Source organism: Oncorhynchus gorbuscha, linkage group LG20, assembly GCF_021184085.1.
Source record: "Oncorhynchus gorbuscha isolate QuinsamMale2020 ecotype Even-year linkage group LG20, OgorEven_v1.0, whole genome shotgun sequence".
In the NCBI taxonomy this organism is placed as follows: domain Eukaryota; kingdom Metazoa; phylum Chordata; class Actinopteri; order Salmoniformes; family Salmonidae; genus Oncorhynchus; species Oncorhynchus gorbuscha.
Window position 1 is genome coordinate 19,286,068 of NC_060192.1, and position 72,089 is coordinate 19,358,156.

Consider the following 72,089-nt stretch of genomic DNA (forward strand, 5'->3'; position numbering starts at 1 on the left):
AATCGAAAAAAACACATCAAGGCTACATAATTCATAAAGGTCATCTTAACTAACAATGTATAGGGTGGTGCACAATTGGCCCTGCGTAATTAAAACAATATATATAATTGTAACTCATAAAACAAAATGTATAAGATCTCCTAAGCCTCTTAACTGAGTTTATCTAACCCCCCTATTATTTCTACATACATTTCCCCATAGGAATGGCTGAATAAACCAGTGGTAACTAATTTCATTTTTTTAGGACTACAAACTGGCAAGCTCTTTTGCCATGAGGCATTTATAAGCCATTGAACAGCGGTATATCAACTATACCATCATGTGGGAGGCCATTGACCAGCAGTAAATATTGCATATTTTACTAAACAAAATGTCTACTTTTATTATGCTATCCTAATGAACTTATTTCCCAAATTCCCCATGTTACTTGGGTGAGAAACCTGGATGCGATGTTTCACCGACCACAGATTGTCCCTCAATAATTGAAGGGCTGAATGTATAACATGAAGTAGTTAACCATTTCAAGCTTAATTTCAACAGATAAACCTTTCATTTCATGTTCAAAATATATTTAAAATATTTATTAGATAGAGGGAGGCTGACCCGACACCCTTGATTTACACACAAAATATTATATTATTTCAACACATTGGAAACCCACTAGCATACAAAGAACAACAGTAACAAAAACTGGATTCTAAAGCTCCGTACAATGGTAGATCGCCCTGTTTAAACCTAACTGAGCCCTGCGAATCACATGTCCAGTCCACATCAAGTCAGCTTCTATGATTGGGCACTTCGACAGAGAGATCCTAGGTCAACCAATAGTTTCTACTGAAGAGATGGGTGCTGGTGCCACAATAGTCAAAAACACAAATTCCCTGGAAGTGACAGCATCAATGCCAGTCATCATTGAAAGAATGCATGTCCACTTATTGACAGCTGACTGTCTCTTCAGTGAAGTATCAGGGACTCTTGCAGAATAGTCAACATTCATGGCAATATATAATTCCCAATATATATTACTTTGCATACCAGTATACAGTATGTTTTATAAGAACTCTGTAGGTTCAGTCTGAAATTGCCCTTAACTCACATTTTCATGTGCAAAAAAAAAATGCATTTAATCTCATTTAAGAAAAATGTCACTAACACCTGTAGGTGAGCCCTTATTCACTCAGATTGAAACACCGGTCTCCATACAATGTTGTATGGCTGGATAGAGTACTGTACGTACTCTCCCTCAACAACTGTCCATGCAATAGTACAGTATAGATCTATGGTGTATGGTAAAACTTGAGAGTATCCTACATAGTGCATCCAAGTCCCTTCTATAATATAATAATATATGCCATTTAGCAGACGCTTTTATCCAAAGCGACTTACAGTCATGTGTGCATACATTCTACGTATGGGTGGTCCCGGGAGTCCCTTCTCTCAGGTTCTCCTCCCTTGGTTCTGCTTTTGGTTGCCCACACCATTCCCGTCACTGTATGACACACAGCTCAGTACTGTCTTGATGACGTGGATCTCCGGTCCTGTCTAAGTGTTCCTCAATGTGGCGTGTGTCATAGACTCCTTCTGGGCCCCTCTCCTGTACCTCCTCTGGGGGCAGCAGACTCTGTCTCAGCTCCATCAGAAGGTCCCGTCCCTCGCTGGATGGCAAGTTGCCTAGGTAGTACAGAGGGGCCAGCTCCACCAACCTGCACAGGAAACATTAATAGGCCAAGGTTACCAAAGTAATGCACTTAAATGCCTAGTTTACCTCAATGTAATGACATGTGCACATCTCAGAAGATTGCTATATCATATTGACCTGGTTCCAGAGAAGTTTAATGCTTCTCGTTGTGCGATCTGATCACAAAAGACAACCTGGTATGCACCACTATCCTCTGACAGATAGTACAGTTTACTGTTTATCAGAGGACTAGTATTCCAAAAGGATGTAAAGACACTAGAGGTCGACAGATTATGATTTTTCAGATTATTGGAGGACCAAAAAATCTGATACCGATTAATCGGACGATGTTTATTTATTTATTTGTAATAATGACAATTACAACAATACTGAATGAACACTTATTTTAACTTAATATAATACATCAATAAAATCAATTTAGCCTCAAATATATAATGAAACAAAAACAGGGCCTCCCGGGTGGCGCAGTGGTTAAGGGCGCTGTACTGCAGCGCCAGCTGTGCCACCAGAGACCCTGGGTTCGCGCCCAGGCTCTGTCGTAACCGGACGCGACCAGCTGGCGCTGCAATAAATGTTTTTTTATTTTAATTTTACCCCATTTTCTCCACAATTTCGTGGTATCCAATTGTTTAGTAGCTACTACGTGGGGCGTCCGGGTTAGGGAGGGGTTGGGTTGTCTCGTCGCGCACCAGCGACTCCTGTGGTGGACCGGGCGCAGTGCGCGCTAACCAAGGTTGCCAGGTGCACGGTGTTTCCTCCGACACATTGGTGCGGCTGGCTTCCGGGTTGGATGCGCACTGTGTTAAGGAGCGGTGCGGCTTGGTTGGGTTGTGCATCGGAGGACGCATGACTTTCAACCTTCCTCTCTCCCGAGCCCGTACGGGAGTTGTAGCGATGAGACAAGGTAGTAGCTACTAAACAATTGGATACCACGAAATTGTGGAGAAAATGTGGTAAAATTAAAATAAAAAAACATTTAAAATTTTAAAAACAAAGTGTTGGAGAAGAAAGTAAAAGTGCAATATGTGCTATGTAAGAAAGCTAACGTTTAAGTTCCTTGCTCAGAACATGAGAACATATGAAAGCTGCTGGTTCCTTTTAACACGAGTCTTCAATATTCCCAGGTAAGAAGTTTTAGGTTGTAGTTATTATAGGATGGGACTATTTCCCTCTATACCATTTGTATTTCATTAACCTTTGACTACTTCTTATAGGCACTTTAGTATTGCCAGTGTAACAGTATAGCTTCCGTCCCTCTCCTCGCTCCTTCCTGGGTTCGAACCAGCAACACAACGACAACAGTCACCATCGAAGCAGCGTTACCCATGCAGAACAAGGGGAACAACTACTAGAAGGCTCAGAGCGAGTGACGTTTGAAACGCTATTAGCTCGCGCTAACTAGCTAGCCATTTCACTTCAGTTACACCAGCCTCATCTCGGGAGTTGATAGGCTTGAAGTCATACACAGTGCAATGCTTGACGCACAACGAAGAGCTGCTGGCAAAACGCACGAAAGTGCTGTTTTAATGAATGTTTGCGCACCTGCTTCTGCCTACCACCGCTCAGTCAGATACTTGTATGCTTGTATGCTCAGTCAGATTATATGCAACGCAGGACACGCTAAATAATATCTAGTAATATCATCAACCATGTGTAGTTAGCTAGTGATTATGATTGATTGTTTTTTATAGGTTTAATGCTAGCTAGCAACTTACCTTCACTTACTGCATTTGCGTAACAGCACTCCTTGTGGAGTGCACGAGAGAGAGGTGGTTCCTTATTGCTTTGGACTAGTTAACTATAAGGTTGCAAGATTGGATCCCCCGAGCTGACAAGGTGAAAATCTGTCGTTCTGCCCCTGAACAAGGCAGTTAACCCACCGTTCCTAGGCCGCCATTGAAAATAAGAATGTGTTCTTAACTGACTTGCCTAGTTAAATATAGGTACACATTTTATTTTATTCAAATTGGCGCCCAAAAATAGAGATCTCAGATTGTTATGAAAACTTGAAAATCGGCCCTAATTAAATCGGCCGACGTCTAAAAGACACCAGTATGAGGATGTCCCAATGAAGTTCAGGGTTAGTGTACATTACACACTATCTACAGTTGAAGTCGGAAGTTTACATAGACCTTAGCAAACTATTTAAACTCAGTTTTTCACAATTCCTGACATTAAATCTTAGTAAAAATTCCCTGTCTTAGGTCAGTTAGGATCACCACTTTATTTTAAGAATGTGAAATGTCAGATTAATAGTAGAGAGAATTATTTATTTCAACTTTTATATATTTCATCACATTCCCAGTGGGTCAGAAGTTTACATACACTCAATTTGTATTCGGTAGCATTGCCTTTAAATATTTTAACTTGAACGTTTCGGGTAGCCTTCCACAAGCTTCCCACAATAAGTTGGGTGAATTTTGGCCCATTCCTCCTGACAGAGCTGGTGTAACTGAGTCAGGTTTGTAGGCCTCCTTGCTCGCACACGTTTTTCAGTTCTGCCCACAAAAAATGTTCTATAGGATTGAGGTCAGGGCTTTGTGATGGCCACTCCAATACCTTGACTTTGTTGTCCTTAAGCCATTTTGCCACAACTTTGGAAATATGCTTGGGGTCATTGTCCATTTGGAAGACCCATTTGCGACCAAGCTTTAACTTCCTGACTGATGTCTTGAGAGGTTGCTTCAATATATCCACATAGTATCATGAGGGAGGAAAATTATCTATTTTGTGAAGTGCACCAGTCCATCCTGCAGCAAAGCACCCCCACAACATGATGCTGCCACCGCTGTGCTTCATGGTTGGGATGGTGTTCTTCGGCTTGCAAGCCCCCCTTTTTCCTCCAAACATAACTAAGGTCATTATGGCCAAACAGTTCTATTTTTTGTTTCATCAGACCAGAGGACATTGCTCCAAAAAGTACGATCTTTGTCCCCACGTGCAGTTGCAAACCGTAGTCTGGCTTTTTTATGGCGGTTTTGGAGCAGTGGCGTCTTCCTTGCTGAGTGGCCTTTCAGGTTATGTTGATATACGACTCATTTTACTGTGGATATAGATACTTTTGTACCTGTTTCCGACAGAATCTTCACAAGGTCCCTTGCTGTTGTTCTGGGATTGATTTGCACTTTTCACATCAAAGTACGTTCATCTCAAGGAGACAGAACGCGTCCCCTTCCTGAGTGGTATGACGGCTGTGTGGTCCCATGGTGTTTATACTTGCATACTATTGTTTGTACAGATGAACGTGGTACGTTTGGAGATCGAGGCGTTTGGAGATTGCTCTCAAGGATGAACCAGACTTGTGGAGATCTACAATTTTTTTCTGAGGTCTTGGCTGATTTCTTTTGATTTTCCCATGATGTCAAGCAAAGAGGCACTGAGTTTGAAGGTAGGCCTTGAAATACATCCACAGGTACACCTCAAATTGACTCAAATTATGTCTATTAGCCTAACAGAAGCTTCTAAAGCCATGACACCATTTTCTGGAATTTTCCAAGCTGTTTAAAGGCACAGTCAACTTAGTGCATGTAAACTTCTGATCCATTGGAATTGTGATACAGTGAATTATAAGTGGAATAATCTGTCTGTAAACAATTGTTGGAAAAATTACTTGTGTCATGCACAAAGTAGATGTCCTTAACCGACTTGCCAAAACTATAGTTTGTTAACAAGAAATGTGTGGAGTGGTTGAAAAACAAGTTTTAATGACTCCAACCAAAGTGTATGTAAACTTCTGACTTCAACTGTACATGGATTTTCTCAACAACAAAAGTGCACAAAACATTTTAGGGTTACTCACATGTTGGGGTGCACCTCGGAGGCGGTGCAGATGCAGTTGTCATGGGAGATGGTGAATTCGTGGTAGAGCACCCAGGAGGGGGGGTTGAGGCGCGGACGGCGACACAGATAGGAGGAGAAGGGGTGGAGGTGAGCCACGTGACGGTGAGTCAACAGGAGGTAGTTACCTGAGCCGTCCACATCATGAGCCACCTGAAAAAGAGAGGAAGGGAGAAGATGAAATCAAATGAGATCGAGCGAAACAAATACAGAAAGGACTGGAGAGACTTGGGGGGGCGGGCAAAAGACAGAGAGAGACACACCAGAATGGAAAGAGAGGAGAATGTGAACATTTTGACAGACAGTAAGAGAAGGACAAAGAGAGGAGGAAGAAATAGGGGGAGGATAGAGAGAAAGGTTAAGATCTATATTTGTAGACAAAAACAAATGTTAGACACGTACAAACTAAATTACATCTTAAATGGAGAAGTGGACTGATGAGTCCTTTTACCTTGAGGAAGAACCCCGAGATGAGTGCACGCTTGATATTAGTGCAGTTGTCTTGGCAACCAAAGGAAGGAGGTGAGACGGGCAACTCTATTCGCTGCATCACCTCCAGCAGCTCTGCCCTGATCACCACAGCCAATCGTAATGCGGCGGGGTTCAGGAAGTTGGTAGTACACCAGGCATCATCCTCATTGTCTAAAATATTAATCAGAGAAACACACATACTAATATTCAAGGAGTAGAGATAGTGTGAAATGCATGTCTGTTCCATGCCTATGTGTGTAGATCCATGAGTGTGTGTGTGTGATATATGGTCTCACGCTGTATGTAGGCATTGTAGATGTTGATGAGGGTGAGGTGGTCTCCCTCGTTGTGCAACAGGGGGCGTCTGTGAGTGGCTGCTGCCTCCTCTCTCTGGGGTGTGGGGGTCACAAAGCAGGGGGAAGCTGGGAACACACACAGGTGGAGAATTTAAATGAAGTTAAGTTATAGAAACAAAACAAAGCAATATTCTGTAATGCATGTAAAAAGGGTTAGTTAAGGCTCATTTTACAGCCAGTACTAAGCACCTTGGACAGTGTATGTGTGTGCAGTGTGTACCTGTGAGCATGGCAGCGATGGTGAGCAGCTCGTTGACACAGTCAAACTCGCAGGCAGCGATGAGGGCCTTAGCCAGAGAGGGCTCCAGGGGCAGCTCTGACATAATGATGCCCACCTCAGATAGGTTCCCATCATCATCCAGTGCTGCCAGGTAGTCCAGGTCCTCTAGAGCCTGCATCAGAGCCTCTGGAGCTGGGGGGGGGGAATAAAAGAGAGAGTGAATAAAACAGGGTTGAAGAAAGTGACGGATATGGAAAGATCTTATAATTTGCCTGATATCACAAAATAGAAGACACCTAGTAAAAACATGAATGCTACATGAATCCCATGAATGCAAGGCAGACCTGGGTTCAAATGTATTTAAAACAAATCTCAATTACTTTTACATACATTCAAAGTAAGTATTCAGATACATTTTATTTGAAAAGACAAGTAGTTGAATATTTTTATGTATTTGCAAATACACTTGGAAAGTATTTGAAAATACTAAAATACACTGGGTCAAATGCATTTAAGCTAGGTATTAGAAAATAGTATTTGAAATAAGCATTTGAAAATACAATTGTGTAGACAATTTGGCTTTTACAAATAACCATTCAAATACTGAAATAAAATCAAAAAATCAAATTTATTTATATAGCCCTTCGTACATCAGCTGATATCTCAAAGTGCTGTACAGAAACCCAGCCTAAAACCCCAAACAGCAAACAATGCAGGTGTAAAAGCACGGTGGCTAGGAAAAACTCCCTAGAAAGGCCAAAACCTAGGAAGAAACCTAGAGAGGAACCGGGCTATGTGGGGTGGCCAGTCCTCTTCTGGCTGTGCCGGGTAGAGATTATAACAGAACATGACCAAGATGTTCAAATGTTCATAAATGACCAGCATGGTCAAATAATAATAAGGCAGAACAGTTGAAACTGGAGCAGCAGCACAGTCAGGTGGACTGGGGACAGCAAGAAGCCATCATGTCAGGTAGTCCTGGGGCACGGTCCTAGGGCTCAGGTCCTCCAAGAGAGAGAAAGAAAGAGAGAATTAGAGAGAGCATATGTGGGGTGGCCAGTCCTCTTCTGGCTGTGCCGGGTGGAGATTATAACAGAACGTGGCCAAGATGTTCAAATGTTCATAAATGACCAGCATGGTTGAATAATAGTAAGGCAGAACAGTTGAAACTGGAGCAGGAGCATGGCCAGGTGGACTGGGGACAGCAAGGAGTCCTCATGTCAGGTAGTCCTGGGACATGGTCCTAGGGCCCAGGCCAGTTGAAACTGGAGCAGCAGCATGGCCAGGTGGACTGGGGACAGCAAGGAGTCATCATGTCAGGTAGTCCTGGGGCATGGTCCTAGGGCTCAGGTCCTCCGAGAGAGAGAAAGAAAGAGAGAAGGAGAGAATTAGAGAACGCACACTTAGATTTACACAGGACACCGAATAGGACAGGAGAAGTACTCCAGATAAACAAACTGACCCTAGCCCCCGACACATAAACTACTGCAGCATAAATACTGGAGGCTGAGACAGGAGGGGTCAGGAGACACTGTGGCCCCATCCGAGGACACCCCGGACAGGGCCAAACAGGAAGGATATAACCCCACCCACTTTGCCAAAGCACAGCCCCCACACCACTAGAGGGAAATCTTCAACCACCAACTTACCATCCTGAGACAAGGCCGAGTATAGCCCACAAAGATCTCCGACACGGTACAACCCAAGGGGGGGGGGGGGGAGGAAACCCAGACAGGCCGACCACAACAGTGAATCAACCCACCCAGGTGACGCACCCCCCCTAGGGACGGCACGAGAGAGCCCCAGCAAGCCAGTGACTCAGCCCCCGTAACAGGGTTAGAGGCAGAGAATCCCAGTGGAAAAAGGGGAACCGGCCAGGCAGAGACAGCAAGGGCGGTTCGTTGCTCCAGAGGCTTTCCGTTCACCTTCCCACTCCTGGGCCAGACTACACTCAATCATATGACCCACTGAAGAGATGAGTCTTAAAGGTTGAGACCGAGTTTGCGTCTCTGACATGGGTAGGCAGACCGTTCCATAAAAATGGAGCTCTATAGGAGAAAGCCCTGCCTCCAGCTGTTTGCTTAGAAATTCTAGGGACAATTAGGAGGCCTGCGTCTTGTGACCGTAGCGTACGTGTAGGTATGTACGGCAGGACCAAATCAGAGAGGTAGGTAGGAGCAAGCCCATGTAATGCTTTGTAGGTTAGCAGTAAAACCTTGAAATCAGCCCTTGCTTTGACAGGAAGCCAGTGTAGAGAGGCTAGCACTGGAGTAATATGATCAAATTTTTTGGTTCTAGTCAGGATTCTAGCAGCCGTATTTAGCACTAACTGAAGTTTATTTAGTGCTTTATCCGGGTAGCCGGAAAATAGAGCATTGCAGTAGTCTAACCTAGAAGTGACAAAAGCATGGATTAATTTTTCTGCATCATTTTTGGACAGAAAGTTTCTGATTTTTGCAATGTTACGTAGATGGAAAAAAGCTGTCCTCGAAATGGTCTTGATATGTTCTTCAAAAGAGAGATCAGGGTCCAGAGTAACGCCGAGGTCCTTCACAGTTTTATTTGAGACAACTGTACAACCATTAAGATTAATTGTCAGATTCAACAGAAGATCTCTTTGTTTCTTGGGACCTAGAACAAGCATCTCTGTTTTGTCCGAGTTTAATAGTAGAAAGTTTGCAGCCATCCACTTCCTTATGTCTGAAACTCATGCTTCTAGCGAGGGCAATTTTGGTGCTTCACCATGTTTCATTGAAATGTACAGCTGTGTGTCATCCGCATAGCAGTGAAAGTTTACATTATGTTTTCGAATAACATCCCCAAGAGGTAAAATATATAGTGAAAACAATAGTGGTCCTAAAACAGAACCTTGAGGAACACCGAAATGTACAGTTGATTTGTCAGAGGACAAACCATTCACAGAGACAAACTGATATCTTTCCGACAGATAAGACCTAAACCAGGCCAGAACATGTCCGTGTAGACCAATTTGGGTTTCCAATCTCTCCAAAAGAATGTGGTGATCGATGGTATCAAAAGCAGCACTAAGGTCTAGGAGCACGAGGACAGATGCAGAGCCTCGGTCCGATGCCATCAAAATGTCATTTACCACCTTCACAAGTGCCGTCTCAGTGCTATGATGGGGTCTAAAACCAGACTGAAGCATTTCGTATACATTGTTTGTCTTCAGGAAGGCAGTGAGTTGCTGCGCAACAGCCTTCTCTAAAATCTTTGAGAGGAATGGAAGATTCGATATAGGCCGATAGTTTTTTATATTTTCTGGGTCAAGGTTTGGCTTTTTCAAGAGAGGCTTTATTACTGCCACTTTTAGTGAGTTTGGTACACATCCAGTGGATAGAGAGCCGTTTATTATGTTCAACATAGGAGGGCCAAGCACAGGAAGCAGCTCTTTCAGTAGTTTAGTTGGAATAGGGTCCAGTATACAGCTTGAAGGTTTAGAGGCCATGATTATTTTCATCATTGTGTCAAGAGATATAGTACTAAAACACTTGAGCGTCTCTCTTGATCCTAGGTCCTGGCAGAGTTGTGCAGACTCAGGACAACTGAGGTTTGGAGGAATACGCAGGTTTACAGAGGAGTCCGTAATTTGCTTTCTAATAATCATAATCTTTTCCTCAAAGAAGTTCATGAATTTATCACTGCTAAAGTGCAAGTCATCCTCTCTTGGGGAATGCTGCTTTTTAGTTAGCTTTGCCACAGTATCAAAAAGGAATTTCGGATTGTTCTTATTTTCCTCAATTAAGTTAGAAAAATAGGACGATCGAGCAGCAGTAAGGGCTCTTCGGTACTGCACGGTACCATCCTTCCAAGCTAGTCGGAAGACTTCCAGTTTGGTGTGGCGCCATTTCCGTTCCAAATAAAAGTACTTGTTTTTGTGCAGTGTAATTGAAAATAGTCAAATACAAAGAAAAAAGTATTTTAAATACCATATACTCAAAAACACACGTATTTGAACCCAGGTCTGGTTCAAGGTGCACTTTATTAATTCAAAGGAAACAGGGCTGAAATAGCTAGATGACGCACGGCCCTCCTTACCAGGCCTGTCTAGGAACTTGCACTGGCCCATGTCGGCAATGTCCAGCCTCTTGAGCAGCAGCACCAGGTGACTGAGGTTCTCCTCCACCACCCCCGGGCTGCGGGTCTCAGCCATGCCCTCCTCATACAGAGCCTGGGGGTACAGACGTAAACACAGACCTGGAGGGACAGGAGAGAGGGTTCAGAAGAATACACAGAGAGAGGAAATTAGTCCCGTAACAGCTTTTTATGTCCCTTCTGTCCATGATGATTTCTTACAACAGATTTGATTGACCTTAACCTACCTGGTAGGTCACTGTTTACCCTCTGCGTCCGCATGTCTGCCTGCTGCCGGCTGATGGGACGCAGGACCTGGGAGTCCGCTCTAATTTGAGGGTTGTAAACCTATGAGACGGAGGCAGGAAGAGTGGGAGGTTATGCATGGCACTGGGACTGGGTGCACCTCAATAGTCTATTGAGGTTATGCAGCATTGTGGTTATTGTGGCCACACACAGAGATTCATACAAAGCTCGCCCTCCACATGGCAAATCTGACCGTAATTCCATCCTCCTGATTCCTGCTTACAAGCAAAAATTAAAGCAGGAAGCACCAGTAACTAGGTCAATAAAAAAGTGTTCAGATGAAGAAGATACTAAGCTACAGGACTGTTTTGCTATGGCATTGGCATTGAGGAGTACACCACATCTGTCATTGGCTTCAACAATAAGTGCATCGATGACGTCGTCCCCACAGTGACCGTACGTACATACCCCAACCAGAAGACATGGATTACAGACAGCAGCCGCACTGAGCTAAAGGCTAGAGCTGCCGCTTTCAAGGAGCAGGACTCTAACCCAGAAGCTTCTAAGAAATCCCGCTATGCCCTCGGACGAACCATCAAACAGGCAAAGCGTCAATACAGGACTAAGATCGAGTCGTACTACAACCGGCTCTGATGCTCGTCGGATGTGGCAGGGCTTGCAAACCATTACAGACTACAAAGGGAAGCACAGCCGAGAGCTGCCCAGTGACACAAGCCTACCGGATGAGCTAAACTACTTCTATGCTCGCTTCAAGGCAAATAACACTGAAACATGCATAAGAGCACCAGCTGTACCGGAAGACTGTGTGATCATGTTCTCCGCAGCCGATGTAAATAAGATCTTTACACAGGTCAACATTCACAAGACCACAGGGCCAGACGTATTAACCTGGACGTGTACTGCGAGCATGCGCATACCAACTAGCAAGTGTCTTCACTGACATTTTCAACCTCTCCCTGTCCGAGTCTGTAATACCAACATGTTAACCTGTTGAGTGTAGGGGGTAGTATTTTAATGTTTGGATGAAAAACATACCCAAATGAAACTGCCTATTTCTCAGGCCCAGAATCTAGAATATGTATAGAATTGTCAGATTAGGATAGAAAACACTCTAAAGTTTTTAAAACTGTCACAATATTGTCTGTGAGTATAACAGAACTGATATTGCAGGCAAAAACCTGAGGGAAATCCAACCCGTTTTTTTTCCTGAAAGCTCTCCGTTCCATTGCCAGCCTTCGCTCCATTTAAAGGGATATCAACCAGATTCCTTTTCCTATGGCTTCCCCATGGTGTGAACAGTCTTTAGACATATTTTTCAAAATAAAAGCCTGAAACTAAGTGAGAAAGATCACATCACATCATTGTATGTCTGGGTGCCAGCAGCGTTTTGCATGCGCAACAGCTTGGAGCAGACATTTTCTCTCTCTCTCTCCTATTGAAGAAGCTACAGTCCCGGTTTAAATATTATCGATTATATATTGTAAAAACAACCAGAGGATTGATTATAAAAAACGTTTGACATGTTTCTACAAACTTTAAGGATACTATTTGGAATTTTCATCTGCCTGGTCATGACGGCTTCAACTGTAGTCACTTTAATTTACTCTACCTACATGTACATACTACCTCAACTAACCGGTGCATATTGACTCTGTACCGACTCGGTTTAAATGGTTATTTCTTAGTGCTGCTTTTTACTTCCTTTTACTTTTATCTCTTATTCTTATCCGTAATTATTGAAACTGCTAGGTCGGTTAGAGGATCGTAGTAAAAATTTCATGTGACTAATACAATTTGATATGTGCCCGCTGTGTAGGATAGTGCCACACATACTCCTCCTCCTTCCTATCTCTAATAAATGAGTACTCACTGTCTTGAGTTGCATGCCTGTGTCTATGACATAGCGGACTCCAGATAGAGAGAAGGAGGCCTCCCCCAGGGTGTCTGTGAGGATGACCCTGCGCCTCGCTCCCTCCCGTCCCCGCCCCTATCCCTGGCCCTTCCAGTCCTTCAGATCCATTGGACCCCCCTGTGTCCCCAGAAGGCCTGTCTGGCTCGGCTTCATAGACGCGCTGGGTAGCCCCTCCGAGGCCTGCGTGGAGGTGCAGAACTCTGAGGGTCCCCAGCTGAGGGCTCAGGGCAACAGACTCCTTCTCCAGCAGAGAGCCACACTCGTCAATTTCCTGAAAGAGGAGTAGAGACAAGAAATGTTTGAGAATACATACTGACCTATCCTGGGCACTTAGTCAATCTCTTGAGAAATGTTAAGTCCTGGCATTCTAAAAGTTGTCCAGCCATACAAAAGTGAATGAGTGGACAAGTAGAGAGAGTAATATAAATGAAATGAAAACATGCTATTTATGCTACCTACATGCAGTGAAATGTAGTGTACACATGGTCCCAAATGCATCCACTCTTTCCTCCCTCCACTCTGCCCCTCCAAGACTATCATTTTTTCCCTCCATATGGCAGGAGAGTGGGAGTGGCTACGCTAACCAGTTAAAGGGATTGCACAGAGGGAATTTAAAGGGGAAGAGTGGAACCAACTTCTCATTTTTGCCCTTACCCCACCCACTGCCTCCTTGCCCTGGTAAAGTCTCCATACTTTGTAATGGCTTCTTCTACTTAAGCTAGCTACACCAATGGGTTAACATTGTTTTAAAAAGTTACAAAATTATCTATTTGAGCGTATTGGGACCTCTGTCCCTGTGCCCGTTCTACTTTCTCATGTCTCTCCCCCTCTCGCACCCTCCCTCTTCATTTCCCTCTCCCTAAACAGACAGTGCTTATCTGTGTCCTTGTTTACTTTGTTTACAGTGAGTCTTAACCAGATCCGTCCTCCTGGTTTGCTAGCTAGCTCTGTGTTTTGCAGCCTTGGCATCAACTACTGTACTGAAGTCCTGGTCTGCCTCAGGATTTGAAACCATATCCAGGAATTAGGCGAGGAGCTAGGGTGTGGTGATGTTGACATAGTGGCAGTGTGTGCGAGAGAAGTGGATGTGAATATGATGGGGCTCTGTGCTCTCTCTCTCTGCACGGCATGTACAGTTGAAGTCGGAAGTTTACATACACCTTAGCCAAATACATTTAAACTCAGTTTTTCTCAATTCCTGACATTTAATCCTAGTAAAAATCCCCTGTTATAGGTCAGTTAGGATCACCACTTTATTTTAAATGTGAAATGTCATCTTAATAGTAGAGAGAATTATTTATTTCAGCTTTCATATATTTAATCACATTCCCAGTGGGTCAGAAGTTTACATACACTCAATTAGTATTTGGTAGCATTGCCTTTAAATATTTTAACTTGAACGTTTCGGGTAGCCTTCCACAAGCTTCCCACAATAAGTTGGGTGAATGTTGGCCCATTCCTCCTGACAGACATCTATTTTGTGAAGTGCACCAGTCCCTCCTGCAGCAAAGCTCACATAATTCACATCCACTTCTCTCACACACACACTGCCACTATGTTATCACCACACCCTGTTGCTTCAATACCCCCACAACATGATGCTGCCACCCCCGTGCTTCACGGTTGGGATGGTGTTCTTCGGCTTGCAATCCTCCCCTTTTTCCTCCAAACATAACGATGGTCATTATGGCCAAAAAGTTCTATCAGACCATAGGACATTTTTTCCAAAAAGTACGATCTTTGTCCCAATGTGCAGTTGCAAATCGTAGTCTAGCTTTTTTATGGCGGTTTTGGAGCAGTGGCGTCTTCTTTGCTGAGTGGCCTTTCAGGTTATGTCGATATAGGACTCGTTCTACTGTGGATATAGATACTTTTGTACCTATTTCCGGCAGCATCTTCACAAGGTACTTTGCTGTTGTTCTGGGAATGATTTGCACTTTTCGCACCAAAGTACGTTCATCTCTAAGAGACAGAACGCGTCTCCCTCCTTAGTGGTATGACGGCTGCATGGTCCCATGCTGTTTATACTTGCATACTATTGTTTGTACAGATAAACGTGGTACCTTCAGGCGTTTGGAAATTGCTCCCAAGGATGAACCAGACTTGTGGTGGTCTACAATTATTTTCTGAGGTCTTGGCTGATTTCTTTGGATTTTCCCATGATGTCAAGCAAAGAGGCACTGAGTTTGAAGTTAGGCCTTGAAATACATCCACAGGTACACCTCCAATTGACTCAAATGATGTCAATTAGCCTATCAGAAGCTTCTAAAGCCATGACATAATTTTCTGGAATTTTCCAAGCTGTTTAAAGGCACAGTCAACTTAGTGTATGTAAACTTCTGATCCATTGGAATTGTGATACAGTGAATTATAAGTGAAATAATCTGTCTGTAAACAATTGTTGGAAAAATTACTTGTGTCATGCACAAGGTAGATGTCCTTAACCGACTTGCCAAAACTATAGTTTGTTAACAAGAAATTTGTGGAGTGGATGAAAAACGAATTTTAATGACTCCAACCTAAGTGTATGTAAACGTGCAACTTCAACTGTATGTGTATTCTGGATGCGTTAAACAGGACACCTGACCCACCCTGGTGCCATTCAGTAGTCTAAGATTACAGTGTCCCTGTTTCTCTGTCCCCAGGGTGAGAGGCAACAACAGACAAGGAAGATGGCATTAAGAAACAACACAGTTCAATAGGGATTTACATGTAGAAGGAAGTCTAGCAGAAACTGACAAGAAGAGGTGGGATAGAAAGGAAGGTAATTTAGCAGACACTTATCCAAAACGACTTACATTTAACTCATAATATATTCATATACTGTGTGGCCCGTGCGGTAAAATAAAACGACAAGTCTGCTGTTGCATGCACCAACTAATCCTAACTAACTCGACCCAAAGTAACCCACTTAGCCTTCTGAACCATTTCTGCGTTACCAGCAGTAGGACTACTGGGCATCTATTGTCTAATGACATGATAAGACTAAAAACTGCCCCAGTAGTTGATGAGAATAGCTATATATATTTAGTATAGTGTGTGTGTGTGTGTGTGTGTGTGTGTGTGTGTGTGTGTGTGTGTGTGTGTGTGTGTGTGTGTGTGTGTGTGTGTGTGTGTGTGTGTGTGTGTGTGTGTGTGTGTGTGTGTGTGTGTGTGTGTGCGCATCTACCTGGGCACTGGAGAGAAAGACCATGACATCCCCTTCCTCTCCCCTGCGGTGGAGATCCAACACCATGTAACATGCCGCTGCCGCAGACTCCCTCCCTCCAGGATCCCTGTACACCGTTTCCATGACAACCGGTGCCCTCCTCCTTGTCTCTGTGTAGGGTGTATCTCTGGCGGGCCGGTCCTCATCCGCGACAGGCTCATCCAGCGTTAGAACCGGAACTCCCTCACCCAGGAAGGTGGCGAGGCTGGAGGCAAGGGAGGGGTCGGTGAGGAGGACCACACGGAGGTCGTCGGGGCGCTGGCAGCACACGTCCAGCAGCAAGCCCAGAAGGACGTCGGAGGGCACAGTGCGCTCCTGGACCTCATCCACCACCAGCACCCCATACTGACGCAGCAGGGGGTCCGACATCATCTCCCCCAGGAGCAGAGAGTCACTGACGAACCTGAGAGAGGGAGGGGGGAGAGAGAGGGTGAGGGGGGGGGGGATCAGGGAGAGAAATGACCCCATTCCTTAATCCTATTGTCTTGCACTGTTGTAAACCTCAGGGGAGATAAAGAGAGGAGGAAACAAGGACTACAATATTCTTTCCCAGGTCAGGGAGAGCTTAAAAAGAGGGTGGATAAATGAGATCGAAGAAGATGAGTACGAAACGTGCCATCAGATTGGGTGATGTGTGTGTACCCAAGCTTGAAACAATGTGGTATGTGTGTGTACATACACATGCGCTAATGTTCATGCACACCTGGGTGTCTACATCTCCCCTCACCTAAGTAGTGTATCAGGGGTACAGCCATCATCGTGGGGGACCCAGTAGCCCACCTCCAGGCCCAGACTCAGGTCCATCTCATCAGCCACCCTGAGGGCCAGACTCGCTGCAGCCACAGCATAGGGCTGGGAACAGCACACCAAGCCCTGAGAGAAGTCATGGGACAGGGCATACTCCACACACCACTGGGGCACCTGGGAGAGAGAGGATGAGGGAGAGAGAAAGAGGGAGACTAAGTGAGAGACTGATATGCACACAAAGTCAGTGTGTATAGCGTGATAGCCTGTGTGCTTAGTTGCTTGAGTTAGTTCAGCGGTCTGTCTATCTTCAGTGTCTGAATATTGTGTACATTTGGAGGGTCCCTAGCCATATGTGTGTGCGAGTGTGAATGTGTGCATCCTATGCCTACCTGTATGTTTGGCATGTTTCCCCACCTTTGCTTTCTCTTGGCTCTTCATCACCAGTGCTAATGTGTGTGCCTATACCTGTGTGCGTGTTTGTATGTGCTTTACATGCCTCTTACCTGTGTGCTCTTGCCTGTGCCACTGGGGGCACTGACCACCACCATGCTGTGTGTCTCCAGGTGCTCCAGCAGGCGGTACTTGAGGCTCCACAAGGGAAGCGTTTTCCTCTCCTCCAGCAGAGAGTAGTAGCGTGACGAGAAGGGCAAGCCATCATACGGGTTCACCTCCAGGTCCCCCAGGCCCCCCTCCTCCCCCTCTCCATCCCCCATCTCATCCTCTAGGTCCCCGGACAGTAGAGAGGACATGGAGAGAGAGTCTAGGGCGGAGGAGGGGCGGAGGGTGGGGGGGGACGTTGTCAAGGGGGTGGCCACAGAGGGTGACGACATCATCACAGGGTGGGTTGGGGAGAGGGGATGAGGGGTGGTAAGTGAGTGACTGGAGATTACCTGGGAAGAGGATCAGAGAAGAGATGCTGTTGTGTTGAAAGTTGTATAGCAAGTTTTAGATTTCACCCAACTTAGTTGATTGACCCCTGTCACTGAAGGAAATGTAATATGCAGTATCAGTCAAACGTTTGGACACACCACCTCATTCCAGATTTTTTCCTTTTTCTTTTTTACTATTTTCTATGGGATCATGTAGTAACCAAAAAAAGTGTTAAATAAATCAAAATATATTTTATATTTGAGATTCTTCAAAGTAGCCAGCCTTTGCCTTGATGACAGCTTTGCACACTCTTGGCATTCCCTCAACCAGCTTGATGAGGTAGTCACCTGGAATACATTTAAATTAAAAGGTGCCTTGTTAAAAGTTCATTTGTGGAATTTCTTTCATCCTTAATGCATTTCAGCCAATCAGTTGTTTTGTGACAAGGTAGGGGTGTATACAGAAGATAGCCATATTTGGTAAAAGATCAAGTCCATATTATGGCGAGAACTGCTGAAATTAGCAAAGAGAAACAACAGTCTATCATTACTTTAAGCCATGAAGGTCAGTCAATCCGAAAAGTGTCTAAAACCTTGAAAATTTCTTCAAGTGCAGTTGCAAAAACCATCAAGCGCTATGATGAAACTGGCTCTCATGAGGACTGCCACAGGAAAGGAATACCCAGACTTACCTCTGCTGCAGAGGATATGTTTATTCGAGTTAACTGCACCTCAGATTGCAGCCCAAAGAAATGCTTCACCGAGTTCAACAGATACATCTCAACATCAACTGTTCAGAGGAGACTGCGTGAATCAGGCCTTCATGGTGGAATTGCTGCAAAGAAACCACTACTAAAGGACACCAATAAGAAGAAGAGGGCCAAGAAACACAAGCACTGGACATTAGACCGATGGAAATCTGTCCTTTGGTCTGATGAGTCTAAATTTGAGATGTTTGGTTCCAACCGCTGTGTCTTGTGAGACGCAGAGTAGGTGAACGGATGATCTTTTCATGTGTGGTTCCCACTGTGAAGCATGGAGGAGGAGGTGTGATGGTGCTTTGCTGGTGACACTGTCTGTGATTTATTTAGAATTCAAGGCACACTTAACCAGCATGGCTACCACAGCATTCTGCAGCTATATGCCATCCCATCTGGTTTGCGCTTAGTGGGACTATCATTTGTTTTTAACAGGACAATGACCCAACACACCTCCAGGCTGTGTAAGGGCTATTTGACCAAGAAGGAGAGTGAATAAGATGTATAAACTGAAGGTAGAAGTCTAAGTGTTTTTTAAAATTATTTTACTGCAATTGGGGGAAGGATGGTAGGGTTTGCGGGGAAAAATAAAGGTATATTCTAAAAAAAAGTACAGTGGGGCAAAAAAGTATTTAGTCAGCCACCAATTGTGCAAGTTCTCCCACTTAAAAAGATGAGAGAGGCCTGTAATTTTCATCATAGGTACACTTCAACTATGACAGACAAAATGAGAAAAAGAATCCAGAAAATCACATTGTAGGATTTTTAATGAATTTATTTGCAAATTATGGTGGAAAATAAGTATTTGGTCACCTACAAACAAGCAAGATGTCTGGCTCTCACAGACCTGTGACTTCTTCTTTTAAGAGGCTCCTCTGTCCTCCACTCGTTACCTGTATTCATGGCACCTGTTTGAACTTGTTATCAGTATAAAAGACACCTGTCCACAACCTCAAACAGTCACACTCCAAACTCCACTATGGCCAAGACCAAAGAGCTGTCAAAGGACACCAGAAACAAAATTGTAGACCTGCACCAGGCTGGGAAGACTGAATCTGCAATAGGTAAGCAGCTTGGTTTGAAGAAATCAACTGTGGGAGCAATTATTAGGAAATGGAAGACATACAAGACCACTGATAATCTCCCTCGATCTGGGGCTCCACGCAAGATCTCACCCTGTGGGGTCAAAATGATCACAAGAACGGTGAGCAAAAATCCCAGAACCACACGGGGGGACCTAGTGAATGACCTGCAGAGAGCTGGGACCAAAGTAACAAAGCCTACCATCAGTAACACACTACGCTGCCAGGGACTCAAATCCTGCAGTGCCAGACGTGCCCCCCTGCTTAAGCCAGTACATGCCCAGGCCCGTCTGAAGTTTGCTAGAGAGCATTTGGATGATCCAGAAGAAGATTGAGAGAATGTCATATGATGAGACCAAAATATAACTTTTTGGTAAAATATAACTTTTTGGTAAAAACTCAACTCGTCATGTTTGGAGGACAAAGAATGCTGAGTTGCATCCAAAGAACACCATACCTACTGTGAAGCATGGGGGTGGAAACATCATGCTTTGGGGCTGTTTTTCTGCAAAGGGACCAGGACGACTGATCCGTGTAAAGGAAAGAATGAATGGGGCCATGTATCGTGAGATTTTGAGTGAAAACCTCCTTCCATCAGCAAGGGCATTGAAGGTGAAACGTGGATGGGTCTTTCAGCATGACAATGATCCCAAACACACCGCCTGGGCAATGAAGGAGTGGCTTCGTAAGAAGCATTTCAAGATGTCATGTTTTGTCTTATATTGTCTTGTCATTTTGCTTTTCCTTCTGTTCGTTTTCCCCCTGCTGGTCTTTTTAGGTTCGTTCCCCTTTTTCTCTCTCCCTCCCTCTCTCTCTTCTCTCTATCGTTCCGTTCCTGCTCCCAGCTGTTCCTATTCCCCTAATCAATCATTTAGTCTTCCCACACCTGTTCCCTATCTTTTCCCCTGATTAGAGTCCCTATTTCTCCCCTTGTTTTCCGTTTCTGCCCTGTCGGATCCTTGTATATTGTTCACCGTGCTGTGTCTTTGTATCGCCCTGTCGTGTCGTGTTTCCCTCAGATGCTGCGTGGTGAGCAGGTGTCTGAGTCTGCTACGGTCAAGTGCCTTCCCGAGGCAACCTGCAGTTTATTATCAAGTCTCCAGTCAGTTCTCGTGATTACGAGTGAAATTGTTTTTATGCTTTATTTACCGCTCCGATTTGTCTAGGAGTATTGCTATTTCCTTAAACTGGATTAAAGACTCTGTTTTCGCCAAGTCGCTTTTGGGTCCTCATTCACCTGCATAACACAAGATCCTGGAGTGGCCTAGCCAGTGTAACAGTATAATTTTAAACCGTCCCCTCGCCCATACCCGGGCGCGAACCAGGGACCTTCTGCACACAACGACAACAGTCACCCACGAAGCATCGTTACCCATCGCTCCACAAAAGCCACGGCCCTTGCAGAGCAAGGGGAAACACTACTTCAAGGTCTCAGAGCAAGTGACGTAACCAATTGAAACGCTATTTAGCGCGCACCGCTAACTAAGCTAGCCGTTTCACATCCGTTACACCAGTCTCCAGAAACATCACTGCTCTGGAGGAGATCTGCATGGAGGAATGGGCCAAAATAGTGTGTGAAAACCTTGAAGACTTACAGAAAACGTTTGACCTCTGTCATTACCAACAATGGGTATATAACAAAGTATTGAGATAAACTTTTGTTATTGACCAAATACCTATTTTCCACCATAATTTGCAATTCAATTCATAAAAAATCCTACACTGTCATTTTCTGGATTTCTTTTCTCATTTTGTCTGTCATAGTTGAAGTGTACCTATGATGAAAATTACAGGCCTCGCTCATATTTTTAAGTGGGAAAACTTGCATAATTGGTGGCTGACTAAATACTTTTTTGCCCCACTGTATGTATATCTATATAGGTATGTGTGTATGTATGTGTATATATTTATATATATATATAAATATATATATATGTATATGTATGGGTACTGTATGTACGTGTATGTATATGGATATATATTTACCACAAAAAGATGGGGGATTGGAAATTATGCAGACAATTACATTGATGGAAGCAACAATCTTTCCGCAATATTAAGCTGATCCACCCCTATAGAAAAAAAAGAGAGAAAAAAGAAGGAGAGTGATGGAGTGCTGCATCAGATGCTCTGGCCTCTACAATCCCCCGACCTCAACCCAACCACAGAGTGAAGGAAAAGCAGCCAACAAGCGCTTAGCATATGGGGGAACTCATTCAAAATGGTTGGAAAAGCATTCAAGCTGAAGCTGGTTGAGAGAATGCTAAGATTGTGCAAAGCTGTCATGAAGGCAAAGGGTGGCTACTTTGACAAATATCAAATATAAACTATATTATGATTTGTTTAACACTTTTTTGGTTACTGCATGATTCCATATGTGTTTTTTCATAGTTTTGATGTAAAGAAAAACACTTGAATGAGTAGGTTTTTCCAAACTCTTGACTGGTATTGTATATCAAATGTTATTTCAAAAATATGATGTATGATTCTGAGAGAGAAGGTTTGATGTAGTGTAAGAAGCCTCAAACCTTTCACAGGGGTAAGGGCAATGTCAACCTTGACTAAATACGTATATAGTAACAGTTGTGCTATACAGAGTGCATCATTTATAGTGTAGTCACTGAAGGCCTAGGAAGTCAGACAGCTTCAGTCAGAAAGCAGAGCAGCTGTAGCTCTGTACAGCAGCTGTGGGCCTGTGCTATCCCATTCACTCCTGGAATGTCTGCATTTGCCCAGTAGGCATTTAGCAATACACATAAGACCATTATCACACACACAACACAGACTTGCACTTACTGACACATGTAATCACTTATGGTTAACACCCACTCTAGACTGAGGCTGTCTTTGTACATTCACAAGAAATCTCTGAAAAAATGGTATAAGAGTAACTTCACTAAAATGATGGATAAAATAATTTATATGACTAAGATGGATGGGATGGGTACAATATGAATATACTGCATGAAATAAGTAGGCTACGGTTCTTACATAAGGTAATAAGAGCTTGGGTATATTTTGTAATGGGTACACATCGATTGTTATGTTAACAAACAGAAGTGGCAAGAGATTTGGCCTAGCTACACTATATACACAAAAATATGTGAACACCCCTTTAAATGAGTGGATTTGGCCATTTCAGCCACAACCATTACTGACACACACACAGCCATGCAATCTCCATAGACAAACATTGGCAGTAGAATGGCCTTACTGAAGAGCTCAGTGACTTTCAATGTAGCACCCTCATAACCTTTCAAGCAAGTCAGTTTGTCAAATTTCTGCTCTGCTAGAGCTGCCCCAGTCAACTGTAACAGGCTGACTACACCACTCGGGTCGCGTGTGCGAGCATTGCAAAATAAATTTAGAAATCTATGTTATTCAATTATTGCACCCACACTGCTCGCGTGCACCAACAAGCGTCTGTGTTGCCAAGGGCTAAAATAGAATTCAGTTCCATTTCTGACGCAGATCGCGCTGCAAGTTCTGCCTCTCCCATCTCCTCATTGGTTTATAGAAGCAGGCACCCACGTGCCATCTCCTCATTGGTTATACCCAGTGGGTGACTGAAAGACGAATGAAGCCAGTGGCGGTAATGCACCCAATTTATGAAAGTTTCCAATCTCAATATAAAGTCAAGAGAAGAAAAAGCCTGGAAGGAGGAGAGATGACCAGAAACGATTCGGTTGACCATTTTATGTGTGGAATAATTGGCAGAGTAGAGGACCTTGTGCATTTCAGGTAAAATCACAACTCAATGTTTATATCCCAGGACAAATTAGCTAGCAACAGCAAGCTAGCTAAAAAGTACAAATTAGCTAGCAAGTGCAAACTAGCTAGCTATATTGCCATAAATGTTTCATGCTTTTCGACCTGTCCACAAATTAATACAATTGGTTCAGTGTTTGTTTTGATATTTTAACCTACATGTCATGATCGCATTTGGTGTGGGGGGACAAAATAAATGTATGCACGATGGCGCATACGCACAGCCGGTTTGGGTTCCTTGTAAGTGCTGTTATTGTGAAGTGGAAATGTCTAGGAGCAGTGTTGTGTTCGAGACCATCTAAAGCGAGACCGATTCAAGACCCAGACCGGAGCGAATCGAGTCCGAGTCAAGACCAAGACCGGAGGGGGGAGCGAGACCGAGTCAAGACCGAGACCGGGAGGGAGACGAGGGGTCCGAGACCAAGTCAAGACCAAGATCAGAAAAATTTGAGTCCAATTCAAGAACATGATTGTAATTTTGTCAAATAGCCACCATAATAAGAGTTTAAAATGTCCAGTATGTCTGTGTTCATATTTCAGAAGAACACATATGGTTTCTTTAGACATTCAGAATGGTGGGACAAATGCATGCTGAAAGGCAAATTGAGCCACTTTACACATTTAAAAAACAGACAAAAAATACTTTAAATGTAATTTTAAAAAAAGAATATATATATATATTTCACTTTTATTTAACCAGGTAAGACAGTTGAGAACAAGTTCTCATTTACAACTGCGACCTGGCCAAGATAAAGCAAAGCAGTGTGACAAAAACAACAACACAGAGTTACAAATAAACAAACGTACAGTTTAACACAAAATAAAATAAAAATATAAAAAAATTATATGTACAGTGTGTGCAAATGTAGAAGAGTAGAGAGGTAGGCAATAAATAGACCCAGGAGGCAAAAATAATTACAATTTAGCATTAATACTGGAGTGATAGATGTGCAGATGATGCATGTGCAAGTAGAGATACTGGGGTGCAAAATAGCAAGAGGGTAAGTAATAATATGGTGATGAGGTAGTCGGGTGTACTATTTACAGATTGTCTGTGTACAGTTACAGTGATAGGTAAGCTGCTAAGACAGCTGATGCTTAAAGTTAAGGAGGGCGATATAAGACTCCAGCTTCAGAGATTTTTGCAATTTGTTCCAGTCATTGGCAGCAGAGAACTGAAAGGAAAGGTGGCCAAAGGAAGTATTGGCTTTGGGGATGACCAGTGCAATATACCTTCTGGAGAGTGTGTTATGGGTGGGTGTTACTATGGTGACCAGTGAGCTGAGATAAGGCGGGGCTTTACTTAGCAAAGACTTATAGACGACCTGGAGCCAGTGGGTTTGGCAACGGATATGTAGCGAGGGCCAGCAAACGAGAGCATACAGGTCGCAGTGGTGGGTAGTATATGGGGCTTTGGTAATAAAATGGATGGCACTGTGATAGACTACATCCAGTTTGCTGAGTAGAATGTTGGGGGCTTGAGTGAAGCATGAGTAAAGGATGCTTTGTTTGCGAAATAGGAAGCCGAATCTAGATTAAATTTTCAATTGGAGATGCTTAATGTGAGTCTGGAAGGAGAGATTACAGTGTAACCAGACACCTAGGTATTTGTAGTTGTCCACATATTCTAAGTCAGAACTGTCCAGAGTAGGGATGACAGTTGGGTGGGAGGGTGCGGGCAGCAATCGGTTGAAGAGCATGCACTTCGTTTTACTAGCATTTAAAAGCAGTTGGAGGCCACGGAAGGAGTGTTGTATGGCGTTGAAGCTCATTTGGAGGTTTGTTAGCACAGTGTCCAAAGAATGGCCAGATGTATACAGAATGGTGTTGTCTGTGTAGAGGTCGATGAAGACGGCTGCACAGTACTGTCTTTTATCGATGGTGGTTATGATATTGTTTAGGACCTTGAGCATGGCTGAGGTGTTGCTGCAGGGGTGCTGAGATGTTGGCCAGGGTAGGGGTAGCCAGGTGGAAAGCATTGCCAGCCGTGGAAAAATACTTATTGAAATTATTGATTATCGTAGATTTATCGGTGGCGACAGTGTTTCCAATCCTCAGTGCAGTGGGCCGCTGGGAGGAGGTGCTCTTATTCTCCATGGACCTTACAGTGACCCAAAACTTTTGGGAATTAGTGCTACAGAAAGCAAATTCCTGTTAGGAAAGCAAAGGCTAGCTCTTTAAAACTGACTGAGTATATTGGTTCCTGACTTCCCTGAAAAGTTGCATATCGCGGCAGCTATTCGATGTTAATGCAGAATGCCACAGGATGTTTTTGAGTTGGTCAAGGGCAGTCAAGTCTGGGGTGAACCAAGGGCTATATCGGTTCTTAGTTATACATTTTATGAATGGGGCATGCTTATTTAAGATGGAGAGGAAAGCACTTTTGAAGAGCAACCAGGCATCCTCTACTGATGGGATGAGGTCAATATCCTTCTAGGATACCCAGGTCAGGTTGATTAGAAAGGCCTCCTCGTTGAAGTGAGATTAAAAAAATAATACAAGTATATCCAAAATATATATGAAGAAAAACAATATATACAAGGGACGGGACAAGACAATCAAAACAGACATCCCCACTGCTACGCCATCTTGGAAAGAAGACGGCAGGATGATTAGTTTGTCATAAATTATGACTCACCCAAACACAGTAGGGGACAATGAGGGCTAAGGATTTATAAAATAATAAATATTAATAATTATTTTCAATGATGTTCTGATTAAATCTCTTCAGTTTTTGTTAGAAAGGGAAACTGTTAACACCGAAGATAAAAAAAAATATCCAATCAGGATTTTTCTTGGGTAGTCTCTGGGGAGATAAATCTACCTAGCTAAGTCAGCCATTGGCTAGGCCATCAGACGCTTGATATAAGGCATCTGCCATTCAACTGTGCTATAGCAAAATTTTGGAGTGATGGTGGAATCAACCAATCACATTGACCTGTAATGAGTGGGACCATTTTTACAAAAATGTATGGAAACATCTGCCTTCTTGAAGGCGAACAGGCCACTGTACAATAGCAAGAAGTTAAGTTTTTTGCAATGGGAAGTACTAGTTTGAATTGGGTAATGCTTAGCCTAATGGTTGTGTTTTTGAATTCTTATGATTGGGACCTACTAGCTTATTTTGTCTGAGTGAATGAACTGTTTATCCTTTATTAAAGTGACCAGTGATTCCATGACAATGTACAGTGCCTTGGGGATGCGAAAATATATATTTTTTTAAATGTTTGCTAATTTATATGAAATTCAAAACAGAAATACGTTATTTATTTAAGTATTTAAGTATTCAGACCCTTTGCTATGAGAATCGAAATTGAGCATCCTGTTTCCATTGATCATCCTTGAGATGTTTCTACAACTTGATTGGAGTCTACCTGTTGTAAATTCAATTGATTGGACATAATTTAGAAAGGCACACACCTGTCTATATAAGGTCCCTGTCACACCCTGACCTTAGTTATCTTTGTTTTCTTTATTATTTGGTTAGGTCAGGGTGTGACAAGGGTGGTTTGTGTAGTTTTTGTATTGTCTAGGGTTTTTTGTATGTTTATGGATTTTCCCTGGTCTAGGTATTTATATATGTCTATGGTTGCCTAGATTGGTTCTCAATCAGAAGCAGCTGTTTATCGTAGTCTCTGATTGGGGACCATATTTAGGTAGTCATATTCCTTGGATAGTTTGTGGGTTGTTATTCTATGTTTAGTTGCCTGTTTGCACTAGTCATACAGCGTCACGGTTCGTTTTGTTGTTTTGTATAGTTTTGTTCAGTGTTCGTTCTTTTCATTAAAAGAGTTATGTACGTTTATCACGCTGCGCCTTGGTCTCCTCATTATGAGGACTGTGACAGTCCCACAGTTGACACTGCATGTCAGAGCAAAAACCAAGTCATGAGGTCAAAGAATTTGTCCTTTAAAGCTCCGAGATAGGATAGTGTCGAGGCACAGATCTGGTGAAGGGTACCAAAAAATGTCTGCAGCATTGACGATCCTCAAGAACACAATGGCCTCATTCATTCTTAAATGGAAGAAGTTTGGAATCACAAAGACTCTTCCTAGAGCTGGCCACCCAGCCAAACTGAGCAATCGGGGGAGAAGGGCCTTGGTCAGGGAGGTCAACGGAATTGATTCCATGCAGCGACCCCAAAAAACGACTTCGTAAAAGAGGGAAACGTAGCGGTCTTCTGGTCAGACTCCGGACACGGGCACACCGTGCACCACTCCCTAGCATTCTTCTTGCCAATGTCCAGTCTCTTGACAACAAGGTTGATGAAATCCGAGCAAGGGTAGCATTCCAGAGGGACATCAGAGACTGTAACGTTCTCTGCTTCACGGAAACATGGCTCACTGGAGAGACGCTATCCGGGGCGGTGCAGCCAACGGGTTTCTCCAGGCATCGCACCGACAGAAACAAACATCTTTCTGGTAAGAAGAGTGGCGGGGGCGTATGCCTCATGACTAACGAGACATGGTGTGATGAAAGAAACATACAGGAACTCAAATCCTTCTGTTCACCTGATTTAGAATTCCTCACAATCAAATGTAGACCGCATTCATTGTAGCTGGGGATTTTAACAAAGCTAATCTGATAACAAGACTCCCTAAATTTTATCAGCATATCGATTGCGCAACCAGGGGTGGTAAAACCTTGGATCATTGTTACTCTAACTTCCGCGACGCATATAAGGCCCTGCCCCGCCCCCCTTTCGGAAAAGCTGACCACGACTCCATTTTGTTGATCCCTGCCTACAGACAGAAACTTAAACAAGAGGCTCCCACGCTGAGGTCTGTCCAACGCTGGTCCGACCAAGCTGACTCCACACTCCAAGACTGCTTCCATCACGTGGACTGGGACATGTTTCGTATTGCGTCAGATAACAATATTGACGAATACGCTGATTCAGTGTGCGAGTTCATTAGAACGTGCGTTGAAGATGTCGTTCCCATAGCAACGATAAAAACATTCCCTAACCAGAAACCGTGGATTGATGGCAGCATTCGCGTGAAACTGAAAGCGCGAACCACTGCTTTTAATCAGGGCAAGGTGTCTGGTAACATGACCGAATACAAACACTGCAGCTATTCCCTCCGCAAGGCTATCAAACAAGCTACGAGTCAGTACAGAGACAAAGTAGAATCTCAATTCAACGGCTCAGACACAAGAGGCATGTGGCAGGGTCTACAGTCAATCATGGACTACAAGAAGAAACCCAGCCCAGTCACGGACCAGGATGTCTTGCTCCCAGGCAGACTAAATAACTTTTTTGCCCGCTTTGAGGACAATACAGTTCCACTGACACGGCCTTCAACGAAAACATGCGGTCTCTCCTTCACTGCAGCCGAGGTGAGTAAGACATTTAAACGTGTTAACCCTCGCAAGGCTGCAGGCCCAGATGGCATCCCCAGCCGCGCCCTCAGAGCATGCGCAGACCAGCTGGCCGGTGTGTTTACAGACATATTCAATCAATCCCTATACCAGTCTGCTGTTCCGCCCCGTAGCACTCACTTCCGTCATCATGAAGTGCTTTGAGAGACTAGTCAAGGACCATATCACCTCCACCCTACCTGACACCCTAGACCCACTCCAATTTGCTTACCGCCCAAATAGGTCCACAGACGATGCAATCTCAACCACACTGCACACTGCCCTAACCCATCTGGACAAGAGGAATACCGATGTGAGAATGCTGTTCATCGACTACAGCTCGGCATTCAACACCATAGTACCCTCCAAGCTCGTCATCAAGCTCGAGACCCTGGGTCTCGACCCCGCCCTGTGCAACTGGGTACTGGACTTCCTGACGGGCCGCCCCCAGGTTGTGAGGGTAGGCAACAACATCTCCTCCCCGCTGATCCTCAACACGGGGGCCCCACAAGGGTGCGTTATGAGCCCTCTCCTGTACTCCCTGTTCACCCACGACTGCGTGGCCACGCACGCCTCCAACTCAATCATCAAGTTTGCGGACGACACAACAGTGGTAGGCTTGATTACCAACAACGACGAGACGGCCTACAGGGAGGAGGTGAGGGCCCTCGGAGTGTGGTGTCAGAAATAACCTCACACTCAACGTCAACAAAACTAAGGAGATGATTGTGGACTTCAGGAAACAGCAGAGGGAACACCCCCCTATCCACATCGATGGAACAGTAGTGGAGAGGGTAGCAAGTGTTATGTTCCTCGGCATACACATCACAGACAAACTGAATTGGTCCACTCACACAGACAGTGTCGTGAAGAAGGCGCAGCAGCGCCTCTTCAACCTCAGGAGGCTGAAGAAATTCGGCTTGTCACCAAAAGCACTCACAAACTTCTACAGATGCACAATTGAGAGCATCCTGGCAGGCTGTATCACCACCTGGTACGGCAACTGCTCCGCCCTCAACCGTAAGGCTCTCCAGTGGGTAGTGAGGTCTGCACAACGCCAGGGGCAAACTACCTGCCCTCCAGGACACCTACACCACCCGATGTTACAGGAAGGCCATAAAGATCATCAAGGACATCAACCACCCGAGCCACTGCCTGTTCACCCCGCTATCATCCAGAAGGCGAGGTCAGTACAGGTGCATCAAAGCTGGGACCGAGAGACTGAAAAACAGCTTCTATCTCAAGGCCATCAGACTGTTAAACAGCCACCACTAACATTGAGTGGCTGCTGCCAACACACTGACATTGACACTGACCCAACTCCAGCCACTTTAATAATGAGAATTGATGGGAAATTATGTAAATATATCACTAGCCACTTTAAACAATGCTACCTTACATAATGTTACTTACCCTACATTATTCATCTCATATGCATACGTTTATACTGTACTCTATATCATCGACTGCATCCTTATGTAATACATGTATCACTAGCCACTTTAACTATGCCACTTTGTTTACTTTGTCTACATACTCATCTCATATGTATATACTGTACTTGATACCATCTACTGTATCTTGCCTATGCTGCTCTGTACCATCACTCATTCATATATCCTTATGTACATATTCTTTATCCCCTTACACAGTGTATAAGACAGTAGTTTTGGAATTGTTAGTTAGAGTACTTGTTGGTTATTACTGCATTGTCGGAACTAGAAGCACAAGCATTTTGCTACACTCGCATTAACATCTGCTAACCATGTGTATGTGACAAATAAAATTTGATTGATTTGATTTGATTTGATCCCGATGGACACTGTGATAGAGCTCTAGATTTCCTCTATCGAGATGGAGAACCTTCCAGAAGGACAACCATCTCTGCAGCACTCCAACAATCAGGCCTTTATGTTAGAGTGGCCAGATGGAAGCCACTCCTCAGTAAAAGGCACATGACAGCCGGCTTGGAGTTTGCCAAAAGGCACCTAAAGGACTCTGAGACCATGAGAAACAAGATTATCTGATCTGATGAAACCAAGATTCAACTTTTGGCCTGAATGCCAAGCATCACGTCTGGAGGAAACTTGGCACCAGTCAGGATCAAGGGAAAGATGAATGGAGCAAAGTACAGAGAGATCCTTGATGAAAACCTGCTCTAGAGCGCTCAGGACCTCACACTGGGGAGAAGATTCACCTTCCAACGGGACAACGACCCTAAGCACACCAAGACAATTCAGGAATGGCTTTGGGACAAATCTCTGAATGTCCTGAGTAGCCCAGCCAGAAACTGAACTTGAACCTGATCGAACATCTCTGGGAAGACCTGAAAATAGCTGTGCAGCAACACTCCCCATCTGACCTGACAGAGCTTGAGAGGATCTGCAGAGAAGATTGAGAGAAACTCTACAAATACAGGTGTACCAAGCTTGTAGCGTCATACCCAAGAAGACTCTAGGCTGTAATTGCTGCCAAAGGTGCTTCAACAAAGTACTGAGTAAAGGGTTTCAGTTTTTTTTAACTTGTAATAAACTTGCAAAAAATATATAAAAACCTCTTTTTGATTTGTCATTATGCACCTGTACTGACCTCGCCTTCTGGATGATAGTGGGGAGAAAAGGCCGAGACTTGGATGGTTACCTTTGCTTTCTTGGGTACAGGAACAATGGTGGACATCTTGAAGCATGTGGGGACAGCAGACTGGGATAGGGAGAGTTGAATATGTCCGTAAACACTCAAGCCAGCTGGTCTGCGCATGCTCTGAGGACACGGCTAGGGATACCGTCTGGGCCGGCAGCCTTGCGAGGGTTAACATGCTTAAACGTCTTACTCACGTTGGCCAATAAGAACGAGAGCCCACAGTCCTTGGGAATGGGCCACCTTCGGTGGCACTGTGTTGTCCTCAAAGTTGGTGAAGAAGGTGTTTAGCTTGTCGGGGAGCAAGACGTCAGTGTCCGCGATGTGGCTGGTTTTCCCGATGTGGCTGGTAATCCGTGATTGTCTGGAGTCTCGAGTCTAAACCATTGAATTGCGACTCCACTTTGTCATTGTACTGACGTTTTGCCTTTTTGATTGCCTAACGTAGGGCATAACTACACTGTATGTATTCAACCATATTCCCATTCATCTTACCATGGTTAAATGCTGTGGTTTGCTCTTTCAGTTTTGTGCGAAGGCTGCCATCTATCCACAGATTTGGTTTGGGTAGGTTTTAATAGTCACAGTGGGAACAACTACCGTATACACTTCCTGATGAACTTAGTCACCGTGTCAGTGTAAACAGCAATGTTAAGCCGGAACATATCCCAGTCCTCGTGATCAATACAATCTTGATGCAGGGATTCCGATTGGTCAGACCAGCATTAAATAGACCTTAGCAAGGCTACTTCCTGTTTGAGTTTCTGCCTACAGGAAGGAATGAGCAGAATGGAGTCATGGTCTTATTTGCCAAAGGGAGGGTGGGGGAGGGACTTGTAGCCTTCACGGAAGGGAGAGTAACAAGGGTCGAGAGTTTTTGAAGTGCGAGTACTACAGGCAATGTGTTGATAGAACTTTGGTAGTATTTCCCTCAAATTTGCTTTCCCACCAGCTATAATAAATGCAGCCTCGGGATATGTGGTTTCCAGATTGCACAAAGTCCAGAGTAGTTCCGTGAGGGCTGTTGTGGTATCGGCTTGAGGGGGAATATACACGGCTGTGACTATAACTGAAGAGAATTCTATTGGGAGGTAATACGGTCTGCATTTGATTATGAAGTATTCTAGGTCGGGTGAACAAAAGGAATTGAGTTCCTGTATGTTATCACAATCACACCATGAGTAGTTAATCATGATCAATCATACACCTCAACCTTTCTTCCTCCCAGAGTTTTATATAATAATAATCATGCTAAGTTTGTTAGATGCTAGAAGCAGAGCTGCCATGTCTGTTGCGCCAGCTTCACCATCTGGCAGTCCGATGGACTAATCTGGGGTGGTGGATGCCAGGAGAACGCTACCTGGCCCAATGCATAGTGCCAACTGTAAAGTTTGGTGGAGGAGGAATAATGGTCTGGGGCTGTTATTCATGGGTCCGGCTAGGCCCCTTAGTTCCAGTGAGGAAAAATCTTAACGCTACAGCATACAAAGACATTCTAGACGATCTGTGCTTCCAACTTTATGGCAACAGTTTGGGGAAGGCCCTTTTCTGTTTCAGCATGACAATGCCCCCGTGCACAAAGCAAGGTTCATAAAGAAATGGTTTGTCGAGATCGGCATGGAAGAACTTGACTGGCCTGCACAGAGCCCTGACCTCAACAAACACTTTTTGGATGAATTGGAACGCCGAATGCAAGCCAGGCCTAATCGCCTAACCACAGTACCCAACCTCACTAATGCTCTGGTGGCTGAATGGAAGCAAGTCTCCGCAGCAATGTTCCAACATCTAGTGGAAAGCCTTCCCAGAAGAGTGAAGGCTGTTATAGCAACGAAGGGGGGATCAACTCCATATCAATGCCCATGATTTTGGAATGAGAGGATGAGCAGGTGTCCACATACACTACATGACCAAAGGTATCTTCTGATCCATGGTTACCTGCAACTCGCCTATGTTTAATGAGCACACTGACATAGGCCTGCATACAAAAACAAAGCATACACAGGGGTTATATTGGCTATGGGGAAAACATTGGAGCTAATCTCATAAGGTGAGTCCATCCATGGGGAAAGGGGGGGGGGGTTGGTGTTGTTCAACATCATGTGGGAGTCACGTGGGAGGGGTCTAATGTCAGCTTGGAGTTTACAGTAGACAATAAGAAACAGCACTGGATGCATGACATCACGTGTTGTAACCATGTTATAACGTTAGCAAACAATTACTAGTTTTTTTTACATCTATTATTTACTATCATGCAAACAAAATCATTGTAATATTGGCATGTAGCCGATTTGGGATTATGTTCAAATGCATCACAACTGTATGGCCATGACAATATATAAGACTGTTTTTGGTAATGAGAAACTACGGATGACGACACCTGTATCAGTCAACTCACAACAACGACAATAACTCCCCCTGCCTTCGTTCTCTTCTTTCCTTATATGCCTCCTTTCCTGCCCACCTCGAGTCCAGTAGGCCTATATCGACCTGCCAGGACCTACGTGTCAGCTGACAGTCACACACGCACGATAGGAGGTAAATATAATGAAGATCACTGGCAGAGTCGAAAACAACCACGTAGACAAATGCTATTGGCATCTTACCTTCGACACATTTCTCTGGAGTCTCCTAAAATCCCCACCAAGGCACGGGATATCCAGCAAAACAATATAACCCGCTGAGCTGTCAGTGAAACGTTCTACTGCTCACTGTTGTTGCACACACATTTCTTGGAAGAGACAATATGCGGATACAATGTTTCATTTTTTTTGCAACCATTCACAGATTCTCTCTTCGCTTCTTCTCTGCCTCTGGTTTCTCCGTAACCGTTGACATTAATTAATAAAATAGAGCTCGTCGTCCGCTGTTGATCTATCGAATCGCTTGCCTGGCTAAGCAAACTCCTTGCTCCGGTCAAACGCTTCGCCACGCCCACAGACGTTAGTTTCTGAAGTATGTTGTGAACATAAGAGCCACAGAGTTTCTAAACCCAGATGCGCAACATCGCAAGACTTCCGGGAACGCTTGAGAAACAGACCAAACAGACCATTTGCGGTTTGATAAGTCAATGAGAGAAGTGATAGGGTATTCCTTAGTTGTGAATTTTCTCGAAATCTAAAGTCACAACCTAAATCCGAGTCAATGTTTTCAGTATTTTAGTTTGTTATTACTTCAACCTCATGAGAGTGACAAGGAATGCCATTGAGGTGACGGCTTACACATGCGTAGTTTGGAGCGAGACTACCGGTTTAGACCCGATGACGTGTTTCTACGCATGAGTTTAGCTAGCCAACGTCGCCATGACATTGCATACAAGTGTGATCGGGGGATTGCTATTGTAGAAGCAGTTTTAGGCTGTCTTCATGATGGAACTGTCTTCGATCTAGCAGTGTAAAATGGCAGTTTCTTTTGCGTTGGGGACAGCAGTTGTTGACAACTGTAGCATTGTAGCTAAATTGAACCCTAACATCAGTCTCCTAACCTGATACGCTAATTCACCTAGCCTAGTGGTTAAGAGTGTTGGGCCAGTACCTGAAAGGTCGCTGGTTCTAATCCCCAAGCTGAAGGTGGAAAATTCTGCTTTTCTGCCCATGAGCAAGGTAGTTAACCCCGCAAAACAACTGCTCCCTAGACGTCGATTAAGGCTCTGATTCAGAGGCTTTGGGTTAACTGCGGAAGACACATTTCGGTAGAATGCATTCAGTTGTGCAACTGACTAGGTATCCCCTTCTCTAATTCATCTAACCTGAAACATCAGTTATCCTAACCTACTATGTAAACAAAGCATCTCTGTTGAGAAACCATCAGTCTCATAACACCAGAAGTGACCAATGCCAGGTATCCTGATATCAGGGATTAATTACATCATACTGGCCATGTGTCTCCAACTGCAATATGTAACTTTTTGGGCGACCCGACCAAATTCACATGGAAATTAGTGAATTATAGATTTGTCAGTCAATTAAAGCAAGTCTAAGAAGTGGTAGATGTTTTCTATGTGCTCTATTTCTTTGCTTCCTGTTCTTAAATTTCATGTTTGCCTCTTCTACTTGAGGTTTTGTACACAAGCTTTAAACAGCTAAAAATACAATATTTTTGGTTATGTAAAATATATTTTACAGTGGTTTAGGTGGTACAATGTTTCTCTACACTCTACACTTATTTATTTAGTCAATGTCTGCATAGTGCATCTTTAAGATATTTTATACACTATTAGATTGTAACATTTGAAAAATGTATGAATGTGTTCATTTAATAAATACATTATTATTTTTAGCCCATGGCATATTGTGGAGAATTAGGGGGCAACCCTGGCCGTGACTCGAACCCTGGTCCAGCTACTGTCAAGCCAACACCTTTATGCCAAGAGGATCAAACCTCTTGAGGATGTCACTAGTTGATATCGTTATAATATTTTTTGCACAAATTCGAGATATCAGCTATAATTATTAGATGCATTAAATATGGCCACTAAAGGCCTTTCAAAATGTCTGCCTCTCCACACAAATATAATTTTTTCTCATGTCATTTTTTTTGCATTATCATGTAGGGCTTTGACGTCAATTGATGTTTTAATTTGATGTAATAATTGGTGTAGGCCTAATTAGAAAAATTAAGTTGGGGTGGAAATAGGCCTAACAATGTCCAGATAATGACTTGAGTTAAATTCACAGGATCTGTCCAGGTTAAAACGTAATGAGAAATACATGATTAACACATGGTGAGGTCAAGGTCAACCGTGCTCTTGTTATTAATAAGGACAATGAGAACCTTTTAATCATCCCTTGAGCCATTTCTCTATTTATCTGAAGTTCTCTTTTCCTCTTATTACAAAAGTTGTTACATAGCCATTACAGGCTGAGTAAAGTCATACATACAAACACACACACACACACACACAATATTAGATTGTAACGTACTTTTTAAAAATGAATGTGTTAATTTAATAAATAAAGGATTCTTCATAGTCCGTGGAGAATTAGGGGGCAACCCTGGCCACGACTTGAACCCTGGTCCAGCAGAGGGAGCACGCTCCTATCCGGAGAAGGTGAAAAGCTTCATCTTCCTCTGCGTACACATCACTAACAATCTGAAATGGTCCACCCACACAGAAAGTGTGGTGAAGAAGGCGCAACAGCGCCTCTTCAACCTCAGGAGGCTGAAGAAATTCAGCTTGACCCCTAAGACCCTCACAAACTTTTACAAATGCAAAATTGAGAACTTCCTGTCGGGCTGTATCACCGCCTGGTACGGCAACTGCAATGCCCGCAACCACAGGACTCTCCAGAGGGTGGTGCGGTCTACCAAACGCATCACCGGGGGCACACTGCCTGCCCTCCAGGACACCAACAGCCCCTAATGTCACAGGAAGGCCAAAAAGATCATCAAGGACATCAATCACCCGAGCCACAGCCTGTTCACAACGTTACCATCCAGAAGGCTAGGCCAGTGCAGGTGCATCAAAGCTGGGATGAGAGACTGAAAAACAGCATCTATCTCAAGGCCATCAGACTGTTAAATAGCCATCACTAGCCTGCCACCACCCGGTTACTCAACCCTGCACCTTAGATGCTGCTGCCATATATTCATACTACATACATACTATATACATATACATGGAATCACTGGCCACTTTAATAATGGAACACTGGTCACTTTAATAATGTTTACATACTGCTTTACTAATTTCATATGTATATACTGTACTCTATTCTATGTTTTTCCGACATTGCTCGTCCTAATGTTTATATATTTCTTAATTCCATTCTTTTACTTTTAGATGTGTGTATTGTTGTGAATTGTTAAATACTACTGCACTGTTGGAGCTAGGAACACAGGCCTTTCGCTACACCCACAATAACATCTGCTAAATTTGTGTATGCCACCAATATAATTTGATTTGATTTGACAAACAAATAAACTCGGAAGTCATAGCTCCCTCCTGTTTTACCCTTTTCATCCCCCCTTCCCTCCTACCCTTGTTGTTCATCCCATAACATTTATAAACATAACGTACTGTAGAACGAGTGTTGTAGCACTCGAGACCGGTCTCAAGACAATATTATGAGTGTCTCGGTCTTGTCTCGGTGTCAGATACATTTGTACTAGGTCTTGACTCGTTCTCGGACTCGTAATTTCTTTCAGAGACCAGCGGAAAAAAAACTCATAATTTTCAGCTTCCATTTATTAAGTGCATAAAACTGCTTCATCAGGTCCAATATATACATTCATTTCTTGATACCTTAATTCCTGAACAGTCTATATATCTATTCTAGAAGTTTGCGCAGTGGCGAACCTATTGGACCTAGTGTGTGACAACTTCGTCAGGACAGCAACAGTAATACTGACAGCAACAGTAATAGGAGAGTGCACTTTTTGTAAAACCCAAAGTCCACAAACAATTATTATTGTTATTATTTTATTAATCCTTAGAGGTGTAGAGGGCCCTCGTTGTTCCCCACTGTGTTTGGATTAGTAATACTTTGTATAGTGGCTCTGTTTTCCCTCAGCATGCATTTTGTCACCATTCTGAATGTCTAAAGAATTCATATGTTGTTCTGAAATATGAACACAGAAATCCTGGACATTTTGAATTGTTATATCAGGTGGTGATTTGACCAAATTTACAATCATGGTCTTGAATTGGACTCACATTTTTTCTGGTCTCAGTCTTGACTCGGGCTCGGGCTCGTCTCCCCCCCCTAACCAGACCCCCCATACCTCTTATGCATGGTCACGCCTGATATGCCCTTTTCTTGTCCATCTCAAAGTCCATTCCCTTTACTAATCAGGTCACACAATTAGGAATAACGTCTTGATTGGACTTAATTGGTGGTTTTGAGGCCATGTCACAGCCTAAGAGACAGAGAAAGAGGTATAAAAGGGTACCTTTTGGCAAGGAACATGAACAAAGACAATCAACCTTTACCAAGATCAACCATCGACAAATTCGCATATCATCCTCACCAAAGCCTCAACCTCAACACAGTAAGTGTGTCTTCTGTATCTCATACAGTGTTTGTATTTTCTCTTACAATCTTAAAACGACTTTATCTTAAAAAAACATGTTTCTGTAACAGACTTTGCAAGAATTATTGCAGCAATAAACTGTCTATGATTGATAATACCATCTTATCTCTATCCTGAGACAAGTAGCATCAACTTAAATCAATTTTTCCTTCTTTCTCAGTGGCTATGTTTGGCACCTCAGTGTCCGCCCTCTGTCTGCTGTTCCTGCTATCTGTATGCACTGCCTGCTACATCTCCAACTGCCCCATAGGAGGCAAGAGATCAGCCCTAGCTTTCCCATCCAGAAAGGTACCAAGTAATTCTGAGCAGTTCCTCTTTGTTATTGTCTATTGTTACAGTGTGTCTGTTATAGAGTTAGATCCGTGGCTGCACATAGGCTTGCATCTTAGCTTTGAAGGGTTGAGATTGCACGTTCAAATCAAAGGTTATTGCATGTCAATACTGTATATCCCCCTCCTTTCCCCCCTTTTCTTTAGACTACAAAAACACAAAATATACTACAAATATATATGAACAAAAACATACAAATAATGACGCTCATCTGCCCAGATCTGCATGCTCACTAGTGCCTGCATTATTGTTTGCCACTTGGCCTTAAATTGTACCAATCTGTTTTTTCTCGGACGCCTAGGCCATTTCAACATTTAAATAATAAATCATTCAATTTCTTCCATTGTGTGCGGATTGATTGACTTTCAAGTTTTTAGTATACGTCTTTTCAAATTGAGTGATGAGAAGAGAATCGTCCAGCCCATTGGGTATCTCACTACACCCCATATACCTGTCTTGAAATATGCAGACAGATTAAAAGTATCTTTACATTGTAATACTTCTGACAGACAACTCCGTCCACAATTTCCAGACTTTATAGCATTCCCAGAAAGAATGGATTATTGAGTCATTATTAGTTTTACTCTGCCGTCGTGCTGTAGAATTGATCATTTTGTCTCTTTTATAATACATTCTATTCATACGATTATACTGGATTAAGCATACATTTTTGTCTTGGGTTTCTAAGAGATTGTCAGTTGGATATGCTCTCTGCAAGGTTTTGTATATCTTCCCGATCATATGAACCATTCTTGTTGGACTCAAATACGATTCCCTCAAGGTTGCGCTGATGTCCAAAATATTTCAAATCAACATTTTGTGATATGTAACTTTTAAGTTGCATGTATTTGAAACTATCTACATTGGTCAGTCCAAAATGACTTTTTAATTCACGGTTTCTATGCCTTTAGTTTTCAGTGTGAACCAAATTATCGGTGATGTCTCAAAAGCTATCTAAGGATTGTTCCATAAGGTTGTGTTTTTAGGGAGTGATATTGGTTCTTGTAAAATACTTTTCATTTTCTTTCATATTGTTAATGTTTTTCACTATGAAGTTGTTAATGTTCTAAGTTTTATCCTTTGAAAATAGACACGTAAAAATTTCTGTGGATGAGCATGCACATCCTCTATACATATCCATTGTTCCTCTTTAGTGCATTTAACTTAATGTCACAAGTAAAAACCTTGGGTAGTGAGTTCATATAATTTCAAGTCTGAAAGGTTAAAACCACACTCAGACTTAGGAAGATTTAAAACGGTTTATTCTGTGAATTTTATTTGCTCATATGTAGTTTGTTATGACCAAGTATACATTTATAAAGAATGTCTTCAGTGGGGTAATTGGTATTACCATAAATAAATACAAAAACTTTGTCAGCCATTCCATTCTAAGAGGTTTATTCTACCTGTGAGATTTATGGGAAAATTATTACACAAATTAAATTAAATTTGTCACATGCGCCCAAATACAACAGGTAGACCTTACCGTGAAATGCTTACAAGCCCTTAACCAACAATGCAGTTCGAGAAATAGAGTTAAGAAAATACTTACCAAATAAACTAAAGTAAAACATTTAAAAAGTTACACAATAAGTTATTTTTTATAAATGTGTTGTTTGTTGTCACTTATTAAGCAAACAAAGTATTTAATATTTTCTGCGGTCCACTTAAAGCATTGCTGTAGATCGTGAGTTATTATTTTTCTTGGCATTGTTAATTTTTTTCCACATTCATTATTTTATAACCTGACATTTGAGTATTCTGAAAAATATTTTTTAGCAAAGGGGGCATTGACTTTTCAATATTGGTCAGGTATATCAGGAGATCATCTGCAAATAAGTTTAGTTTATATTCATGTTTACCATTACTGATACCTGTTACGTTAACTGGGTCCTGTCTAATTCTTTCTGCATGCGGTTCAATTGCCAGTGCAAACATGAGAGAGGAGAGGGGGCATCCCTGTCTTGTGCCTCTTTCTAAAGCAATTTCATCAGATAATGCATTATTTGTGTATATTTTTGATATAAGACATTTATACAATATTTGTATTACATGTAAAAGTTTTCAATAGAAAAGGCCATTCAAGAAGGTCGAAAGCCTTTTTGGCATCAACAGCCATTATTGATAAATCTATATGTTGTTGTTTTTGTTTGCGTATGGTATTGTAATTTGTGTAAATAGTGGGGCTACTTTACCCCAAAATGTTTAATAGAATTCTATGGGAAAGCCATCTATACTTGGTTCTTTTTTGTCTGCTGATAGTTGCTTCATAGTTGTTGCGTCTAGGAAAGCAATAAGATCCATCCAACTGTTCTTTTATTTTGATTTATTTACATTTTCATAGAAGTTGTAATTAATTAAACTGTTTGTAATTAATGCTTTTGTATCTTTATCTTTTACAATTATAACTGGTTTAGAATGTATTTGTTTATCAATACTGTATATTGTATTGTACTGTTATGAAAAAACTAAATGTTCTATATATATATAACTTGTTTCTATAATAACAATATAACTATAACTTTATTTTTCCTATTATCTTTCCAGTGCATGTCATGTGGCCCCGGGGACAGGGGTCGCTGCTTTGGCCCCAATATCTGCTGTGGGGAGGGGATGGGCTGCTACGTGGGCTCGCCAGAGGCAGCTGGCTGCGTGGAGGAGAACTACCTGCCCTCCCCCTGTGAGGCCGGAGGAAGAGTGTGTGGCTCTGAGGAGGGACGTTGTGCTGCACAGGGGATCTGCTGTGACGTGGGTAAGACAAAGACTATACTCCTATTGTCATGTATAGCAAATGTTTCCGTTCACACTGAATGGTTCTGCAAAGAAGCAAAACGCATTGTATGCAGTAGGGTTTGTTTTTCTATGGATTGCTGGTTGTGGCAATTTAAATAGACAATTGAATTGTTAATATCATGTGCCAAGCTCTTGTGGTATTGAAAACTTTGTCATTGTCAGCAACCAAACTATTTGCTCCACAATTACTTAAAATAAATGTGGTGTTGTGTTAGCCAATGGTAATAATGTACTATTTACATGTATTACTTGTTGTGAGTTCATACAGATTCAGTTTAATATGACAGTTGTGTGACAGATTGTCTATTTTGGTCTTTTCTCTTTTAGAGGGTTGTAGTATTGACCAATCCTGTACTGAGGAGGATGAAGCTGAATACATAAGCCAATCAGTGAGCAGTAGCCATGGCCATGATCTGCTGATGAAGCTTCTGAACATGATTAGCCACACCCCTCCCCACAGAGTCCACAAATAAAACAGCCTCTAATTCAGTGGCAGTCCTGAGTTAAAAGACAGTGTAAAAAATCTGTCACATCTCAATGTCAGAGGCATACCTATGTACATACATTTTGTACAGAAGACAGACATAGATGTAAAGGATTAGTTTTGCTTGTAACTGTTTGTGTAATCGCTTGTGCTTCAAGAGTCAAATAAAGCTTACTGTACAAAAACAACTGTCAGGATAGTCAATTTGTGACCAATTTTTACGTGATTGTTCTCAAATCTGCATAAATCAATATGCATATTTTCCCACCAGAGATTTTTCCATCAAGCAAACTTTTTTCTGGATAAAAGGCTGTGCGTGATGACATAGTGCACACAAAAATAACCTTTGACAATAAATTCCTATGTGCCGAATTAAAAATACAAGTTAAATGGGTTTCCATCGCATTTTCAACTACTGATGGTTTTGTTACAAAAACTGTTGTGTAATATTGCAAATGTGCCCACCCTGATCTTGGCACATGCACTCTAGCCAATAGCTCACAGATACAGTGTGGGTAGGCTACCTACAATATGAGATTACCATGGTTAAGAGCGATATATTTTTAGTTTGTCAAACAGCAGCCAAGCCTCGATCATCATGTCACCATAATAAGGTGCATTAAGCTCATCACATTGCACATTCACCACCCCGTGAAGTTCATCATCATTTATTTAATCTGTAGCCTAATAAACTGCATGGGTTCCCTTGTTGTAGTGGGAGGACCACTCAACATAAACTTAGCAAAAAAAGAAACGTCCTCTCACTGTCAACTGCGTTTATTTTCAGCAAACTTAACATGTGTAAATATTTGTATGAACATAACAAGATTCAACAACTGAGACAAACTGGACAAGTTTCACAGACATGTGACTAACAGAAATGGAAAAATGTGTCCCTGAAAAAAGGGGGTGTCAAAATCAAAAGTAACAGTCAGTATCTGGTGTGGCCACCAGCTGCATTAAGTACTGCAGTGCATCTCCTCCTCATGGACTGGACCAGATTTGCCAGTTCTTGCTGTGAGATGTTACCCCACTCTTCCACCAAGTCACCTGCAATTTCCTAGACATTTCTGGGGGGAATGGCCCTATCCCTCACCTTCTGATCCAATAGGTCCCAGACGTGCTCAATGGGATTGAGATCCAGGCGCTTTGCTGGCTGTGGCACAACACTGACATTCATGTCTTGCAGGAAATCTTACGCACAGAACAAGCAGTATGGCTGGTGGCATTGTCATGCTGGAGGGTCATGTCAGGATGAGCCTGCAGGAAGGGTAACACATGAGGGAGGAGGATGTCTTCCCTGTAACACACAGCGTTGAGATTGCCTGCAATGACAAAAAGCTCAGTCCAATGATGCTATGACACACCGCCCCAGACCATGACGGACCCTCCACCTCCAAATCGATCCCGCTCCAGAGTACAGGCCTCGGTCTTTGACAATTGCCTCCACACCTTTTATAGTCAACATTAATAGTCAGGCAATAAACTGCAGAGGTTTGAATGCAAAAGGATTTCACATTTAATTGACAATCACACAATTTGATCTAAATTAAGATAAGCATATACAATAAACAATCATACTGTAATATACACTGAGTGTACAAAACATTATGAACACCTGCTCTTTCCATGACATAGACTGACCAGGTAAATCCAGGTGAAAACTATGATCCCTTATTGATGTAACTATGTAACTAGCTATGATCCCTTATTGATGTAACTATGTAACTAGCTATGATCCCTTATTGATGTTAAATCCACTTCAATCAGTGTAGATGAAGGGGAGGAGACAGGTTAAAGAAGGATTTTTAAGCTTTGAGACCATAGAGACATGGATTGTGTATGTGTGCCATTCAGAGGATGAATGGGCAAAAAAATATTTAAGTACCTTCGAACGGGGTATGGTAATAGGTGCCAGGAACATGACACAAACCACACACTAACAATTAGGGGGTCAACAAGGATTCTTCTTCTAAGATCCTCAAAGTTTGATAAGACAGCAGGTGCTGTCAGGACCCGGTTACGAACCCGGGTCTCCGGAGTGAGAAACAGTCACTTAACCAACTGAGCCACGAATAGTCGGCAGAACCCAGAAGAAGAGGCAGACACAGCAGTACTTGAGACGGTGTATTTAATGAAGTAAAAAGTGAAGTTCTTCAGGAAAACATGTAACTCCACAACCTCAAAAGGAATCCTACAAGAACAAAGGTAATCCTCCAAGACAAAAAAGGTAAATCCACAAGGTGGAAGGTAAAGCACAAAAAGCCTCAAAAGATACTCAAAAAAACAAACAAACAAGAACAAAAAAACAGAAAATTCCACAAGAGAGTCTACCGGGATCAACAAGAGTTCTCAGAGTACTAGGGCTGGGTGCTAACATACAAACACAGAGCAAAGAACAGAGGAAAACAAAGGGTTTAAATACAATCAGGGGAAATGAGGCACAGGTGCAAATAATAATGGGGATCAAGGGAAAACAAAAGGTCAAAAGGCACAATGGGGGCATCTAGTGACCAAAAACCGGAACAACCCTGGCCAAATCCTGACAGAATCCCCCCCCTAGGAACGGCTCCTGACGTTCCTACCAGCTCTCTCAGGGTGGAGGGCCCTGAACTGACGGATGAGGTCAGGGTCCAGTATGTCTTTGGCAGGAACCCAGGAGCGCTCCTCGGGACCGTAGCCTTCCCAGGCCACCAGATACTGCCAGGACCGCTGCACCCGGCGGGAATCCAGTATCTGATGGACGGTATAAGCCGGCTGGCCTCCAATGACACGAGGCGGAGGGGGAGGTCTGTCTGCCGGGACAAGGGGAGAAAAAACAGGTTTTAATAAGGAAATGTGAAATGTGGGATTAATCTTAAGGGATCTGGGTAAGTGTAGGCGATAAGAAACTGGGTTAACTCTCCTGGCAACCTTAAAGGGACCGATGTATTTTTGGGACAGTTTGCGAGACTCCACCCGTAGTGGTAAGTCTCTTGTGGAGAGCCAGACTCTCTGGCCGGGGCGCAGGGTAGGCCCGGGACGGCGACGTCTGTTGGCTTGTTGTTGGTACCTCTGTGAGGAACGCATAAGATTAAGACGGGTCTTCCTCCACATAAGCCAACAGCGTCTGACGAACTTCAAGGCTGAAGGCACTCTGACTTCTGCCTCCTGGTCTGGGAACAATGGAGGGGCATAGCCAAACTGACACTCGTGCGGGGACATACCAGTGGAGGAGGAGCGCAAGGTGTTGTGCGCGTATTCGGCCCAAACAATGAAGGACGACCATGTGGACGGGTTGTTACGAGTCATACATCGGAGGTTTCCAGCTCTTGATTTATCCTCTCAGTTTGGCCGTTGGACTCCGGATGGTACCCTGAAGATAGACTGGCAGAAGCCCCCATGAGTTGGCAGAAGGCCTTCCAAAACCTAGAGGCGAACTGGGGACCTCTGTCAGAAACCATATCTTGAGGAATGCCGAAGACTCGGAACACATGATTAATTACCAACTCAGCCGTTTCCTTGGCAGAAGGTAACTTAGTCAGAGGGACGAACCTGGCCGCCTTTGAAAACCTGTCGATAATGACTAGGATAGTAGTATTGCCGTGGGATGGAGGAAGGCCAGTAATGAAGTCCAACGAGATATGGGACCAGGGTCTGTGGGGAACAGGTAAAGGGTGAAGGAGTCCTTGCGGGCGGAGGTGAGAAGATTTGCCCTGGCAGCACACGGGGCAGGCATTGACGAAAGTGGCAACGTCTTCTCTTATGGTAGGCCACCAGAACTTACGCTGGATGAACTCCAAGGTGCGACCTACGCCCGGGTGACAGGTGAGGCGAGAGGAGTGCCCCCACAGAAGGACCTGAGTCCTCACTGCCTTGGGGACAAACAACCGTTTGGCAGGACCTCCTTTCGGTTCCGGTTCCGGTTCAATAGCTTGAGCTCATCTCACGGTATCCTCAACTTGCCACGAGATCGGAGCCACGATCTTAGCAGCAGGAAGGACAGGCATGTCCGTGTCATCTCGAATGGCAGGAGCGTAGACTTGGGACAGGGCATCCGGTTTGAGATTCTTCGACCCGGGCCGATAGGTGAGGATAAACTGGAATCGATTGAAGAAAAGAGACCATCTAGCTTGTCTAGAGTTCAACCGCTTCGCCTGCTGGATATACTCCAGATTTTTGTGGTCCGTAAGCACTTGAAATGGGTGAGAAGCCCCCTCGAGCCAGTGTCTCCATTCCTTCAATGCCATCTTAACCGCTAGGAGTTCACGATCCCCACACCGTAGTTCCTCTCAGCCGGGGTAAGCCGGTGTGAGAAGAAAGCGCACGGATGAAGCTTCTTGTCTTCACCCCTCTGAGACAGGACAGCTCCAACACCAACCTCTGAGGCGTCTACCTCCACCACAAACGGTTCATCCGTAGTCGGTAGTATCAGGATGGGAGCAGAGAGGACGCGCTGCTTGAGTCCTTGGAAGGCCGTCTCAGCTTCTCTTCCCCACAAAAACCTTGCATTGCCACCCTTGGTTAAAGCTGAGAGAGGGGCTGCCACCAAGCTGAAGTTCTTGATGAACTTGCGGTAAAAGTTAGTGAAGCCCAGGAAACGCTGAACTTCCTTAACGGATTTGGGGGTGGGCCAATCCGCTACCGCCCCTACCTTCCTGGGGTCCATTTGGACTCGACCGGGTTCCACTACAAATCCCAGGAATTGTACTCGGGATGAATGGAATTCACATTTTTCCGGCTTAACGTACAGATGGCTGTCTAGGAGGCATTTGAGTACTTGTCTGACATGCTTAGTGTGTTCTTGAAGAGAGCTCGAAAAGATGAGGATGTCATCCAAGTAAAAGAACACAAATATGTTAAGCATATCCCTAAGCACATAGTTTATGAGCACTTGGAACACCGCTGGGGCGTTGGTCAGGCCGAAGGGCATCACCAAGTATTCATAGTGACCAGTAGGCGTGTTGAAATCGGTCTTCCACTCGTCACCAGGTCTGATCCGCACGTATGCGTTCCGCAGGTCAAGCTTAGTGAAAACAACTGCTTCCTGTAGCAGCTCGAAGGCTGTGGCCATAAGGGGTAGCGGGTAACGGTTACGGACGGTTATGGCATTGAGTCCCCGGTAGTCGATGCAAGGACGTAATCCACCGTCTTTCTTGGCCACAAAGAAAAACCCTGCTCCCGCCGGGGAGGTGGATGGACGCATGAGGCCTGCTTCCAGAGCGTCCTTGATGTAGGTATCCATAGCAGCTCGTTCGGGTAGAGATAGGGAAAAGATCCGACCCCTGGGAGGGCAAGTACACAGAAACAGTTCGATGGGGCAATCATAAGGTCTATGGGGTGGTAGCATGGTGGCCCTCTGTTTGCTAAATACCAGTTTGAGGTCATGGTAACACTCGGGAACTCGGGTCAGGTCGATGGATTCTAAAGACTCGGGAGTAGAACTCGGGGAATTCGGGAAAATACAAGTAGCTTGGCACGCAGGACCCCACTGCTTGATAGTGCCCACAGACCAGTCGATGTGAGGGTTATGGCTGTGAAGCCAGGGGTATCCAAGGACGAGAGGGAACTCGGAACAGGAGATCAAATGAAAGTTCATCAATTCCTGGTGTTGTGAAACTGAAAGTCGCAAGGAGGTAGTGACATGAGTGACAAGTCCAGATCCCAAAGGGCTTCCATCCAATGTAGTAACCCTCATGGGGTCACTTAGAGGTTCAGAGGGAACGCCATTCTCCTTCGCCCAGACACCATCCATGAAGTTACCTGCGGCTCCAGAGTCTACCAAGGCTTGAAGGTGAAGCTTGTGGTTGTCCCAGGAAAGGGTGACTGGAGTGAGCAGACGGGAGTTGGAGGATGGGAGGAGGTTATGTTTCCCGTTACAGTTCCCCCCGGTCTGTACGGGACAGAGCGTTTCCCTGGAGCCCGGGACACGGAAATGGCCCGGTTTGCCGCAATATAGACAGCGTCGCTCCCTCATCCGGCGGTCTCTCTCAGCCTGGAAGATGCGTCCAATCTGCATGGGTTCCGGTGGAGCCAGGGAGGATAAAGATGGGGACTCGGAGCTGGGACTACACATATTTAGCAGATGTTATTGCGGGTGTCGCGAAATGCTTGTGTTCCTAGCTCCAACAGTGTGGTAGAATCTAACAATTAACAACAATACACACAAATCTAAAAGTAAAAGAATGGAATTAAGAAATATATAAATATTAGGAGGAGCAATGTGGGAGTGACATTGACTAAAATACAGTAGAATAGAATACAGTTTATACATATGAAATTAGTAAAGCAGTATGTAAATATTATTAAAGTAACTAATGTTCCATTAATAAAGTAACCAGTGATTCCATGTCTATGTATATGCGTCAGCAGGCTATTTAACAGTCTGATTGCCTTGAGATAGAAGCTGTTTTTCAGTCTCTCTGTCCCAGCTTTGATGCACCTGTACTGACCTCGCCTTCTGGATGGTAACGGAGTGAACAGGCCGTGGTTCGGGTGGTTGATGTCCTTGATGATCTTTTTGGCCTTCCTGTGACATCAAAGCAAATTGTATTTGTCACATGTGCCGAATACAACAGGTGTAGACCCTACAGTGAAATGCATACATACAAGCCCTTAACCAACAATGCAGTTGTAAGACAAATAATTGCTGACATCGGGTGCTGTAGGTGTCCAGGAGGGCAGGCAGTGTGCCCTCTGTGATGCATTGGAAAGACCGCACCACCCTCTGGAGAGCCCTGCGATTGCAGGGACAATCAGAATTTCCACACTGTCTGTGTGGGTGGACCATTTCAGATTGTCAGTGATGTGTACGCCGAGGAACTTGAAGCTTTCCACCTTCTCCACTGCGGTCCTGTCGATGTGGATAGAGGCGGGCTCCCTCTGTTTCCTAAAGTCCACGATCAGCTCCTTCATTTTGTTGAAACTGAGGGAGAGGTTATTTTCCTGGCACCACTCCGCCAGGGCCCTCACCTCCTCCATGTAGGCTGTCTTGTCATTGTTAGTAATCAGCCTACTACTGTTGTGTCGTCTGAAAAATTGATAATTGAGTTGGAGGCGGGCGTTGGCCACGCAGTCATGGGTGAACAGGGAGTACAGGAGGGGGCTGAGGACGTACCCTTGTGGGGACCCTGTGTTAAGGATCAGCGAAGTGGAAGTGTGGTTTCCTACCTTCACCACCTGGGGGCAGCCCGTCAGGAAGTCCAAGACCCAGTTGCACAGGCTGGGGTTCAGACCCAGGGTCCGAGCTTAAGATGAGCTTGGAGGGTACTATGGTGTTGAAGGCTGAGCTATAGTGAATGAACAGCATCCTTACATAAGTTATTCCTCTTGTCCAGATGGGATAGGGCAGTGTGCAGTGTGATGGCAATTGCATCATCTGTGGATCTATTGGGGCGAAATTTGTCAAGAAATTTGTGGAGTGGTTGAAAAACTAGTTTTAATGACTCCAACCTAAGTGTATGCAAACTTCCGACTTCAACTGTATCTCTCCACACACCATCTCACGTCCTCATTTTATGCATTCTGCCAGTGTTGCCAGGGACATGGATCCGCGTGGCTGCAGAGTGGTTGGGGAGGGGAAATCTGCAGGCACCAGTGACCACAACCACTCTCAGCGTGAAAGGTAATTTTGTGTATGCAGATATATGCAAGTAACTTATTAAGAACTATATCATATGTGCTCTAGCTATCTCTACATGTGCAACTCAGGAGATCTAGAAGTTAGTTGTATGATATTTTTTATTTAACACAACGCAATCACAACAATACATACCACTTGTTACAAAATGAAGAGTTGGTGAAAATAGTTATGCAGTTTGATGATTTGCCTGTTAATAATTTGAGCTGTGTCCCAATTAATCAGTAAAGTTGCCTTGTATAACAAAATGTACACAAATTGTAAATGATACAGTATTTAATAAAAGCTTAATGTACAAGTAGTATAATATACCAACTCCAGGATTCTATAAAACGCTCACAACATTGTATTTACATTGATATGAGTTATGTCAAACAAATATTAGAAGTGATGTCAGATATACTGTACTGTTTGCTGTGACATTATAGGGGTCCACCTGTCTTTTCAACATGAGTACAGCATGAGGTACTTTGTTTCTGTCCTCCTACACAAAAACAATCAACAAGTGCTGCATCAGAGTAAAAATGACAAGATAAAGAACCCCTTAGAGAAGTGGAAGGTTATTCAGTGTACAAAACATTAAGAACACCTTCCTAATATTGAGTTGCACCTCTTTTTGCCCTCAGAACAGCATAAATTCTTCAGGGCATGGACTCTACATTGTGTTAAAATCGTTCCACAGGGGTGCTGGCCCATGTTGACTCTAACGCTTCCCACAGTTGTGTTAAGTTGGCTGGATGTCCTTTGGGTGGTGGACCATTCTTGATACACATGGGAAACTGTTGAGCGTGAAAAACCCAGCAGTTCTTGACTCACTCAAACCGGTGCGCCTGGCACCTACGACCATACCCCTTTCAAAAGGCAGTTCAAACTTTTGACTTCCTCATTTCCTCTCTGAATGGCACACATACACAATGCATGTGTCTCAACTGTCTCAAGACTACTCCCCTTCTTTGGAATTTGCCTTCTGCATGTATTCACACTCCTCAACTTTTTCCACATTTTGTTGTGATACAGCCTGAATTTAAAATGGGTTAATTTGAAATTTCGTTTCACTGGCCTGCACACAATACCCTATAATGTCAAAGTGGAATTATGTTTTTATAAATTTTTACAATTGTATTAAAAATTTAATTCTGAAATGTCTTGAGTCAATATGTGTTCAACCCCTTATGTTATGGCAAGCCTAAACAAGTTCAGTAGTATAAATGTGCTTAACGAGTCACATAATAAGTTGCTAATCTAATGCCTCGCAAAGAAGAGCACCTGTAGATGGGTAAAAAAAGAAGCAGACATTGAATATCCCTTTAAACACGGTGAAGTTATTAATAACACTTTGGATGGTGTATCAAGGATGGATCAACAACATTGTCGTTACTGCAAAACATTTTTTTTAACATAAATGAGAGTGAAAAGAAGGAAGCCTGTACATAATAAAAATATCAAAGTGCATCCTGTTTGGAAGAGGCACTGAAGTAAAACTGGAAAAAAAATTGTCAAAGAAATTAACTTTATGTACTGAACACATTTACATTTACATTTAAGTCATTTAGCAGACGCTCTTATCCAGAGTACCACTCTGTGGCTGCATCATGTTATGGGTATGGGTGTTTTTTTTTTAGAATACAAATTTATGGAATAGAGTGTAGGTGTGTAAAAATGTTGAATAATAAACTACATTTATCAATCTGACTCCATTATTATGTGAATAAACGCAACATACCCTGTGTATCTCTGTAGGATCTAGCAAGATAGCGAATTATTGTATCACCGATTTAGGACTACAATGAACATGTGTCTATCCTGCACTGTTAAGCAGCTAATCCTGGCGACCAATGTTCTCGCATTCATTTGAGGCAAACAGATCACAGATGTCAAGGTGGTACCCAAGCATGTGTTATTTGTAGTGTAATTTATAACTATCAATAGACCTAAATTATAAGCATATAGTCACAGAATTACTCTGTAAAATGAGGAATGCATTTACTCAATTCAACTAATAATTTATTAGTCAGGAAATAATTGACACAATTAGTGTACACAAAATACTTGATATTTTAAACTACTCAGAGTAAATTACTATTATCACCAATAGGCTAAGACGTAACGTGGTTACGCGTGTCTTCAGTTCAGAATAATCTCAAAGAGAAAAAACTGTGTGTCTGTTACACACAGGAGCTTACATTTACATTTACATTTAAGTCATTTAGCAGACGCTCTTATCCAGAGCGACTTACAAATTGGTGCATTCACCTTATGACATCCAGTGGAACAGTCACTTTACAATAGTGCATCTAAATCTTAAAGGGGGGGTGAGAGGGATTACTTATCCTATCCTAGGTATTCCTTAAAGAGGTGGGGTTTCAGGTGTCTCCGGAAGGTGGTGATTGACTCCGCTGTCCTGGCGTCGTGAGGGAGTTTGTTCCACCATTGGGGGGCCAGAGCAGCGAACAGTTTTGACTGGGCTGAGCGGGAGCTGTACTTCCTCAGTGGTAGGGAGGCAAGCAGGCCAGAGGTGGATGAACGCAGTGCCCTTGTTTGGGTGTAGGGCCTGATCAGAGCCTGGAGGTACTGAGGTGCCGTTCCCCTCACAGCTCCGTAGGCAAGCACCATGGTCTTGTAGCGGATGCGAGCTTCAACTGGAAGCCAGTGGAGAGAACGGAGGAGCGGGGTGACGTGAGAGAACTTGGGAAGGTTGAACACCAGACGGGCTGCGGCGTTCTGGATGAGTTGAAGGGGTTTAATGGCACAGGCAGGGAGCCCAGCCAACAGCGAGTTGCAGTAATCCAGACGGGAGATGACAAGTGCCTGGATTAGGACCTGCGCCGCTTCCTGTGTGAGGCAGGGTCGTACTCTGCGGATGTTGTAGAGCATGAACCTACAGGAACGGGCCACCGCCTTGATGTTGGTTGAGAACGACAGGGTGTTGTCCAGGATCACGCCAAGGTTCTTAGCGCTCTGGGAGGAGGACACAATGGAGTTGTCAACCGTGATGGCGAGATCATGGAACGGGCAGTCCTTCCCCGGGAGGAAGAGCAGCTCCGTCTTGCCGAGGTTCAGCTTGAGGTGGTGATCCGTCATCCACACTGATATGTCTGCCAGACATGCAGAGATGCGATTCGCCACCTGGTCATCAGAAGGGGGAAAGGAGAAGATTAGTTGTGTGTCGTCTGCATAGCAATGATAGGAGAGACCATGTGAGGTTATGACAGAGCCAAGTGACTTGGTGTATAGCGAGAATAGGAGAGGGCCTAGAACAGAGCCCTGGGGGACACCAGTGGTGAGAGCGCGTGGTGAGGAGACAGATTCTCGCCACGCCACCTGGTAGGAGCGACCTGTCAGGTAGGACGCAATCCAAGCGTGGGCCGCGCCGGAGATGCCCAACTCGGAGAGGGTGGAGAGGAGGATCTGATGGTTCACAGTATCGAAGGCAGCCGATAGATCTAAAAGGATGAGAGCAGAGGAGAGAGAGTTAGCTTTAGCAGTGCGGAGCACCTCCGTGATACAGCCGTGATCTCAGTTGAATGACTAGTCTTGAAACCTGACTGATTTGGATCAAGAAGGTCATTCAGAGAGAGATAGCGGGAGAGCTGGCCAAGGACGGCACGTTCAAGAGTTTTGGAGAGAAAAGAAAGAAGGGATACTGGTCTGTAATTGTTGACATCGGAGGGATCGAGTGTAGGTTTTTTCAGAAGGGGTGCAACTCTCGCTCTCTTGAAGACGGAAGGGACGTAGCCAGCGGTCAGGGATGAGTTGATGAGCGAGGTGAGGTAAGGGAGAAGGTCTCCGGAAATGGTCTGGAGAAGAGAGGAGGGGATAGGGTCAAGCGGGCAGGTTGTTGGGCGGCCGGCCGTCACAAGACGCGAGATTTCATCTGGAGAGAGAGGGGAGAAAGAGGTCAGAGCACAGGGTAGGGCAGTGTGAGCAGAACCAGCGGTGTCGTTTGACTTAGCAAACGAGGATCGGATGTCGTCAACCTTCTTTTCAAAATGGTTGACGAAGTCATCTGCAGAGAGGGAGGAGGGTGGGAGGGGGAGGAGGATTCAGGAGGGAGGAGAAGGTGGCAAAGAGCTTCCTAGGGTTAGAGGCAGATGCTTGGAATTTAGCGTGGTAGAAAGTGGCTTTAGCAGCAGAGACAGAGGAGGAAAATGTAGAGAGGAGGGAGTGAAAGGATGCCAGGTCCGCAGGGAGGCGAGTTTTCCTCCATTTCCGCTCGGCTGCCCGGAGCCCTGTTCTGTGAGCTCGCAATGAGTCATCGAGCCACGGAGCGGGAGGGGAGGACCGAGCCGGCCTGGAGGATAGGGGACATAGAGAGTCAAAGGATGCAGAGAGGGAGGAGAGGAGGGTTGAGGAAGCAGAATCAGGAGATAGGTTGGAGAAGGTTTGAGCGGAGGGAAGAGATGATAGGATGGAAGAGGAGAGAGTAGCGGGGGAGAGAGAGCGAAGGTTGGGACGGACGATACCATCCGAGTAGGGGCAGTGTGGGAGGTGTTGGATGAGAGCGAGAGGGAAAAGGATACAAGGTAGTGGTCGGAGACTTGGAGGGGAGTTGCAATGAGGTTAGTGGAAGAACAGCATTTAGTAAAGATGAGGTCGAGCGTATTGCCTGCCTTGTGAGTAGGGGGGGAAGGTGAGAGGGTGAGGTCAAAAGAGGAGAGGAGTGGAAAGAAGGAGGCAGAGAGGAATGAGTCAAAGGTAGACGTGGGGAGGTTAAAGTCGCCCAGAACTGTGAGAGGTGAGCCGTCCTCAGGAAAGGAGCTTATCAAGGCATCAAGCTCATTGATGAACTCTCCGAGGGAACCTGGAGGGCGATAAATGATAAGGAATGTTAAGCTTGAAAGGGCTGGTAACTGTGACAGCATGGAATTCAAAGGAGGCGATAGACAGATGGGTAAGGGGAGAAAGAGAGAATGACCACTTGGGAGAGATGAGGATCCCGGTGTCACCACCCCGCTGACCAGAAGATCTCGGGGTGTGCGAGAACACGTGGGCGGACGAAGAGAGAGCAGTAGGAGTAGCAGTGTTGTCTGTGGTGATCCATGTTTCCGTCAGTGCCAAGAAGTCGAGGGACTGGAGGGAGGCATAGGCTGAGATGAACTCTGCCTTGTTGACCGCAGATTGGCAGTTCCAGAGGCTACCGGAGACCTGGAACTCCACGTGGGTCGTGCGCGCTGGGACCACCAGATTAGGGTGGCTGCGGCCACACGGTGTGGAGCGTTTGTATGGTCTGTGCAGAGAGGAGAGAACAGGGATAGACAGACACATAGTTGACAGGCTACAGAAGAGGCTACGCTAATGCAAAGGAGATTGGAATGACAAGTGGACTACACGTCTCGAATGTTCAGAAAGTTAAGCTTACGTAGCAAGAATCTTATTGACTAAAATGATTAAAATGATACAGTACTGCTGAAGTAGGCTAGCTGGCAGTGGGTGCGTTGTTGACACTACACTAATCAAGTCGTTCCGTTGAGTGTAATAGTTTCTGCAGTGCTGCTATTCAGGGGCTAGCTGGCTAGCTAGTAGTGTTGTTTACGTTACGTTGCGTTAGAAGAACGACAATAGCTGGCTAGCTAACCTAGAAAATCTCTCTAGACTACACAGTTATCTTTGATACAAAGACGGCTATGTAGCTAGCTACGATCAAACAAATCAAACCGTTGTACTGTAATGAAATGAAATGAAAATGTGATACTACCTGTGAATGCGACCGGGTTGTTGAGTTCTATTCAGAAGACGTTGGCTAGCTGTTGGCTAGCTAGCAGAGTCTCCTACGTTGGTAGCCGCTTCTCAAAGTATGAGCGTATTCACTGGCCTTTGAACCAAATTAAAGTGGGGAAGCACCCCCAACCTAAATGAACATTTATTAGCACTTTGTTAGTAAAGACAAAAATACAGGAACAACACACCCATATTCTAATCAACTCAATTTTAATGTTATGACCAGACAACAGGAATGGGCCTGATAACCAGTCAACTCAACATACAATTTCAATCCAGCCACTTTGAAAATACACCATCCAACAACGCAATAAGACATAGCAAAACGCATAGCTCTTTGTGAAATCTTGAAACAATCCAAACATCACAATTTAATTCACACACAGCAACATCAATTTCGTAATTTAGTCAAGTTTATCAGTCTGGGTTGGCGCCCCCCGTTGGGTTGTGCCGTGGAGGAGATCTTTATGGGGCTATACTCCGCCTTGTCTCAGGATGGTAAGTTGGTGGTTGAAGATATCCCTCTAGTGGTGTGGGGGCTGTACTTTGGCAAAGTGGGTGGGGTTATATCCTGCCCGTTTGGCCCTGTCCGGGGGTATCATCGGATGAGGCCAGTGTCTCCTGACCCCTCCTGTCTCAGCCTCCAGTGTTTATGCTGCAGTAGTTTATGTGTCAGGGGGCTAGGGTCAGTCTGTTTTATCTGGAGTATTTCTCCTGTCTTATCCGGTGTCCTGTGTGAATTTAAGTATGCTCTTTCTAATTCTCTCTTTCTTTCTCTCGGAGGACCTAAGCCCTAGGACCATGGCATGATGACTCCTTGCTGTCCCCAGTCCACCTGGCCGTGCTGCTGCACTTCAACTGTTCTGCCTGCGGGTATGGAACCCTGACCTGTTCACCGGATGTGCTACCTGCCCCAGATCTGTTGTTTTCAACACTCTAGAGACAGCAGAAGCGGTAGAGATACTCTCAATAATCGAGGTGCTGACTTGTTGCACCCTCGACAACTACTGTGATTATTATTATATGACCATGCTGGTCATTTATGAACATTTGAACATCTTGGCCATGTTCTGTTATAATCTCCACCCGGCACAGCCAGAAGAGGACTGGCCACCCCTCATGGCCTGGTTCCTCTCTAGGTTTCTTTCTAGGTTTTGGCCTTTCTCGGGAGTCTTTCCTAGCCACTGTGCTTCTACACCTAGATTGCTTGCTGTTTGGAGTTTTAGGCTGGGTTTCTGTACAGCACTTTGATATATCAGCTGATGTAAGAAGGGCTATATAAATAGAATTGATCAGTCGTCATACCTCTCCTGGCGTCAGACCTCAGGACTTCCTTGGGAACGTCTCTTCCCCAAGATTTCCACAGTGAAGGTATGACTCTCTCCTGTGAGATTCAAACATAAAGCCATCCATCCGGACAATGTCAAATTGAATCAACACGCCAGGCTGGCGTCGGTAGGTGTCATCTTCATCACATCATCATCGTTCACATTTGTTCACTCTCTATTTTTCGTCTACAAGAGCTAAGCACAGGCAAAATCCTAGAGGAAAACCTGGTTCAGTCTGCTTTCCAACAGACACTGGGATACAAATTCACTTTCAGCAGGACAATAACCTAAAACACAAGGGCAAATATACACGGGAGTTGCTTACAAAGACACTCTCTTAGGGAGTTATTTTATTTTGGAATTGAACAAGTCAGCAAAATAAACGCGGTGGCGATGTTGACAAACACTGAAGGTCCAGAGAGTCCTGGATCTATTCCTTAGATACTTTAGTCCCCAGAGGTCTTAACCTAGAGAAGGACTATAGCATGCTTTTGTGAAGGACCCCATCAGTTTGTTGGACAACCCCCCTGTACTTGTACTTCTTGTTTACACATGGAGGGAGCTTACTAGCTCACTAACTGTTGTCCAAACCACTTGTTAGATCTCTTTACCTAAGCTTATGTTTTTTTTGCTATCCCTAGTGTTGCTTAGCCCTGTTGTTAATTTTCCAATACTCAACATATTCAACATGCATTATATAGTAATATATGTGTGTCAATTACACCTACTGTAGTTGAAAAAAAGCTTTCCCAGTTTTCCAATAGTTTTTTTTACTGGTTCCACTTCTGTATTTCATTACTAGGTGGAGACATTGACCATAGAACCCCACACCCTGCGTACCAGCCTGTAGGAAGACTGGGCTGTGAGCTGGACGTCCTGGGGCAGGCTGTGCTGACTTCAGACAATGGGCACTGCAGAATGGGCTCCAGCACATAATGGCACCAGCAGTCCAGTCTATGATGGGATTGTGTTGCTGGAGCCAAGAGATTCGCAATACCACGGGAACCCGAGGAGACTTAATCAGCATAAATTGGATTGCCTCGCTGTGGTTCCCTAACACTTGTAGGTTGATGGGAGTGTTATTGTGAGTGACCTGGCCTATAGAGCGCCCGACCACCGCTCTAACGTCCACGGGAATGGAGAAGGGCTGAGTGGGATTGCCCAGCTCAGACACCAGGGTAACATCCCCAAAAAAACTCTCATTGGCCCCAGAGTCAATGAGTACCCAGAGGGATTTCGTCTGGTTCCCCCATAGCAGGATGCCATGGAAAGGGGTGCGAGTAAGGGAAGAGGAAAAGTTCACCGTATGGCCCACCAGGGTACTCGCCCCTTCTTGATTCTGGAACCTGACGGGCTTTTCTCTCCCAGTGCTCCCTCATTTTTGAGCTGCAGCCTTCTTCATTCCCCTCGGACTGCTCGAGGATGGCGTACATCATAACGAGGATGTCCGAGAGGGAGGGAGCCTGGGCTACGGCGGTGTGGGAGTAGTCTGCTGTCTGGCTCAGTCTAGAGGAGTTTGTGGCAGAAGTTTGGAAGGTGTTTGATTCTCCGTTGTCCATGAGAGAGGCTGCTCCAGCTATGTCAAGACTCCCGTAGTGTGGCAGACTACGCGGTGGATTTTACCATGTTGGAGGCTGAGAGTGCCTGGAACGTGGAAGCATTGTTCAACATGTTCCTTCGTGGATTATCGGAGGTGATCAAAGATGAGCTCGCAGCCTGGGAGCTGCCCATGGACTTTGACTGTCTGGATCGATGGGTGGCTTCGGGAACGTAGGAGGGAGAAGGAATCTATGCCCTGTCATTTTCATTCACCCTCGATTCCCACCTCGCCTCTGAAGAATCCTGGAAACCCCCAAAGTCTACATGTCCGCGTGAACCCGACGTCACCGAGTGCTGCCGACTTGCCTCCTTTTGGGTTCTCGGGACACTGGGGTAGGCTGGGAAATTACTGGTGTGACCCACTGCCCAGTAGAGAATCCGCAGAATTATATCAAACGCCTGATCATGGCATTCTGCCAGGGTATGGAGTCCTTCCATAAAGGCATTGCAGTAACTCTTCGTGTCTTCCAATGGTGGCTCCTTGAAGGGAGACAGCATTGTGGAGCTGGTCCAAATCTGCCATCCCTCAGGACAAGACCCAGATGCAGACAGCTAGAGATGTTTATTGACCCAAACAGAGGGAATGCAAAAGACAGGTCAAAGGCAGGCAGAGGTCCGTAATCCAGGGCAGAGTGTATAAGGTACTGAACAGTAGGGAGGGTCAGGGTAGGCAGAGGTTCGTAAATGGGTCACAGTCAGGCAGGTACAGAACAGCAGGCCAGGGTCAGGGCAGGCAGAACAGTCAGAACCAGAACTTGATAAAGCAGGGAGATGGGAAAACTCGCTGGTAAAACCTGACAAGACGAACTGGCAACAGACCAACAGAGAACACAGGGTGGAAACAAGCACAAAGACAGGTGAAACAGATCAGGGTGTGACACCTGGAGGTGGGTGGAGACCATCACAAAGACAGGTGAAACAGATCAGGGTGTGACACCTGGAGGTGGGTGGAGACCATCACAAAGACAGGTGAAACAGATCAGGGTGTGACACCTGCAGGTGGGTGGAAACTAGCACAAAGACAGGTGAAACAGATCAGGGTGTGACACCTGGAGGTGGGTGGAAACAAGCACAAAGACAGGTGAAACAGATCAGGGTGTGACACCTGGAGGTGGGTGGAGACCATCACAAAGACAGGTGAAACAGATCAGGGTGTGACACCTGCAGGTGGGTGGAAACTAGCACAAAGACAGGTGAAACAGATCAGGGTGTGACACCTGGAGGTGGGTGGAGACCATCACAAAGACAGGTGAAACAGATCAGGGTGTGACACCTGGAGGTGGGTGGAAACAAGCACAAAGACAGGTGAAACAGATCAGGGTGTGACACCTGCAGGTGGGTGGAAACAAGCACAAAGACAGGTGAAACAGATCAGGGTGTGACACCTGGAGGTGGGTGGAAACAAGCACAAATTTAGGTGAAACAGATCAGGGTGTGACACCTGCAGGTGGGTGGAGACCATCACAAAGACAGGTGAAACAGATCAGGGTGTGACACCTGCAGGTGGGTGGAAACAAGTACAAAGACAGGTGAAACAGATCAGGGTGTGACACCTGCAGGTGGGTGGAAACAAGCACAAAGACAGGTGAAACAGATCAGGGTGTGACACCTGCAGGTAGGTGGAAACTAGCACAAAGACAGGTGAAACAGATCAGGGTGTGACACCTGCAGGTGGGTGGAAACAAGCACAAAGACAGGTGAAACAGATCAGGGTGTGACACCTGCAGGTGGGTGGAAACTAGCACAAAGACAGGTGAAACAGATCAGGGTGTGACACCTGCAGGTGGGTGGAGACCATCACAAAGACAGGTGAAACAGATCAGGGTGTGACACCTGCAGGTGGGTGGAGACCATCACAAAGACAGGTGAAACAGATCAGGGTGTGACACCTGGAGGTGGGTGGAGACCATCACAAAGACAGGTGAAATAGATCAGGGTGTGACACCTGCAGGTGGGTGGAAACAAGCACAAAGACAGGTGAAACAGATCAGGGTGTGACACCTGCAGGTGGGTGGAAACTAGCACAAAGACAGGTGAAACAGATCAGGATGTGACACCTGCAGGTGGGTGGAAACAAGCACAAAGACAGGTGAAACAGATCAGGGTGTGACACCTGCAGGTGGGTGGAAACTAGCACAAAGACAGGTGAAACAGATCAGGGTGTGACACCTGCAGGTGGGTGGAGACCATCACAAAGACAGGTGAAATAGATCAGGGTGTGACACCTGCAGGTGGGTGGAGACCATCATTTACATTTACATTACATTTAAGTCATTTAGCAGACGCTCTTATCCAGAGCGACTTACAAATTGGTGCATTCACCTTATGACATCCAGTGGGACAGTCACTTAACAATAGTGCATCTAAAACTTAGGGGGGGTGGGGTGAGAGGGATTACTTAACCTATCCTAGGTATTCCTTAAAGAGGTGGGGTTTCAGGTGTCTCCGGAAGGTGGTGATTGACTCCGCTGTCCTGGCGTCGTGAGGGAGTTTGTTCCACCATTGGGGGGCCAGGGCAGCGAACAGTTTTGACTGGGCTGAGCGGGAGCTGTACTTCCTCAGTGGTAGGGAGGCGAGCAGGCCAGAGGTGGATGAACGCAGTGCCCTTGTTTGGGTGTAGGGCCTGATCAGAGCCTGGAGGTACTGAGGTGCCGTTCCCCTCACAGCTCCGTAGGCAAGCACCATGGTCTTGTAGCGGATGCGAGCTTCAACTGGAAGCCAGTGGAGAGAACGGAGGAGCGGGGTGACGTGAGAGAACTTGGGAAGGTTGAACACCAGACGGGCTGCGGCGTTCTGGATGAGTTGAAGGGGTTTAATGGCACAGGCAGGGAGCCCAGCCAACAGCGAGTTGCAGTAATCCAGACGGGAGATGACAAGTGCCTGGATTAGGACCTGCGCCGCTTCCTGTGTGAGGCAGGGTCGTACTCTGCGGATGTTGTAGAGCATGAACCTACAGGAACGGGCCACCGCCTTGATGTTAGTTGAGAACGACAGGGTGTTGTCCAGGATCACGCCAAGGTTCTTGGCGCTCTGGGAGGAGGACACAATGGAGTTGTCAACCGTGATGGCGAGATCATGGAACGGGCAGTCCTTCCCCGGGAGGAAGAGCAGCTCCGTCTTGCCGAGGTTCAGCTTGAGGTGGTGATCCGTCATCCACACTGATATGTCTGCCAGACATGCAGAGATGCGATTCGCCACCTGGTCATCAGAAGGGGGAAAGGAGAAGATTAATTGTGTGTCGTCTGCATAGCAATGATAAGAGAGACCATGTGAGGTTATGACAGAGCCAAGTGACTTGGTGTATAGCGAGAATAGGAGAGGGCCAAGAACAGAGCCCTGGGGGACACCAGTGGTGAGAGCGCGTGGTGAGGAGACAGATTCTCGCCACGCCACCTGGTAGGAGCGACCTGTCAGGTAGGACGCAATCCAAGCGTGGGCCGCGCCGGAGATGCCCAACTCGGAGAGGGTGGAGAGGAGGATCTGATGGTTCACAGTATCGAAGGCAGCCGATAGATCTAGAAGGATGAGAGCAGAGGAGAGAGAGTTAGCTTTAGCAGTGCGGAGCGCCTCCGTGATACAGAGGAGAGCAGTCTCAGTTGAATGACTAGTCTTGAAACCTGACTGATTTGGATCAAGAAGGTCATTCAGAGAGAGATAGCGGGAGAGCTGGCCAAGGACGGCACGTTCAAGAGTTTTGGAGAGAAAAGAAAGAAGGGATACTGGTCTGTAATTGTTGACATCGGAGGGATCGAGTGTAGGTTTTTTCAGAAGGGGTGCAACTCTCGCTCTCTTGAAGACGGAAGGGACATCACAAAGACAGGTGAAACAGATCAGGGTGTGAACACCTGGAGGTGGGTGGAGACCATCACAAAGACAGGTGAAACAGATCAGGGTGTGACAATATCTAGGAATTCCATAAGGTCACTTTCATCAATGTGGGTGCTTTGAAATAAACAGGTAGTCCAAATCAGTGTTAAGAGTTGGATTATTTTCTGTAGGAAAAGGACCAACAAAAGTTTTCCAAATGACCAAATCGCCCTCTAGTGGCCTCATGGGTGGAATGTTATTCACATTTTTCACAATATCATAATGAATAAAATAAAAGGTAATGCCAAAAATCAGTTGTTTCTATGTCAAGCGATTGTTATATTTCGGTCTTCTCTGATGTATAAAGTGTAATATTGGGATGCACTCAAAATGTAATGCATTTCAACTCTATAACTGACATGTTTGAGGTGTCTTGTTTTAAGCCCATAACCATGTGTGTGAGGTGTGTACTTTTGTTTCAAAGTATATTTGTTTAAGACTATCAAGAAACACTGTGTGACCCTGACTTAGGCCACTGCAGTAAAATGTTTTGAAATAACTTTCAGAAAACAGTATGCAAGATTGATAGATTGCATTAACAATAGTTTCTCCTATACTTCCAAAGCCATATGGTTATGCCTCTAATCATGCCGCTTATAAAACATCTTAGATGCACACAAGCACCATTGTCAATTCAAATCTAAAGGAGTCTTTGTATTTAACCAAGACACTATACCATTGAGGATCTGCTGCATAGCTTGTCGTATTGGATCCTCTGCTCAGCTGAAGTGTGGGAACGTTGCCTAGTGATGCAGCCTGCAGCTCCACTATAGTTAGGCAGGTAGCTCTCTGGTAGAGGCAAGGAATCAGCAGCGGCCAGCTTGGAACACAATTGAAATTGGATAAATGGCATGCGATCAACGTTAGCTCGGGTATGTGACATGTGAAAACAGACGGTAAATAACACTCACGCCAATGAAGACAAAAAAAATGCAGGCAAACTGGGGTAGAGCGTGGGTTTTTCGGTATTGGATTTTGATCCTCATTGCTCAGCTGAGGTGTGGGAACGTTGCCTGGTGACGTCAGTAGCCTGCAGTAGTTGTTTTCAGGAACAAGGGGTGTCCAAGCATGAACATGATCACTAACCACAGTATAATGGACCTCTGACGCCACACTTTCCCCACTTACATCGACTATCACAGTTATAGCATTGTAACATAGGCCTACATCTGACACACAACTTGTGTCATCATGCAGATCCAGCATCACAGTGATATTGCTCTGAGCAGCATCTGCATCCTCAACGACGTTACTTACACAGTAAGTGTGATCATGTACAGCAGACACTTTCGCTTGATCAACGTTCACACTTACCTCTGTACCAACCATATCCCTTTGTCTATCAATTGGGCATTGTGATCCCTTTTGAAGACGATCAGGGAAGGAGAAAATGGTTGGCACAGCAGTCAGGATGAGGCGGACCTTTCCATTGTCATCATGCTGAAAACACTTATGTTCAAAGTGATGGGCACAGAGACGAGAGTGTTGGCTTTGTTTGCAATTCATCCACCTGAAATCTGCTACCCACTGCTGCAGCCTGAGCATGTTATGAAATGGGAGCCTGTGGAAAAATAATGTATTTAATAGTAGGCTAGATTTTAGCCAAGTGTAAACAGCAAACGACAGTGTAAACAGTCCTTACTTGACACAAAGAGGTTTAATTCTACACCCATTTGAATAGAAGAAAATATAACAATTTGTTTGTATAGATCTTCTCAGGGGACCCTAACCCCAAGTTTGGGAAGCACGTACCGAGACCACCTTTTCATCCTAATCTTCTAAAAATAAGTTTGCTCAAGCAATGTAGACACAATGATTAATGTAAATTGCACTCTGCCTTATTTTTACCTGCTATCTTGCTCAATTGTGAGCTAGATTGCAGGATAGTAATGGTGTTTACCTAGCCATCTATAATTGTGTTTGAAAGCTATTTAATGCGAATTTGACACACTAGCTTGCTAGCCTCAATCAACGACATTCAATGTGGGTAGGCTAACCAAGATACTAGCTATAGAAAATCACTAGCTAGACAAACTGCACAGATCACTTCTAAATCGTTTTATTTTTTTAGGATAAAGTATCTCGCTAAAGTTAGTTATAGCTTTTCCGTCACTCTCCAGTCCAAACCAAACCACCGCTCTTGGGTTGAGGTCGGGTGATTGAGGATGCACTACCATCATCATCTGATGCACTACCATCACTCTCCTTCTTTATCAAATAGGCTGGAGGTGTGTGTTGGGTCATCATCCTGTTGAAAAACAAATTATAGTCCCACTAAGCCCAAATGAGATGGGATGGCGTATCGCTGCAGAATGCTGTTGTAGCCATGCTGGTTAAGTGTGTCCTGTATTCAAAATAAATTACAGACAGTGTCACATGCAAAGCACCACCAGACCACCTCCTCCATGCTTCACGGTGGGAACCACACATGCAGAGATCATCTGGTTAGAAGAGGATAGCATACAGACAAACAAAGAACATAAGGGAGAAAGGAATGTAATCTACAAAGTCAGATTTTCTGCGTCTCACAAATACAGTTGGAACCAAAAATCTCACACTTGGACTCATCAGACCAAAGAAAATATTTCCACTGCTTGTGTTTCTTGGCCCAAGCAAGTTTCTTATTCTTATTGGTGTCCTTTAGTCGTGGTTTCTATGCAGTAATTCGACCATGAAGGCCTGATTCACACAGTCTCCTCTGAACAGTTGATGTTGAGATGTGTCTATTACTTGAACTAAAGCATTTATTTGGTCTGCAATCTGACATGCAGTTAACTCTAATGGACTTATCCTCTGCAGCAATGACCGGCCACTGGCATTAAACAACACATGTGTCCATGTATGCTGATGATTCAAGCATAAATGCATCAGCTAATGAAGTCACTGAAACCCTTAAAGAGTTGCAGTCTGTTTTGGATTAGGTTTCCAGTAATAAACTGGCCATGAACATCTCTACAACTAAGAGCATTTTATTTGGTACCAAATTATTCCTTAAGTTCTAGACCTCAGCTGAATCTGACAATGAATGGTGTGGCTGTTAAAAAAGTTGAGGAGACTAAATTACTTGGTGTTACCTTAGATTTTTAAACTGTCATGGTCAAAACAGATAGATTCAATGGTTGTAAAGATGGGGACAGGTCTGTCCGTAATAAAGAGATGCTCTGCTTTTTTGACACCACACTCCAAAAAGCAAGTCCCGCAGGCTCTAGTTTTGTATGATCTTAATTATTGTCCAGTCCTGTGGTCGAGTGCTGCAAGGAAAGACCTAGTTAAGCTGCAGCTGGCCCAGAACAGAGTGGCACGTCATTGTAATCAGAGGGCTAATATAAATACTATGCATGCCAGTCTCTCTTTGGCTAAGAGTTAAGGAGAGACTGTCTGCATCACTTATTTTTTATAAGATACGTTTTTTTTCTGACCATTTCAACAGAACTTCAACAATCAATTGGCAAAACTGAATATATACAGTACTTTCAGAAAGTATTCAGACCATGACTTAATATTTTGTTACGTTACAGCCTTACTCTAAAATGGATGGGGGGAAAAAAGTGTATATATGTATGTATGAGCAAAAACGGTGAGCAAAAATATATATACACACATACATACACAAGAACAAGAATTGTGCAAGTTCTCCCACTTAAAAAGATGAAAGAGGCCTGTAATTTTCATCATAGGTACACTTCAACTATGACAGACAAAATGAGAAGGAAAAAAATCCAGAAAATCACATTGTATGATTTTTAATGAATTTATTTGACCCTTTGCTATGAGACTTGAAATTGAGCTCAGGTGCATCCTGTTTCCATTGATCATCCATGAGATGTTTCTTCAACTCGATTGGAGTCCAACTGTGGTAAATTCAGTTCATTGGACATGATTTGGAAAGGCACACACGTCTCTATAAAGGTCCCACAGTTGACAGTGCATGTCAGAGCAAAAAGCAGGCCATGAGGTAGAAGGAATTCTCCGTAGAGCTACGAGACAGGATTGTGTTGAGGCACAGATATGGGTACCAAAACATTTCTGTAGTATTGAAGGTCCCCAAGAACACATCTCTGCAGCACTCCACCAATCAGGCCTTCATGGTAGAGTGGCCAGACGGAAAGCCACGCCTCAGTAAAAGGCACATAACCGCTCGCTTAGAGTTTTTCCAAAAGCGTCACGTCTGGAGGAATCCTAGCATCATCCCTACGGTGAAGCATGGGTGTGTCAACATTATGCTGTGGGAATGTTTTTCAGCGGCAGGGACTGGGAGACTAGGCAGGATCGAGGGAAATATGAACGGAGCAAAGTACAGAGATATCCTTGATGAAAACCTGCTCCAGAGTGCTCAGGACCTCACACTGGGGAGAAGGTTCACCTTCGAACAGGAAAATTACCCTAAGCACATAGCCAAGACAATACAGGAGTGGCTTCAGGACAAAACTCTGATTGTCCTTGAGTGGCCCAGCCAGAGCCCGGACTTGAACCCGATCCAACATCTTTGGAGAGCCCTGAAAATAGCTGTGCAGCGAAGCTTCCCATCCAACCCGACAGAGCCTGAAAGGATCTGCATAGAAGAATGGGAGAAACTCCCTAAATACAGGTGTGCCAAGCTTGTAGTGTCATACCCAAGAAGACGCAAGGCTGTAATCGCTGCCAAAGGTGCTTTAACAAAAGTACTGTGTAAAGGGTCTGTAAATGTCACATTTCCGTAACAAAAAGTGTACATACATACACACATACATTTCATTTTTGGTTTGTCATTATGGGGTATTGTGTGTAGATTAAAAAAGTGTTCATCCATTTTAGAATAAGGCTAATGTACCAAATGTGGAAAAGGTCAAGGGGTCTGATGCACTGTATATAGTGTGGGTATTTGTATTAGGGTGGTCATTTTTATTTTATTTATTTTATTTTTTATTTTTTTTCACCTTTATTTAACCAGGTAGGCTAGTTGAGAACAAGTTCTCATTTGCAACTGCGACCTGGCCAAGATAAAGCATAGCAGTGTGAACAGACAACACAGAGTTACACATGGAATAAACAATTAACAAGTCAATAACACAGTAGAAAAAAATGGGCAGTCTATATACAATGTGTGCAAAAGGCATGAGGAGGTAGGTGAATAATACAGTTTTGCAGATTAACACTGGAGTGATAAATGATCAGATGGTCATGTACAGGTAGAGATATTGGTGTGCAAAAGAGCAGAAAAATAAATAAATAAAAACAGTATAAAAAACAGTATGGGAATGAGGTAGGTGAAAATGGGTGGGCTATTTTCCTATAGACTATAGACTAGTTGGTCAGCTAACTTATTGTAATATTAGTAAACAATTGTTTTAGTATTACATTGTCTAAAGCTGTTCATACTGAACACATCCCAAATATCATCTATACAGCTAATGACAAAAATGGCATGTCAACAAAAGTTGCCATTAAAAGTGCGCTTTTGCTAAGTTACTTTGGACAAAATCAAGATGCAATGTATTTTTTTTAATTCATCTTACTACAGCTCAATTTGAGCTCATTCTGAATGTGATTTATTTATAGCAAATTCTGTTATAACTTAAACCTCTACAATAGTTTGATGGCCCTAGGCTATTGCACTTAAAGTGTTATACTTTATGGTACTGGATGTCCATGACCCACACATGATAAGATTACCTTATCTGGCTGATAGCTAATCTTTGCACTTTAGTTCAATGGTTATTTGTAACCAATAGCATAACCCCTGTACCCAGAAATACTGCGAGGTCAGTTGGGTTTCTCATCTTGACTATGGTGCTCCTCAGCTATGATTATTCTTAAATCTAAAGATGATGTCTTGACTACAAATTCTCAAATTGAAAAGCATGGATGTGTAATCCAAAGGGAACCTGCACACCATTGCGAAAGGCTATAGGCTGAAACGTCAAATGTACTAAGTTTTAAATAAGTAGTCATATTTTGTATATGTAGTTCAATGTGTACTGCCAACCCCTTTTAACATGTTCCTCCTCAACACTTAGGTTTGCCAGATGATCTCATCCAGAAGGGCAAGGACATCAAGAGCGTGTCGGAGATTGAGCAGAATGGAGACCACTTCAAAGTGACCGTGACCACAGGCACCAAGGTCATGGTCAACTCGTTCATGGTCGGCCAGGAGGCTGAGCTGGAGATGATGACTGGAGAGAAGATAAAGGTGAGTTTGTCAACCAGACAAGCCCTGTAATTACTTGGCCTCCTGGGTACACCTAAACATTGGTTAACTTGTACTTGAGTTGTAAATACACTGCATGACCAAAGGTCAAATATCACATTCCAAAATAATGGGCATTAATATGGAATTGGTCCCCCCCTTTGCTGTAATAACAGCCTCCACTCTTCTGGGAAGGCTTTCTACTAGATGTTGGAACATTGCTAATGGGACTTGCTTCCATTCAGCCACGAGCATTAAGTGAGGTCAGGCAATTAGCCCTGGCTCGCAGTCGGTGTTCCAATTCACCCCAAAAGGTGTTCGATTTGGTTGAGGTCAGGGCTCTGTGCAGGTCAGTCAAGATCTTCCACACCGATCGACAAACTATTTCTGTATAGACCACGCTTTGTGCACAAGGGAATTGTTATGCTGAAACAGGAAAGGGCCTTCCCCAAACTGTTGCAACAAAGTTGGGAGCACAGAATTGTCTAGAATGTCAATGTATGCTTTAGCATTACAATTTCCCTACATTGGAATTAAGAGGCCTAGCCCAAACCAGGAAAAACAGCCCCAGACCATTATTCCTCCACCAAACCTTACAGTTGGTACTATGCATTGGGGCAGGTAGTGTTCTCTTTGCATCCGCCAAACCCAGATTCGTACGTTGGACTGCCAGATGGTGAAGAGTGAGTCATCACTACAGAGAACGAATTTCCACTGCTCCAGAGTCCAATGGTGGAAAACTTTACACCACTCCAGCCGACACTTGGCATTGGGCATGGTGATCTTAAGCTTGTGTGCAGCTCCTCTGCCATGGAAACCCATTTCATGACGCTCCAGATGAACAGTTCTTGTGCTGACGTTGCTTCCAGAGGCAGTTTGGAACTCGGTAGTGAGTGTTACTGAGAACAGATGATTTTCCAGCACTCTGTGGTCCCATTTTCTGAGCTTGTGGCCCAAAACTTTGCAGCTGAGCTGTTGTTGCTCCTAGTCATTTCCACTTGACAATTAACATCCCATAGCTGATCGGGGCAGCTCGAGCAAGGAAGAAATTTGACAAACCGACTTGTTGGAAATGTGGCACCCTATGACTGTGCCACGTTGAAAGTCACTTATCTCTTCCGTAAAGTCTTTCTACTGCCAATGTTAGTCAATGGAGATTTCATGGCTGTGTGCTCGATGTTATACTCCTGTACAAACAATAGTACGCAAGTACAAACACCATGGGACCATGTAGCCGTCATACCGCTCAGGAAGGAGACACATTCTGTCTCCGAGAGTTGAACATACTTTGGCGCGAAAAGTACAAATCAATCCCAGAACAACAGAAAAGGACCTTATGAAGATGCTGGAGGAAACAGGTACAAAAGTATCTATATCCACAGTAAAACAAGTCCTATATCGACACAACCTGAAAGGCCGCTCAGAAAGAAAGAAGCCACTGCTCCAAAACCGCCATAGAAAAGCCAGACTACAGTTTTCAACTGCACATGGGGACAAAGATTGTACTTTTTGGAGAAATGTCCTCTGGTCTGATAAAACAAAAATAGAACTGTTTGGCCATAATGACCATTTGTTATGTTTGGAGGAAAAAGGGGGAGGCTTGCAAGCCGAAGAACACCGTCCCAACCGTGAAGCACGGGGGTGGCAGCATCAGGTTGTGGGGGTGCTTTGCTGCAGGAGGTACTGGTGCACCCATGTCATAACACAACTGATTGGCTCAAAGGCATTAAGAAGGAAAACATTTCCAAATATTAACTTTTAAGAAGGCATACCTGTTCATTGAAACGCATTCCAGGTGGCAGCCTCATGAAGCTGGTTGAGAGAATGCCAAGAGTGTGCAAAGCTGTCATCAAGAGAAAGGGTGGCTACTTTGAAGATTTGTTTAACGAGCAAGCCAAAAAGCAAAGGCAAAATCAGTGGGTGCAGTTCCCTTTTAAAGTAAACCATATATTTTTTTTAAATACGTAAAACGCCATCTAAGCAGTTATCAAATAATGTTACCGGTATATGCAGTTAACTTAACCAGCAGAGTCTGCTAATCCAATAGTGATATAGTGAGGTAAAGGTGGCATTGGGCAGAGGAGAAGAGTCAACAATAAGATGGCAATCAGAGGACAGCTCCAGGCAGATGGAAATGATCACAACAGCACAGTCAGTCAGCTACTGTAGCGCGCTAGTACTAAGCAAAGGTTGAAAAACTCTGGAAGCATACTTCACGGTGAACAGAGTAAGTACTGGGTTTGAGGAGCTAGAGAAGTAACTTTGTTCAACTCTGAGTAACCTGTCATATGCAAGTTAAGAAGGTACATTTCTATGGCAAACTATCCTGCTCCGGGGCAGGCTAACTCCATTTATCCTAAATAAAGTGTCCGAGCCACGAGTTGAGGACCAATGAAATCAGATACCCTCCATCTTGCAAAGATTGTCATCATCCCCTTCATTTGAGGAAGACAATCAAATAAATACTGTATTAAAATGTTTGTGTGTAAAAAAAATAATTTCTAAAGGTACTGTTAAATAGCTATGACAGCATTTGCTTTCCAAACTGTATGTTTTCCACGCAATTGTATTTAGAATTTTGCATAAGGCAAATTACAGCTGCAACCAACCATATAGTTCCCATTCAAGTCCAGACTGGCAGCTATTGCTCGTGTACCCATGAGTTTAACAGTCAAATTGCCAGATTTAGTGGTTCCAAACCCGTCCTGTTGTTGATATGTCTTTGGCCACAACACAACAAGATGTTCCACAGATAGAAGGAGCGATAAGGAGTGGGGAAAAGGTGCTTGTGCATTGATAAGCACACCTATTTCACACCATAGCCTGCTGAATTTGCAAGATAACGTTTCTTTCATTTTGATTTAGGCTCAAATGAAAATGCGGCACTGACTCGCCCATAGATTGACGTTTCAGCATCGTCTCATTGAAGGGTTCAGTGTTCGACTTACCATGTGCTACGTGCACTAGTAGTTAAAAACATGCTGGAGTTTATCTTGTTCTTCTGTGGATTTTTAATGGCGGTTGGCAACCAACTTTAAGATGCATTACCGCCACCAACTGGATTGGATTATGGACCAGAGACGGAAGGACTAAAATACCCTATAGAAAATAAATACATCATTAAATAGTATATCCCCTGAAGATATCCACAGCAGTTCACTTGCTCTTGGCTTTTCAAATCAGTTACTCTACAGATCTAATAATAAATCACTCCCTTTCCCTCCCACATTTCTGGCACTGAAATAGAATGTGTTCCACGGTCACCAGCACCTCCTGACAATGATCACATCTCCCAGATGGATGTTTCCCCACCATTTTGTACTATTGAGGCGTGTGTCCCAGTCTCAGCATTGTGATTACACTTTCCTCCCTTCTCTCTCGGCCTGATGACCTCTCTGCCCCCATCTTTTCCTGAATCTTATACAGGTTTCTTCCCGTTCCCTCTCCTTTCCACAGCTCTTGCCATTTGTTTTTAACCACTGTTTTTATGGTTAAAAACTGCTTTACTGATTGACAATTTCATCTCAACATTAGGATGTTTAAGAACCTGCTTGTCGATAACATCCACATCCTCATTTCCCTCTACTGCAACATGAGCTGGTACCCAGATGAACATCCCAAATATCTGTCTCACCCTTTACAAGCACTGCAAAACCTCATAGAATACTTCCTGTCTGCTCCGAGACAAATTAATTTAAGCTCACCAGTGCTGCAAAGGTGTCAGAGCCGATGACTACCCTGTCTGGCCTCACCTCCTCCACCCACTCTGCAGCCAAGAGTATGGTCATCAACTCCATTCTCTAAATTGAAGAAAGCGGCTACCACCACCTAATTTTCCTGTTCCTTCCATATGACTGACTCAAGGCACAGTAC

The 72,089-nt window shown here is 44.3% G+C and overlaps 2 protein-coding genes across 2 annotated transcripts; one reads left to right on the forward strand and one right to left on the reverse strand.

Moving 5' to 3' along the window:
- Window positions 1–566: 566 nt before the first annotated feature.
- On the reverse strand, window positions 567–34,448 carry LOC124007265 (ATP-dependent RNA helicase DQX1-like). Its single transcript, XM_046317700.1, has 14 exons — window positions 33,888–34,448; window positions 17,313–17,699; window positions 16,790–16,983; window positions 16,024–16,465; window positions 12,963–13,125; window positions 12,813–12,919; window positions 10,924–11,023; window positions 10,640–10,798; window positions 6,584–6,775; window positions 6,304–6,429; window positions 5,988–6,178; window positions 5,499–5,689; window positions 1,432–1,703; window positions 567–1,328 (listed from the first exon to the last, which is right to left on the reverse strand). The coding sequence occupies exons 2-13, from the start codon at window positions 17,640–17,642 to the stop codon at window positions 1,487–1,489; spliced, it is 2,412 nt and encodes an 803-aa protein (XP_046173656.1). The 5' UTR covers window positions 17,643–17,699; window positions 33,888–34,448; the 3' UTR covers window positions 567–1,328; window positions 1,432–1,486.
- A 3,752-nt stretch (window positions 34,449–38,200) lies between these two features.
- Window positions 38,201–42,105, forward strand: LOC124007262 (isotocin-neurophysin IT 1). The gene is made up of 4 exons (XM_046317696.1): window positions 38,201–38,271; window positions 38,474–38,601; window positions 41,191–41,395; window positions 41,764–42,105. Coding segments are annotated over exons 1-4 (480 nt in total). The 5' UTR covers window positions 38,201–38,270; the 3' UTR covers window positions 41,910–42,105.
- Window positions 42,106–72,089: the final 29,984 nt, after the last annotated feature.

Coding starts and splice junctions, on each gene's coding strand:
- LOC124007265 (XM_046317700.1), bottom strand. CDS start 17,642: ATGATGTCGTCACCCTCTGTGGCCACCCCCTTGACAACGTCCCCCCCC. Junction 6,430..6,583: donor CATCGCTGCCATGCTCACAG/GTACACACTGCA, acceptor GTGTGTTCCCAG/CTTCCCCCTGCTTTGTGACC. Junction 1,704..5,498: donor TCCGAGGTGCACCCCAACAT/GTGAGTAACCCT, acceptor TTTCCTGTGCAG/GTTGGTGGAGCTGGCCCCTC.
- LOC124007262 (XM_046317696.1), top strand. Junction 38,602..41,190: donor TAGCTTTCCCATCCAGAAAG/GTACCAAGTAAT, acceptor TTATCTTTCCAG/TGCATGTCATGTGGCCCCGG. Junction 41,396..41,763: donor GGGGATCTGCTGTGACGTGG/GTAAGACAAAGA, acceptor TTTCTCTTTTAG/AGGGTTGTAGTATTGACCAA.